General features: G+C 42.1%; 1 protein-coding gene across 1 annotated transcript; it reads right to left on the minus strand.

Moving 5' to 3' along the window:
* Window positions 1–38,936: 38,936 nt before the first annotated feature.
* Window positions 38,937–40,115, minus strand: LOC139832678 (uncharacterized). The gene is made up of 3 exons (XM_071822490.1): window positions 39,764–40,115; window positions 39,261–39,655; window positions 38,937–39,218 (listed from the first exon to the last, which is right to left on the minus strand). The coding sequence occupies exons 1-3, from the start codon at window positions 40,113–40,115 to the stop codon at window positions 38,937–38,939; spliced, it is 1,029 nt and encodes a 342-aa protein (XP_071678591.1).
* Window positions 40,116–72,089: the final 31,974 nt, after the last annotated feature.

The following is a 72,089-nucleotide window of genomic DNA, read 5'->3' on the forward strand; positions in this document are numbered from 1 at the left end:
CTCGACAGATGCTAGACCGTTTTAGTACCAATCTGAATCTTGTACATAGTAGCAGTTCAGATTGAGGGGGGTGTTAAATTAGGTCTAGATGTATTATACCTGTCATGTATACCTGTACGATGTACTATGTACACAGCTGATCTATATATAAAGAGATACGCGGAGAGGCATTGACCCCACGCAAACCCTAAACACTCTTGTTTGTTGACTAGGAGCAGTGTGTTGACATAACAAATTCACAGTTTCTCAAAATAAAAATCATACAAATTTGACTTAAACTAGTACATTGAATTTGATTAAACTACCAGGCTAAACTACATTACCCTGAGTAGTTGGTGTCGGAGCTGAGGGCAATGACCGGCACACCGGACGGGCCCAAATTTGTGGGTCTTTCCCGCCTTGTATAGCTCGTAGGCGCGGCGCTCCTCCTCGACGCGCTCCGAATTCCCAATCTAGATTATCTTGTGGGGTGATGTGGGCATAACCCTTCGGGTACCCAAGCCCCTCATGGTGGGCATTGTCGAGGAACCGCCTCGTCATGGGGTGTTGCGGTTGGTAATCTCCGACACCCGCGTCCCCCACACACGCTGGCGCATGTCGTGATCTTCCGCTGCAGCAGTGGAGGCGGGTCGGGGTACCGCGAGGAGGACGCGCCGCCACCTCCTCCTGGCGCACGGTCTCAATTCATGCTACATTGGCGATGCGGTGGAGTGGGCGCCGGCACATATTTGGAAGGAGACGGGAAGAGCGGCGGATGGGATAAATATAATTGGCCGCAAAAAATACTTCTCTAAACCGTTTGAGGGTTCGGGCCGTTTAGAGTAAAATGAAACTTTTACTACTGTAACCGGTTTTAAGGGATCGGCTAGAGATGGTCTGAGGAGTAACTTTCGTTGTTTTTTTCTGCATATGCATGCATGATTAATAGATACTCAGATGTCTCTTTCGCACGTGGATTATGCATGCATGAGCAGCTTCATGTCTGGGCTGCTGCTCCTATGTATCAATACGTACTCGACCTCTAACTAGATTAGAACCTGCCTGAATAGCTCCTGGTCCTGGGGAAATATCCCACGACCACGAGCTGCAATGGCCATTTCGGCAGAAGTGTACAAGAGCCTTTCTTGGCGTACACAGGTGGGCAAGTTACCGGAATGCTTATATAGATCGACCGATCGATCGGTAGCAACAACTATTCTTTTTTTTTTACGGGATTCATGTGACATTCCGAAATATACTCATCTTTTTTGGGACATTTGTTCACCTGAAGAAAAAAAGGTGTTGATACAGTTGCGTGTACATGCAAGCCCCACTTTAACCACTTAAGCAATGTTCTTAATAAAGTTCGTTGAAGATAAGCAATGCTCTTAACAAAGTAGCATGACAGCATGAGGATGAGCAATGTTCCAAAGAAAGATATCTGTTGAGATCAACGGCCCGGAATGTGCGACAGAACCGCGACCGCATTTTCTTCAGCTAGGGCGATAATTTATTTTTCAGTCTCCTTTCTTCAGTGGAAGCAATTCCCTTTTGCTTTTATCGAGAGACCGAACTGGATATGCCATCGATCAAAGCCTGCTCCAAAACAAACCCGACGAAGAGAACATATTCCCCATGCCCATCCATGTTCGGTTAGTTTCCAAATCCTTTGTCACTCTTTATTCCGCGTCAAGCAAGCATGGGCTTCCCCAGGAGATATATATTCTCCATCGCGAGCATGTTCAACCAGTCTCATTCCCTACCATAAATTTTTGTGTCGAATATGTGAAGCATATGCTCATACATGTTGCTAACCGACCAAAACTTACGGCTGTTTTTCGGATCAGACGTCGTTGCCATGCGTAAATCTGCTAGCTAAGCTAGTCAAGAAGTCCATGGTCGGTGAGGTGTTGAACATTCCTAACGTGAATGCGAAAAGGATGCACGCCCGGTCTCGATCCCCAGTAGTTCGAGGCCGGAATCAGACAGGTTGATACGGTGATCAATTCATCGTCATCTTCTGGGACCTGGTACACGGGGAACTCCACAGGGCAATGCGAATGCACGAGGTGACCAAATGCAGAGTCACACAGAGAGTTACCGGGTAACTCTCATTTCTTCCCAAACGGTTAGCGAGTATCAGACAATATGGGAAGCTTAACCTGAATATGGACCGCCTGGACGTGTTTATACATTATTAGGACATTATTATAGACAGTCCACCTCATGTACAAGAGGGGTCAATACACGATATGTGTTGAGAAAATTAGCAATTTACCAAGTAATTTAGACAAAATAGACCGCAAGAAAAACATGACTAGATTAATGGAAAATAAACAATGTATGTATGAGAAGAAAGATAATGGAAACACATTCGGAGAGATTGATCCATATATTATAGGTGCGACACAAATAGAGAGCATGGTGGTGATCTGAACAAGATGAAAGAAAACACCATACAGCTGTGCGCCCGCGTTGGCATTGACGTTGTCGTTTTCAGCCATGTCGTCGAGGTAGAGACTGCTGATGTCGGGGAAGAAGTCCTCGTCGGGGAAGTGGTCGTCGAAGTCCGTGATGAAGTCAGTAGTCGCGCTGATAGCGCTCCCCAAAAACCTTATCGCCCTTCTCCCGTACAGGACTCGAAGAAGCGGGGTTTCGGAGGCCTACTGTCCCGGATCGCGGTGCACGCCGCAAGACGGGATGGAGAAGAACCTGTAGCAGCGCGGTGCTATGGAAAGCGTTTGCAAAAACCTATATGTGAGGTGAGGAGCGACCTCCCTTTTATAGGCACGGGCAGGCAGGCGAACAGACGGCGACGGGAGATGAAACGAACAGTCAGTGGGAGGCGAACCGAGGAGACAGCAGCCGGAGCCGAACGGCCCTAATAAAAACCCACTAGCAAAAATTCGTTTCAGCTTTGTGCAACCGTTCAGATTATTTCCCATTCACGCGCGGCAAAAAGATAGAGAAGCTCTCGGCTCGAGGCATTCCCGCAACCCGCGGCGTGTCGTGACGAACGAACGAACGAACGAACGAGCGAGCGAGGAGGAGGAGGAGGAGTGCGCGAGGATTCCCTCTTGTTCTCACTCACATACAAGTGCTAGAACAGCTCTCCTTATAAACCACTCCAGCTCTCTCTCAACTAGCAATGTGGGACTAAACATTTGTCCCACCTCTTGTCATGCATGAATGGGCTACATGGGTCTCTAGGATTTTCAGGAATTATTGGAATGGAAAAATTGGACTGGGCTATTTTGGGCCAAAATTCCAACAATCCCCCACCAGATCCCAGAGGCACATGTAATTTTGCCTTTGGTTCCAAAACACTGTTTATATACTGGTACTGCAGTGGAGACTGTTAAGTTGAACTTCCACCTAGAACTCTATGCTACACCAGGCGGCGACTTGTACAGTGGACTATGCCTTGAACTGCAAGTTTGTTGCATCCTAGCTTCACACAAAGCCTTGACCAATACTAGGCTGCCGTGGGACTTCCCCGCGGGTGGAGCTTGTGCGTCATACTCCATGGCCTTTCATGAGTTTGTTAGAGAGCACCCAACTCTCATAGACTGCGACGGTTAACAGTCAAACTCATATAGGTGTGCTCTTCAAAAGATGTTCTGCAGGACAACATCTCTGCTTAAGATAAGCCACTTAGAACACATTAAGATAAATATCAACCTGCCATGCAGAATAGGAAAGTATTGCATCTTCACGGAGTGGTGTTTATTAAAAATGTGGATACTTTCCTCTCAGTCAACCAACAGCTTGTCTCCCAATTCTAATTCACGGGATCTCCGATCACATAGAGTGGTTTACTACTGTGGAAAACTCATATTGTGGGTCTCATACCCATCTCCTTTGATGCATTATCTATCACATTGCGTGATAGACCCTTTGTGAAGGGGTCTGCCAAATTTCTAGATGTATGGATATAATCCAATGCAATAACTCCGGAGTTTCTCATTTTTCTGACAGATTTTAATCTCCTCTTCACATGCCTTGATGACTTCATATTATCCTTAGAACTGTTAACCTTGATGATCACAGTTGGATTGTCACAGTTCATTGGGATAGCGGGTATTGGTTTCTCAACCACGGGTAAGTTCATCAAGAGTTCACGAAGCCACTCTGCTTCAACAGTGGCTGTGTCTAGTGCTGTGAGTTCTGCTTCCATTGTTGACCTCGTTAAGATGGTCTGCTTGCAAGACTTCCAAGAAACAGCACCACCACCAAGTGTAAATACATATCCACTAGTGGCCTTAATCTCATCAGCATCAGAAATCCAGTTTGAATCACTATAACCCTCTAGTACCCTCTGTTGGAGATATGCCCAAGAGGCAATAATAAAATGGTTATTATAATATCTTTAAGTTTATGATAATGTTTACATACCATGCTATAATTGTATTAACCGAAACATTGATACATGTGTGTTATGTGAACAACAAGGAGTCCCTAGTAAGCCTCTTGTATAACTAGCTTGTTGATTAATAGATGATCATCGTTTCATAATCATGAACATTGGATGTTATTAATAACAAGGTTATATCATTGTATGAATGATGTAATGGACACACCCAATTAAGCGTAGCATAAGATCACGTCATTAAGTTATTTGCTATAAGCTTTCGATACATAGTTACCTAGTCGTTATGACCATGAGATCATGTAAATCACTTATACCGGAAAGGTGCTTTGATTACATCAAACGCCACTGCGTAAATGGGTGGTTATAAAGGTGGGATTAAGTATCCGGAAAGTATGAGTTGAGGCATATGGATCAACAGTGGGATTTGTCCATCCCGATGACGGATAGATATACTCTGGGCCCTCTCGGTGGAATGTCGTCTAATGTCTTGCAAGCATATGAATAAGTTCATAAGAGACCACATACCACGGTACGAGTAAAGAGTACTTGTCAGGAGACGAGGTTGAACAAGGTATAGAGTGATACCGATGATCAAACCTCGGACAAGTAAAATATCGCGTGACAAAGGGAATTGGTATCGTATGTGAATGGTTCAGTCGATCACTAAAGTCATCGTTGAATATGTGGGAGCCATTATGGATCTCCAGATCCCGCTATTGGTTATTGGTCGGAGAGAAGTCTCAACCATGTCTACATAGTTCGCGAACCGTAGGGTGACACACTTAAGGTTTGATGTCGTTTAAGTAGATATGGAATATGGAATGGAGTTCGAAGATTTGTTCGAAGTCCCGGATGAGATCCCGGACATCACGAGGAGTTCCGGAATGGTCCGGAGAATAAGATTCATATATAGGAAGTCATTTTATAAGATTTAAAATGATCCGAAAGATTCTACGGAAGGTTCTAGAAGGTTCTAGAAAAGTCCGGAAGAAATCACTAAGGAAGGCGGAGTCCCGGAGGGACTCCACAAACCCTAACCAGCCAACCAAGTGGGAGGGTGGAGTCCATGGTGGACTCCACCTCCTTGGCCGGCCAAAGAAAAGGGGGAAGGGGAGAGTCCCTGTCCCTCTAGGTTTCGTCCATAAGGCAGTTTTTCTGTTGGGGTCTTATTCGAAGACTTTGGGCAAACCCTTGGGGTTCCACCTATATAATGAGGAGGAGAGGGAGGGGGCAGCCCATGGCTTGGCCGCACCACCCCTGCCCCCTTGAGGCCGGCGCCCATGGCACCCCCTCTCCCCAAACCCTAGCACCCCTCCTCCACTACTTCTCCTGCATATGCTTAGCGAAGCTCCGCCGGAGATCTCCATCGACACCGCCACCACGCCGTCGTGCTGTCGGGATTCCGAGGAGGATCTACTACTTCCGCTGCCCACTGGAACGGGGAGAAGGACGTCGTCATCAACACCGAACGTGTGACCGAGTACGGAGGTGCTGCCCGATCGTGGCACCGTGATCAAGATCTTCTACGCGCTTTTGCAAGCGGCAAGTGAACGTCTACCGCAACAACAAGAGCCTCATCTTGTAGGCTTTGGAAATCTTCAAGGGTGAGTCTTGATCATCTCCTCGTTGCTACCGTCTTCTAGATTGCATCTTGGCTTGGATTGCGTTCTCGCGGTAGGAAATTTTTTGTTTTCTATGCAACGAATCCCAACAGTGGTATCAGAGCCGTGTCTATGCATAGATGGTTGCACGAGTAGAACACAATGGTTTTGTGGGCGTTGATGCTCTTTTTATCTTTATTTTGAGTACTTTGCATCTTTGTGGCATAGTGGGATGAAGCGGCTCAGACTAACTTTACATGACCGCGTTCATGAGACTTGTTCCTCGTTCGACATGCAACCTGTATTGCATAAGAGGCTTTGCGGGTGTCTGTCTCTCCTACTATAGTGAAGATTCAATTTACTCTTCTATTGACAACATTAGTATCAACGTTGTGGTTCATGTTCGTAGGTAGATTAGATCTCTCTCGAAAATCCTAAACCACGTAAAATATGCAAACCAAATTAGAGACGTCTAACTTGTTTTTGCAGGGTTCGGTGATGTGATATGGCCATAATGTGATGATGAATATGTATGAGATTATCATTATTGTATTGTGGCAACCGGCAGGAGCCTTATGGTTGTCTTTAATTTTCATGTTGAGTAGTATTTCAAAGTAGTTGTAATAGTTGCTACATGAGGTGAACAACCATGAAGACGGCGCCATGGACCTTGACGCTACGCCGACGATGATGGAGATCATGCCCGTTGATGATGGAGATCATGTCCGTGCTTTGGAGATGAAGATCAAAAGCGCAAAGACAAAAGGGCCATATCATATCACATATGAATTGCATGTGATGTTAATCCTTTATGCATCTTATTTTGCTTAGAACGCGACGGTAGCATTATAAGATGATCCCTCACATTAATATCAACATAATAAAGTGTTCTCCCCTCGTATGCACCGTTGCCAAAGTTCGTCGTTTCAAAGCATCTCGTGATGATCGGATGTGATAGATTCAACGTTCATATACAAAGGGTGTAAGCCATGTTGCACACACGGAATACTTGGGTTTGCTTGATGATACGTCCAAAACGTATCTACTTTCCCGAACACTTTTGCTATTGTTTTGCCTCTAATTTGTGTATTTTGGATGCAACTAACACGGACTAACGCTGTTTTCAGCAGAACTGTTCTGGTGTCTCGTTTTTGTGCAGAAATCCAACTTTCAGGAAAATCCTCGGAATTTATGCAGAAGGCCCTATTTTCCCAGAATACTGACGGAGCTAGAAGGACAAGTCAGGTGGAGGCCCGAGGGCCCCACACCATAGGGCGGCGCGGCCCAGGGGGGGCCCACGCGGCCATGTGGTGTGGCCCCCTCGGTCGGTCTCCGACGCCCTCCTTCGGACTATATATTGCCTTCGACCTAAAAACGCACGAGGAGAAGTCGAAGTCACCAGAAAGCCTCCAGAACGCCGCCACATCGCGAAACTCCGTCTCGGGAGCCAGAAGTCTCCGTTCTGGCACTCCGCCGGGACGGGGAATTGGAGGAGATCATTGCCATCATCACCACCGACGCCTCTCCATCAACCAGCCATGCTTCCCCCATCCATGTGTGAGTAATTCCCCCGCTGTAGGCCGAAGGGGATGGTAGGGATTGGATGAGATTGGTCATGTAATAGCATAAGATTGTTAGGGCATAGTGCCTAGTGTCCGTAATTGGTACTTTGATGATATTGTTGCAACTTGTTATGCTTAATGCTTGTCACTAGGGCCCGAGTGCCATGATCTCAGATCTGAACATGTTATTATTTCATCATGATATTCATTGTTTATGGTCTTACCTGCAAGTTGTATACACATGTCGCTGTCCGGAACCGATGGCCCCGAAGTGACAGAAATCGGGACAACCGGAGGGGATGGTAGTGATGTGAGGATCACATGTGTTCACGGAGTGTTAATGCTTTGCTCCGGTACTCTATTAAAAGGAGTACCTTAATATCCAGTAGATTCCCTTGAGGCCCGGCTGCCACCGGCTGGTAGGACAAAAGATGTTGTGCAAGTTTCTCATTGCGAGCACGTACGACTATAATTGGAACACATGCCTATTGATTGCTTTGTACTTGGACACCGTTTTATTATTATCTGCAAATGCCCTGCTATGATTGTTACATGAGTTTCTCTCATCCATGCAACGCCCGTCATCCGTCCCCGTGCCTACAGTATTTTAATCCTGCTGTTTACTAAAACCACTACTGCTGTCTTTGTTACTCTGCTGCTGTTATTTCACTACTGCTACTGTTATAAAACTGTTACTACTGATAAACTCTTGCGAGCAAGTCTGTTTCCAGGTGCAGCTGAATTGACAACTCCGTTGTTAAGGCTTCCAAGTGTTCTTTGTCTCCCCTTGTGTCGAATCAATAAATTGGGTTATACTACCCGCGAAGACTGCTGCGATCCCCTATACTTGTGGGTCATCACTTGACGAGCCTAGCATGTACAGACATGGCCTCGGGACAACAGAAACCGAAAGGTTGAACACGAGTCATATGGATGATATGATCAACATGTTGATGTTCACCATTGAAGCTACATCATCTCACGTGATGATCGGTTTTGGTGTAGTGGATTTGGATCGTGTACCACTTAACAACTATGAGGGATGTTGTATTAAGTGGGAGTTCATTAGTAATTAGATTAAAACATGAACTAATTATCATAAACATAGTCTGAGTAGTATTTTGAATTAATTTTGTAGTATTGGCATCCGTTACTATGGAATTGGAAGAATTTTGTCGTGCATTGGATATTGCCCCTGTAGGTACAGCAAGGAGGATTGATGACAACCCCCGGGACCTGTTGGAGCTCTATCGAGGGATCACCGATGATGATTGTCGCACCATTCAGCGTGGCAAGATAAGGAACATTCAACTCCCCGCCATTAAATATTTTGCATATTACATTGCTACTAGCATTCTTGGTAGGGAGAACACTAGCAATATTTCTAGCTATCATCTTGCTTTCTTGAATGCTGCACTTACTGGACAGACACCTTATCATCTTGGTTCTCTTATTGCTCGCCGCCTGTCTAACAGGGGGCCTATTTTTGGAGGAACTATTGCACTGCGTATTTTAACACATTTAAGACTTCCTCTTGATCCTAATGATGTGCCATTAACCCCTAGGAGACTTGATATTGCTGCTATGAAGAGTCATCATTTTGTTACCACTGATTCCACTTTAGATAATATGGTCTATAGAATGTTGTTTGCTGACGGGGATGAGAAGGAAATCCCTCTTCCCCAGCCAGGTTTGTTCAGTATTGACAGGCAATCATGGTCGCGCACTAAGGAGGAGGTGGATGAACATATGAAGATACAAGACTTCCACCAGCAGCATGACTCCAAGGACGCCGAGCCCTCCTGCGACTACACCGTCACGTATCCGGGTGCTTCTTCTAGCACATACCCGGAATATGATCCATCTTCATCGTACTATGGGGATACTACCTCATGGCCTCGATGGGATTGAACTCCACTTAGGCCAAAAGCCTAAGCTTGGGGGGAGGTATACCGGCATCACTCATTCTTTGCATATTACGATTTCTGTATACTTGTATATACTTGTCTTGTTCATTTGAGTGGCTTTCTAATGAGAGGGAGATGATATTTGGGGAAGTGCTGCCTGAAAACAGATTCTGGACTGTTACCGAACAAATTCTCAAAAATAGCCAGGACAGTATTTTGCGAAGCCAATTTTTGTGCATGTTCCCCAGGTTGTTATCTAACTTTCATTAGTTGAACACTTTTCGATTTGAGCAGTGGAAGAATTTATTAAAAATCGAGTACTGTACTGCTGTCAAGTTTGACGAATTTCTGCTGCTTTGTGTTTATGTGAGTTTTCTAGTTTGCCATTTCTTGTTTTTGCTTTGTTTCCTTCCCAAAACACAAAAAGACCAAAAATATTTCTGTTGTTTCTCTTCATCATTTATTTCTTTTGGTTTCTTGCATTTGTTTCGCTTTATTTGCTATCATTGGTTTGCTACAAGAAAACCCAAAAAGATTTTGCTTTGTTTGCTTGTTTCCTTTTGTTTTTGTTTCTAATTCGAAAACACCAAAAATATTTGATGTTCTTCTTTGGTTTGTAAAGTTCATTTTGAGTTCAATGGTCTTGGGTGGCTGGAGCGTGGTTTTCATTTTATATTATCCAAGCTACACAAGTGAAAGGCAATAATGACGATCTACGACAATTGGATTGTGGTGAGAGGCTGGTATGAACTCTATTTGTTTTCATTTTTGTACATATACTCATCCATGTGAGCATGCTTAGTTGGTTCATGTGAGGTATATGTTATTTGAGAATGCCTAGTAGTTCATGATCTCTCATGTTTAGCTCCAATTTATTAATATGAGTAGCATGTCATGGATGTTTGCTTGCATTGTTTTATTCATAAGTAAGTATGGCATTGTGGTATCCTCCTCTGAATAATTCATTTATATCGACTTGGCACATGCTCACGCATGCCGACTGAACAAAAGTCAATTAAGCCTCGATGATTTACATTACTTCAGAGTTCTTGTATCACTTTTATGCCTCCGTTAATTTATTTTGCCGCAAGCATGATTATGACAGTGACTGCTCTCTTGATTTGTCGCTCCCCAGTCTATTGCTAGCCTTCACTTGTACTGAGCGGGAACGCTGCTCGTGCTTCCAAACACCTGAAAACCAAGTTGTTCCAAAGTGTCCACCATAAATACCTATGCATGGCATTTCAAACCATTCCAAGTAAATTCTCATGCGCTACCTTTAAAACCTTCAAAATGCTTCTCAATTTGTGTTAATGTTTCATAGCTCATGAGGAAGTATGTGGGGTTTAACTTTCAACCTTGTCATTTACTCTTGACGGACTTTCATATGGACTAGTGGCACATCCGCTTATCCAATAATTTTGCAAAAAGAGCTAGCAATGGGATTCCCAGTCCCAAATTAATTAACTTAAATAGACACTCCTCCATGGTATGTGATTGTTGGACGGCACCCGAAGGATTCTGTTAGCCATGGCTTGTGTAAGCAAAGGTTGGGGGGAGTGTCATCATAATAAAACTAAAATAAAACGGCACTCCTTCATGGTATGTGATTGTTGGCAGGCACCCGAGGATTCGGTTAGCCATGGTTTGTGAAAGAAAGGTTGGAAGGAGTGCCACATAAACATAAAAATAATTCATGGGAGCCGCTCTAGGAAGTCCGGTTGGCAAGGTAGTTGGTGTACCCATTACCATTCGTTGACAACAACAAACACCTCTTAAAATAACTTTACTCATGTTTAAAAAATGAAAAGCTCTAGCGCATGTTAATCCCTGCTTCCCTCTGCGAAGGGTCAATCTTTTACTTTTGTGTTGTGTCTCCATTCTTTCTTTGAGCACTATTGATGACCCACAAGTATAGGGGGTGTATCGTAGTATCTTCGATAAGTAAGAATGTCGATCCCAACGAGGAGCGGAAGGTGTTGACAAGCAATTTCGATGAAGGATTCACTATAAATGCTCACAGACAAGTATTCAGGGGGTTTTGATGTAACAGGTGAATAAAGTACGAGTAAGTAAAGTGCGAGAGTAACAATTGCAGCGAGTGGCCCAATCCTTTTTAGCACAAAGGACAAGCCGGGTTGTTTACTTATAATGACCAAACGTTCTCGAGGACACACGGGATTTTAGTCTAGTGCTTTTGCTACATACGGCTAAATAATCTTCATTGTTTTGATAAGTGTTGTGTGGGTGAACCTATGCTAATGTACCGCCCTTCCTAGGACTAATACATACTTGTGATTATACCCCTTGCAAGCATCCGCAACTACAAGAAAGTAATTAAGAATAAATCTAACCACAGCCTTAAACTCTAAGATCCTGCTATCACTCCTGCATCGATATACCAACGGGGGCTTAGGTTTCTGTCACTCCGGCAACCCCGCAATTGGCAAACGAGTACAAGATGCATTCCCCTAGGCCCATAAAGGTGAAGTGTCATGTAGTCGACGTTCACATGACACCACTAGAAGAATAACACCACAACTTAAATATCATAACATTGAATATTACTCAACCATAGTTCACTACTAACATTTAGACTTCACCCATGTCCTCAAGAACTAAACGAACTACTCACGAGACATCATATGGAACATGATCAGAGGTGATATGATGATGAATAACAATCTAAACATAAACCTTGGTTCAATGGTTTCACTCAATAGCATCAACAACAAGTAGAAATCGATACCGGGAGAGTTTCCCCTATCAAACAATCAAGATCAAACCCAAATTGCTACGGCGGTGATGATGTCCAGCGGTGGAGACGGCGGTGATGATGGTGGAGATGATGATGATGGTGATGGAGATGATGTCCAGCTCGATGACGGTGACGATGGCGTCGATTTCCCCCTCCCGGAGGGAATTTCCCCGGCGGATCTCAGCCCGCCGGAGAGCTCTTTTCTCTCTGGTGTTCTCCGCCCCGCAGAGGCGGCTGTAACTCTTCATGAGGTACCCTCTGTGGCTTAGGTTTTCGGGACGAAGGATTTCGCGAAGAAAAGGAGGCGAAAGGGGCTGTGGGGCCCCCTCACCACCAGGTGGCGCGGCCAGGCCATGGGCCGCGCCGCCCTATGGTCTGGGCCCACCTTGGGTCCAGCTGGCTCCCCCTTCTGGCTTCCTTCGTCATCTGGAAAAATAGGATTTTTGGTATAATTTTCTTCCACAGTTGATCTTCCGAAATATTGCGTTCTGACGGTGCTTTTTCCAGCAGAATCCTGGCTCCGGTGCTCGATCCTCCAATGATGATGAAACATGCAAAATAGATGAAATAACATAAGTATTGTGTCCAAACATGAAATATATCAATGAATAACAGCAAATTATGATACAAAATAGTGATGCAAATTGGACGTATCAACTCCCCCCAAGCTTAGACTTCGCTTGTCCCCAAGCGGCGAACTCAGATAAACAGGACCACATGTTTATGGAGTGAAGAGTCGATAAATAAAATACGGACAAGAAGCATCATATTCATTCACACAAGACATTCTAGTAAACAACTTCCTCATATAACTCAACTTGAAACAAGTATAAAGTAATCACAAATAAAGGTGCATAAGAAATCATAGTTTGTGATGGCAAACTTCGTTCTTGGTCAGAGAACAGTTAACAGATTATACTTATCTCATTGAGCAGCACTCTCATGTTAAAGTTTATATGGCACAACTTGCATACTCAATCATAATAGTCTCCTCATAATCATTGATAACTTGCAAAGCTATATTCATTCAGATAAAACTTGTACTAAACAAGGAAAAATAAAGACATGATGAAGCAAATCACAATATAATGGTTTGATCACAACAACTCAAATGCTTGCTTGAGATGGAGGGAAATAGGTTTACTGACTCAACATAAAGTAAAAGACAGGCCCTTCGCAGAGGGAAGCAGTGATTAAATCATGTGCTAGAGCTTTTTCAGTTTTGAAATCATATAAAGAGAATAAAAATAACATTTTGAGAGGTGTTTGTTGTTGTCAACGACTGGTAGCGGGTACTCTAACCCCCTTGCCAGACAACCTTCAAAGAGCGGCTCCCATTTTATTTTTATTTTGTGTGGCACTCCTTCCAACCTTTCTTTCACAAACCATGGCTAACCGAATCCTCGGGTGCCTGCCAACAATCTCATACCATGAAGGAGTGCCTTTTAATTTTAGTTTTATTATGATGACACTCCCCCCAACCTTTGCTTACACAAGCCATGGCTAACCGAATCCTTTGGGTGCCGTCCATCAATCACATACCATGGAGGAGTGTCTTTTTAGTTTAATTAATTTGGGACTGGGAATCCCATTGCCAGCTCTTTTTGCAAAATTATTGGGTAAGCGGATGAAGCCACTAGTCCATTGATGAAAGTTGCCCAACAAGATTGAAAGATAAAACACCACATACTTCCTCATGAGCTATAAAACATTGACACAAATAAGAGATAATAAGTTTTGAATTGTTTAAAGGTAGCACACGAAGTATTTACTTGGAATGGCAGAAAATACCATGTAGTAGGTAGGTGTGGTGGACACAAATGGCATAGGTTTGGGTTAAGGTTTGGATGCACGAGAAGTATTCCCTCTCAGTACAGGTCTTTGGCTAGCAAGGTTAATTAGCAAGCATAAGAGTCGAGGGAAACAAACAAATATACATGTGATAGAAACAATCATGCATCTTCCTTGTAAGCACAAACAATTTTAACTTCAGAATAATAAGCTATGAGCTAACAAGAAAGAAAGACAATGAAACATCTACATGTATTTCTCTTTTCTACTTAAACCTCAAAGTGTTGTTGCTATTGACCAATGCTAAGTTTGCCAAAACCAAATAGATTTATTCAATGCTCCCAAAGTGATACCAATACTAACAACAAGGTAAATCATATGGTGCAAGATTCCCCAGGCTTTTTTCTTTTGCTAAGGATAGCAAGATTTCTGTGAGGGATATGGTGCAGCTACAGCACAGGGCTGAGGAGTTCTATCTTCCCTTTTCGGCCAGGGCTTATGATGAGTTCATTCTTCTTCAGGGATGGTTGGATAATATATCTCTGCATCAGTTGGGTTCTGATACCTGGAGTTGTGCAAAGGGAGATTACAAAGCTAATGCATATTATGTCTCCTTATATGATCATGTGGTGGTTGATCCTCAGTTTCAGTGGATTTGGAAAAGTAAGTGTATTATGAAGATTAAAATGTTTTCTTGGCTTATGCTGAGTGACCGTTTAAACACAAAGGATCTCCTTCAGAGAAGGCATTGGAATGTGACGAATGACTATAGTTGTGTGTTGTGTCCTGGGCATCATCATGAGGACAGGGATCATTTGTTCTTTAATTGCATCTTTAGCAGTAGAGTTTGGGCATATCTGCAAATTCAGTGGGGTACCTCTCGTAATATGGTCCAAACTGCTGAAGAGGCTAGGAGGAGATTCAGACATTTCTTCTTTACTGAGGTGGTGGCTCTAGCATGTTGGCATATATGGAAGGTTCGAAATGCTAAGGTTTTTGAAAATGTGAAGCCCAAGTTTGTTGTCTGGCGTCAGAATTTTGTGGAAGATCTCACTTTGCTTACCCACAGGTTCAAGGAAGATAGGAAAGGCCAGATTTTACAGTGGATCTCTAGCCTGCCTTGACTGTACATCTATTTGTTTTTTTAGTTTTCTTAGTTTCTCTAGTTTTTCTTTCTTTTTGCTATAGCTCGTAGCTCTTTTTAGTTTAGTTCTGTTTAAAATCTTTGTTCTGGCTGGCTCTTGGCTAGTTTTTTAATAAAGGGAGGCTGTGGGGCTTTTGCCTTACAGTAAATAGTCAAAAAAAAAAAACAAGGTAAATCATATAATAGAGATTGCAAACTAAAATAAGATGTGCAATATGTAAATGATAAGACTTCTCATTAATATTCCATAACGATAACTCACACCAAGGGATACATAGACAACCAACTAAAGGAGAGATACTTCCAAACTGCAACCCATCTTATATGATAACTTCCCTACTCATGATATGACACTACTTGACAATAAAAAGTAAAAGGTAGTGATGATGTGATACCGCGGCACTCCCCCAAGCTTGGAACAAACCAAGGGGATGCCAATACCGATGATGAATTACTCCTTCGGCGATGGTGGTGATGAATTCCTGACAAGCTTCTCAACAAGCTCCTGAAGTTCATCAATCTTGTATGTGAGGTTGCGAATCATCTCCGAATTGTGCTCGACGCGGTTAAGAAGTATGTCCGACGGCGAGTCCCAACTCTTGGAGTTATTTCCCCACTATTCACCCTCAGGCTTCGTCCTTCTTGCAGTGTTAGAACGATCTATATCCCAATTGCTAGGCAATGCTGCCCTGGGAATCCTTTCAATTTGATTATTGAAAATTAGATTGCGGAAGGGATGGTGAGTGCCTGAGAAAGATGTCTTCGGAGCTAGGTAATGACGTGGAACCCCTCCTCCGGTGCGAATTCTTGCGCTCTTGTTTGCACTGAAGGGGTTGTCCACCACCTTGACGCTTGCGATGGTAGCACGCGGGTGTGCACGCGAGTCTTCCTCCACCTCTTCTTCATCTTCTTCCTTGACGCTCTTGTCTTCCTCTTTCCACTCAAGATCTTGATTATCTTCATCCGGAAGCTCCTTGCCCTTGTTCTTGGAGACCATGGTGCTTCTAAACTGAAAACAGATCCTGGCAGAAACAGCTCGAAACAAAACACGTCGAAAAAGCGATATACGGGCCTCCAGGGGTCCGGGGGATTATATAGCAAAAAAATTCACGACAAAAGGAAAGTACCAGGTCGAACCAGAGTCGGAAAGGGGCGACGAGGCGGCCAGCTCATAGGGCGGCGCGGGCCCAGGCCAGGCCGCGCCGGCCTATGGTGGCACGCCCTCGCGCGTCTTTTCCACTCCGTTTCGATCTCGTAATTTTTCATATTTTCCAAAAACAGCAAAAATATTGTTCGGAAAGTAAATTGCGAACTTTTTATTACCAGTACTGTTACCTATTCAAAGTAGAGTTCTGGCGAACTGTCAATTTGTCCTTTGATGAAAGCCTCCGGTGTTTCCACTCGAATAATATCAACATCAACATTATAGGAATCACCTGAGATATAATGCTTGAGTCTTTGTCCATTTACCACTTGTGTGGCATTGCCTTGGAGAGAGCTAATTTTAATTGCTCCTGAACGATACACCTCCTCGACAACATATGGTCCTTCCCATTTAGAGAGTAATTTCCCTGCAAAGAATCTGAGACGAGACCGATACAATAGGACTTTATCCCCAATATTAAATTCTCTTTTGATAATCCTTCTATCATGCCATTTTTTAACTTTCTCTTTAAAGAGTTTAGCATTTTCATAAGCTTCACTTCTCCATTCATCTAGAGAACTCAATTGCAACAACCTCTTATTACCGGCAAGTTTAGGATCTTTATTTAATTCTCTAACAGCCCAATAAGCTTTGTGCTCTAGTTCTAAAGGTAAATGACAAGCTTTCCCATAAACCATTTTATAAGGTGACATTCCCATGGGATTTTTATAAGCAGTTCTATAAGCCCAAAGTGCATCCTTCAATTTACTAGCCCAATTCTTTCTAGTTTTATTAACAGTCTTTTGCAAGATAGATTTAATCTCTCTATTTGATAATTCTACTTGCCCACTAGTTTGAGGATGATAAGCGGAAGCAATTCTATGATTAATACCATATCTAGCAAGAGTTTTTCTAAAACCACCATGAATAAAATGAGAACCTCCATCAGTTATAATATATCTAGGAACTCCAAATCTAGGAAAAATAATATCTAAAAGCATTATTAAAGAGGTCTCACCATCAGCACTTTTTGTAGGTATGGCTTCCACCCATTTAGTAACATAATCAACAGCAACAAGTATATGAGTGTTACCTTCTGAAGAGGGAAAAGGTCCCATGAAGTCAAATCCCCAACAATCAAACGGTTCAATAACAAGAGTATAATTCATCGGCATTTCATTGCGTCTAGAGATATTACCAACTCTTTGGCATTGATCACAAGATAAAATAAACTTCCTTGCATCTTTGAAGAGGGTCGGCCAATAAAAACCTGATTGTAGAACCTTTTGCGCGGTTCTTTCTCCGGCGTGATGTCCTCCATAAGCACTACCATGACATTTACTCAATATCTCTTGTTGTTCATATTCGGGAACACATCTTCGCATAATACCATCCACTCCTTCTTTATATAAGTGTGGGTCATCCCAGAAATAATGCCTCAAGTCATAAAAGAATTTCCTCCTTTGCTGAGCTGAAAAGGTTGGAGGCAAGTACTTGGAAACAATAAAGTTAGCATAATCAGCATACCAAGGACTGTCTCGCGAACTCACCTTTATTGCAGCCAATTGTTCATTTGGAAAACTATCATTAACAGGAACAGGATCATAAGCAATATTTTCCAATCTAGACAAATTATCAGCAACAGGATTATCAGCACCTTTCCTATCTACAATATGTAAATCAAATTCTTGCAACAGAAGTACCCATCTAATAAGCCTTGGCTTAGCATCTTTCTTTTGCATAAGGTATCTGATTGCAGCATGATCAGTATGAATAGTAACTTTTGAATCAACAATATAAGATCTAAACTTATCACAAGCAAAGACTACAGCTAACAATTCCTTTTCAGTAGTAGCATAATTTCTTTGAGCAGCATCAAGAGTTTTACTAGCATAATGAATAACATTCAATTTTTTGTTTACTCGCTGTCCAAGAACATCGCCTACAGCAAAATCACTAGCATCACACATAATTTCAAATGATAAGTTCCAATCAGGAGGTTCAACTATTGGAGCAGTTGTTAAGGCTTTATTAAGAGTTTCAAAAGCTTCCTTACAATCGTCATCAAAAACAAAAGGTACGTCTTTTTGAAGAAGATTAGTAAGAGGCTTTGAAATCTTGGAAAAATCTTTAATAAACCTCATATAAAACCCAGCATGACCAAGAACACTACGAATACCTTTAACATCCCTGGGATAGGGCATCTTCTCAATTGCTTCAACTTTAGCTCTATCAACTTCAATACCTCTCTCGGAAATTTTATGTCCCAATACAATTCCTTCATTAACCATAAAGTGGCATTTCTCCCAATTAAGAACACGGTTAGTTTCTTCACATCTCTGCAAAACTTTATCAAGGTTCCGCAAGCAATTATCAAAAGAATTCCCATAGACAGAAAAATCATCCATGAATACCTCTACAATACTCTCGCAAAAACCATGAAAAATAGCAGACATGCATCTTTGAAAAGTAGCAGGAGCATTACATAAACCAAAAGGCATATGCCTATAAGCATAAGTTCCATAGGGACAAGTGAAAGTGGTTTTCTCTTGATCCTTAGTTTTGACAGCGATTTGTGAAAATCCAGAATAACCATCAACAAAGCAAAAATGAGTATTTTTAGATAACCTTTCTAACATTTGATCAATAAAAGGCAAAGGGTAATGATCTTTTTTAGTAACTTTATTAACTTTTCGATAATCAATGCACATTCTATATCCTACAACTACTCTTTGAGGTATGAGCTCATCATTATCATTAGGCACAACAGTCATTCCTCCTTTCTTAGGAACACAATGCACAGGACTAACCCATCTACTATCAGCAATAGGATATATAATGCCAGCTTCAAGAAGTCGTAATACCTCATTTCTTACCACATCCTTCATCTTAGGACTTAGACGACGCTGAGGTTCAACAACAGGCTTCGCATCATCTTCCATATTAATGGCGTGTTGGCAAATAGAGGGAGAAATCCCCTTCAAATCATCAAGAGTGTAGCCAATAGCACCTCGGTGTTTCTTCAATATTTGCAATAATCTTTCTTCTTCAAACTCTGTAAGCTTAGAACTAATAATAACAGGATATATTTTATTATCATCAATATGAGCATATTTAAGATTATCAGGCAAAGGTTTTAAATCAAAGACAGGATCTTCCTTTGGTGGCGGTGTTGTACCCAGATCTTCCACCGATAAATCATGCTTAAGAATAGGTTGGCGAAGAAAAATTTCCTCAAGCTCATCTCTTTCTTTCCTAAAAACATCACTCTCGCTATTCTCCAAGTGTTGCTGCCAAGGATTATTAGGAACAAGAACAATAGATGCACACTGTTCCATTTTAAAATCGTTATTAGGCAAATCAGCTTTATAAGGAGTTTTAGTAAATTTAGAGAAGTTAAACTCATAAGATTCACCAGCAAATTTAGTCAAAATTTTCTCTTTCTTGCAATCTATAATAGCTCCACAAGTATTTAGAAAAGGTCTACCAAAAATAATAGGACAATAATCACTAGCAGCAGAACCAAGTACCAAAAAGTCAGCAGGATATTTAATCTTACCGCATAAAACTTCCACATCTCGAACAATACCAATTGGAGAAATAGTTACTCTATTAGCCAGCTGAATAACCACATCAATATCTTCAAGTTCACAAGAACCAATTTCGTGCATAATCTCCGTATAAAGCTCATAAGGAATAGCACTAATACTTGCACCAATATCACATAAACCATAATAGCAATGATCACCAATTCTAACAGATAGCATAGGAACACTAGCTTGCTTGAGTTTATTAGGATGTGAAACAATATTAGAAGCATCTTCACAGAAAATAATATGACCTTCCTCCAAATTTTCAGTCACAAGATCTTTAACTATTGCAACAGCAGGCTCAACTTTTATTTGTTCTTCAGGTTCTATAGGTTTCTTTTCACTTTTATGAACCGCACTATTTATAACAGAGTACTCCTTCATTTTAGCAGGGAAAGGAGTTTTTTCAATATAAGCTTCAGGAATAACATGATCAACAGTTTCAACTACAACGCATTTATTAATAGATGAAACAATTTTATCTTTATACGGTTCATGATACTTATCAAAATTCTTCTTAGGCAATTCATAATGAGAGGCAAAAGCTTTATAAAGATTTGCAGCAACTTGAGAATCAAGACCATAAGTAGCACTCATATTACGAAATTTATCAGTATCCATAAAAGCTTCAATGCATTTGTAATCATAATTTATACCTGATTCTCTATCCTTGTCGATCTCCCATCCTTCAGTATTTTCCTGGATCCGATTAAGAAGGTCCCTTTTAAACTCTTCCTTATTGCGCGTGAATGATCCAGAACAAGAAGTATCCAGCAAGGTCTTGTCTTCAAAAGAAAGTCTTGCATAGAAATTATCAATAATAACATTACCAGGAAGCTCATGAATGGGGCATTTGAGCATTAAAGACTTCAATCTCCCCCAAGCTTGGGCAATACTCTCTCCATCATGAGGCCAAAAATTATATATGCGATTCCGATCCTTGTGAATTTCACTTGGAGGATAGAACTTAGAATAAAACCGGGGCACAATATCATTCCATTCAAGAGAATCCCCATTATCCAGTAATTTATACCAAAGCGCCGCTTTACCAGACAGCGATATAGAGAATAGTTTCTTCCTCACTTCATCCATAGCAATACCTGCACACTTGAATAAACCGCATAATTCATGCAAGAACAATAAATGATCTCCAGGGTGGACAGTTCCATCCCCTGTATAACGGTTATTCACTACGCGTTCAATAATTTTCATAGGTATTTTGTATGGTATCTCTTCCTCACCTGGCGCCTCATCCACTACCTTTGCAGTAGTAGCGGATTTCCCAAATAAACATTCGAGAGAAGATCTCTCCATAATGAATTATGGCAGCAGGTAGAAATAAATCAGCACAAACAGTAGATATTTCCCTTACCAATTCCACTTACCAATAGCGCTTAACTCCCCGGCAACGGCGCCAGAAAATAGTCTTGATGACCCACAAGTATAGGGGGTGTATCGTAGTATCTTCGATAAGTAAGAATGTCGATCCCAACGAGGAGTAGAAGGTGTTGACAAGCAGTTTCGATGAAGGATTCACTGTAAATGCTCACAGACAAGTATTCAGGGGGTTTTGATGTAACAGGTGAATAAAGTACGAGTAAGTAAAGTGCGAGAGTAACAATTGCAGCGAGTGGCCCAATCCTTTTTAGCACAAAGGACAAGCCGGGTTGTTTACTTATAATGACCAAACGTTCTCGAGGACACACGGGATTTTAGTCTAGTGCTTTCGCTACATACGGCTAAATAATCTTCATTGTTTTGATAAGTGTTGTGTGGGTGAACCTATGCTAATGTACCGCCCTTACTAGGACTAATACATACTTGTGATTATACCCCTTGCAAGCATCCGCAACTACAAGAAAGTAATTAAGAATAAATCTAACCACAGCCATAAACTCTGAGATCCTGCTATCCCTCCTGCATCGATATACCAACGGGGGCTTAGGTTTCTGTCACTCCGGCAACCCCGCAATTGGCAAACGAGTACAAGATGCATTCCCCTAGGCCCATAAAGGTGAAGTGTCATGTAGTCGACGTTCACATGACACCACTAGAAGAATAACACCACAACTTAAATATCATAACATTGAATATTACTCAACCATAGTTCACTACTAACATTTAGACTTCACCCATGTCCTCAAGAACTAAACGAACTACTCACGAGACATCATATGGAACATGATCAGAGGTGATATGATGATGAATAACAATCTGAACATAAACCTTGGTTCAATGGTTTCACTCAATAGCATCAACAACAAGTAGAAATCGATACCGGGAGAGTTTCCCCTATCAAACAATCAAGATCAAACCCAAATTGCTACGGCGGTGACGATGTCCAGCGGTGGAGACGGCGGTGATGATGGTGGAGATGATGATGATGGTGATGGAGATGATGTCCAGCTCGATGACGGTGACGATGGCGTCGATTTCCCCCTCCCGGATGGAATTTCCCCGGCGGATCTCAGCCCGCCGGAGAGCTCTTTTCTCTCTGGTGTTCTCCGCCCCGCAGAGGCGGCTGTAACTCTTCGTGAGGTACCCTCTGTGGCTTAGGTTTTCGGGACGAAGGATTTCGCGAAGAAAAGGAGGCGAAAGGGGCTGTGGGGCCCCCTCACCACCAGGTGGCGCGGCCAGGCCATGGGCCGCGCCGCCCTATGGTCTGGGCCCACCTTGGGTCCAGCTGGCTCCCCTTCTGGCTTCCTTCGTCATCTGGAAAAATAGGATTTTTGGTATAATTTCCTTCCACAGTTGATCTTCCGAAATATTGCGTTCTGACGGTGCTTTTTCCAGCAGAATCCTGGCTCCGGTGCTCGATCCTCCAATGATGATGAAACATGCAAAATAGATGAAATAACATAAGTATTGTGTCCAAACATGAAATATATCAATGAATAAGAGCAAATTATGATACAAAATAGTGATGCAAATTGGACGTATCAACTATCTTGAGAGCACAACTGTCATTCTTAGTATAATATGCTTGTCTCAAAATATGATTGATTGTGGTATAACTTTGATGCTTTTATCTTTGACAATCACTACTTCTAGTCTTTCTATGAACTCCAGAGGTGCCTGGGCATTCATGTTTTGCCGATCAAATACGGGCAAGCGAGATACCACTTTATCATACTCTCTTATGAACATTGCAATCCTGCTTATATACATGATTCATGATGCTTATTATTAATTGTTGGTACCTCTCCATGATTGGCATAGCTGTTGGATGATCTTATTTGCATGTATCTCATTATGAACTGCTTAAGTATTAGCCATAGCATGAGAATATATACATCATATGAGCAAATGTGTTCGTGAAAGTTCTTTTATCGCTCGATTTGTTAATCGAATTGCTTGAGGACAAGCAATAAGCTAAGCTTGGGGGGAGTTGATACGTCCAAAACGTATCTACTTTCCCGAACACTTTTGCTATTGTTTTGCCTCTAATTTGTGTATTTTGGATGCAACTAACACGGACTAACGCTGTTTTCAGCAGAACTGATTCAGTGTCTCGTTTTTGTGCAGAAATCCAACTTTCAGGAAAATCCTCGGAATTTATGCAGAAGGCCCTATTTTCCCAGAATACTGACGGAGCCAGAAGGACAAGTCAGGTGGAGGCCCGAGGGCCCCACACCATAGGGCGGCGCGGCCCAGGGGGGCCCGCGCGGCCATGTGGTGTAGCCCCCTCGGTCGGCCTCCGACGCCCTCCTTCGGACTATATATTGCCTTCGACCTAAAAACGCACGAGAAGTCGAAGTCACCAGAAAGCCTCCAGAACGCCGCCACATCGCGAAACTCCGTCTCGGGAGCCAGAAGTCTCCGTTCTGGCACTCCGCCGGGACGGGGAATTGGAGGAGATCATCGCCATCATCACCACCGACGCCTCTCCATCAACCAGCCATGCTTCCCCCATCCATGTGTGAGTAATTCCCCCGCTGTAGGCCGAAGGGGATGGTAGGGATTGGATGAGATTGGTCATGTAATAGCATAAGATTGTTAGGGCATAGTGCCTAGTGTCCGTAATTGGTACTTTGATGATATTGTTGCAACTTGTTATGCTTAATGCTTGTCACTAGGGCCCGAGTGCCATGATCTCAGATCTGAACATGTTATTATTTCATCATGATATTCATTGTTTATGGTCTTACCTGCAAGTTGTATACACATGTCGCTGTCCGGAACCGATGGCCCCGAAGTGACAGAAATCGGGACAACCGGAGGGGATGGTAGTGATGTGAGGATCACATGTGTTCACGGAGTGTTAATGCTTTGCTCCGGTACTCTATTAAAAGGAGTACCTTAATATCCAGTAGATTCCCTTGAGGCCCGGCTGCCACCGGCTGGTAGGACAAAAGATGTTGTGCAAGTTTCTCATTGCGAGCACGTACGACTATAATTGGAACACATGCCTATTGATTGCTTTGTACTTGGACACCGTTTTATTATTATCTGCAAATGCCCTGCTATGATTGTTACATGAGTTTCTCTCATCCATGCAACGCCCGTCATCCGTCCCCGTGCCTACAGTATTTTAATCCTGCTGTTTACTAAAACCACTACTGCTGTCTTTGTTACTCTGCTGCTGTTATTTCACTACTGCTACTGTTATAAAACTGTTACTACTGATAAACTCTTGCGAGCAAGTCTGTTTCCAGGTGCAGCTGAATTGACAACTCCGCTGTTAAGGCTTCCAAGTGTTCTTTGTCTCCCCTTGTGTCGAATCAATAAATTGGGTTATACTACCCGCGAAGACTGCTGCGATCCCCTATACTTGTGGGTCATCACTTGACGAGCCTAGCATGTACAGACATGGCCTCGGGACAACAGAAACCGAAAGGTTGAACACGAGTCATATGGATGATATGATCAACATGTTGATGTTCACCATTGAAGCTACATCATCTCACGTGATGATCGGTTTTGGTGTAGTGGATTTGGATCGTGTACCACTTAACAACTATGAGGGATGTTGTATTAAGTGGGAGTTCATTAGTAATTAGATTAAAACATGAACTAATTATCATAAACATAGTCTGAGTAGTATTTTGAATTAATTTTGTAGTATTGGCATCCGTTTTTCTACCATGCGCTAGTCTTGTTATTGAGATAGAAATACTGTTAAAATCTGACCAGAAACTTTACGGACTGGTACCGTATTATTAAAGAATCAAGAAGTGATTAAGTCCTATAGCAAACTTTTAGTAAACCTCACATTGTTGATTCAAAGAGCTATGGTTTCAATTAGTACATAAAGTTATCTTGTCTCCGTGAAACTTGAAGTTCAAATCTGTTTGAAAAATAAGGAGCTGAAAATTTAGTTTTCAGAAATAATCAAGGTATGAGATATATGTGATATCTAAGACCTTATTGCAAGATGATAGAATATAATTTGGTGAGACTACATAAACTCATAAGTTTTATGGAAATGTACGAAGGTTGAAGACGCAAGGCGTCCCAATCCTCCAACTATTGGGGCACTAACAATATTCGCATATCCATGAAGTTATCATCCTTAGTATGCACCATTGCTAAGACTCGTTGTATCGAAGCATCACGTGATGATCGGGTGTTTTAGATTCTACGTGTGCATACAACGGGTGCAAGCTAGATTTGCACATGCGAATACCAAGGTTAAAACTTTATGAGCCTAGCATGTACAGACATGGTCTCAGAAAGTCGTCATGAATTGATGGATAAAAAATTATGAGTGAAATTGTTCATCGTATTACAAAGTTACTAATAGTGAAATCTAGAACACTTGTCATATGATGATCAAATTCAAAGTAAGAACCTCAAGGTTATTGGTATTTGACCAACAAACCTAGAAGTTTTTGAAGATGAAGTGTTTTCTGAATAATGAGGAAAGCTAAAAGAGAAATTACAAAAGATATTTTGGCAGAGAGAAAAGAAAAGACTAGAAAGTCTAGCTCAGGTGTATATAAATGATATACATGTTATGATTGTTTTCCTAGTTAGGTCACAGAATGAAATTCTTGGGTATTTGTACCATATTGGTTGGTATGAAGTGTCATACAAAACAACGCAATACAAGAATACAATGGCCTAAGTGACTGACAAGGAATGTGATAGGAATACACGTCTGGAACAAAATAAAGTGTTATTATGTTCGTCGTTGGCATTCTATCTAGCCCTTAAATTTATAATAAAGAACTTAATAATTGTTATTTTGCTCTGGTCAAATGAAAACAATGAGTTGTTCAAATTATGACATTACTCCATGTACGATGGATAAGTTATTATAAATCTTAATGGTGAAACACACACACATAATACTGACGCTAAAATGCCATAAGGCAAATGATTTGAATTCCACTTATTTGTGAAACCGCCATTTAGGTCATGTTAGAAAGGAACACATGAAGGAACTCCATGCAAATGGATTTTTGGAGTCATTTGATTTTTGAATCATTTGGCGCTTGCAAATCTTTTCTAAAGAGAATGATTAAATACCGTTCATATGCCAAGACTTGAACGGGCAACAAACTTAGTGGAAAAATACATGATGATGTATGTGGTTCACTGGGCATAGTTCTGTGCGGGAGATTCTTCTACTTCATGAAAACTTCCAACAATGAATTGGGTATATATATGTGGATATATTCGATAAGGAAGAAGTTTGAAACATTTGAATAGATTCAAATAAATTTAAGCATGAAATGGAAATCATCGTAATAGAAAAGTCAAATATCTATGATTGGATCATGGTGGAAATATTTGAATTACGAGTTTTAGCGAACATCTAAGAGAGTCATGAAATTGTTCTACAACTCACATTTCTTAGAGTATCATAATAATGATATAGTATCCGAGAGATGTATCCAAACCTTGTTGGATTAATCATGAGATAAAATATTATGACGCCATTATATTTTGTGGATTATGCTTTAGTGACTACCGCTTTTACACTGAATAGAGCATCATCATGATCCGTTGAAATGACACCATACGAGTTATGGCATGGGTATGAACCCTGATAATCTTTTCTTAAATTTTGGTATGCATAGCATAAGTAAATAAGTTTACAACCAAAATCGGATAAATGTCTTTGTTGGTTATCCCAGAAATTTGATTGGGAATTCTTCCCACGAGACAAAGGCAAAAGTGTTTGTCAATGTTTCTTATTTCCAAGAAATTGTTTTCTAGCGAAGTATTTGAGTGGGAGGACAATAGAACTTGATAAGGTTTATGAACCTGAGCATAATGATCAGAGTAGCGCAGCATCGGAAATTGGTTCCGGAAGCGGCCACAAACGATCATGGCTCCCATGACTACAAAGTGTTTTAGCCATGGAGATCGAAGTACATATTGAACCTTGTAGGTACGGTTTACTTTGTGATCAAATAAATGATTTGTGGACAAAGGATTGATTTTGAACAATGATAAACCAACTACAAACAAAGAAGTTATGATGGGCCCTGACTCCGTTTAAAATGGCGATACGCCATGAAATCCAAGATAGATGAATACTTATTGAAAGTAAATGGATCTATAAAATTGATGAAGCTTGACTTGTCGAAAAGTTGTTTGCGACAAAGTTCAAAGAGTTGAATACAATAAGATTAGATCTTCTGTAGCAATGCTTATAGTCTATGTGGATTATTCTAGTAATCACTACATATTTCTTTTATGAGATATGATAGTAGGATGGCAAAATACATTACTTATCAGAAGTGTGTATTAAAGGTGTATACAAGATACAACCAAGAGTTTTGCTGGTCTGTGGAATACTAGATAGGTATACAAACTTCAATTGGATGAAGTAAGTATCATGGAGTTGGAATCTTCACCAGATGAAATAGTCAAAGAGTTTTTGATTCCATCAGAGATGATGAAGAGACTTGCATTTGCAAGAAATTAAGCGGGAGCGCTGAGACATATTTATAATACTTTATGTAGATGACATATAGTTTGTTATAAATGATGTAATTATATACTTGATTAAAAAGGTTTCATTGAGAAATTAACTTCAATGAAAGGATATGGACTGAAACAAATTTAGTGACAAGATCTATGAAGATAGATTTAAACACATAATAAGTTTAAGTCAAAGTACATAGAATGGATATTGAAGTAGTTCAATATAGAAATATTAAGAAAATATTCTTGTCATGTGAAGTTTTAACAAGACTTGAGTGTATTGACACTCAATGAGTAAAAACACATGAGTGATTATAGATCACAAATAATATGTACACAATCAGATGTCATGTGCTCTTAAAAATGTTATGATCATGTACCAGAATGATTCATGTGATGATCATTGAAAAACAGTAAGAATATTCTTGAGTACTTAAGAAGAACCAAGGATATATATATATAGTTTTGTATGGAGAAATGACAAACAAATCGCTGTAAAGTGTTGCACCAATATTTGTTTTGTCACATATGAAAATAAAATTTCAATCTCAAATTAGACTAAGTGTTGTTTAAAAGGTAGCACAATGAGCTAGAAGTTGTCTATGCTAGATTTAGAAGAGTTCTAAATATTGTGATGGATTCTACAAAAGAAGGCAAAGTATGTCATTGTTTTGACAATGACAAAGGATGTTAAGTCAAGAGGTTCTTTTAGAACTTGGTGTAGTTCCGACAGAGTCAGAATTTTGAAGATATATTGTGTGTGACAATATTAGTGACATATCTCAGACCGCGGAATTAAGGTTCCACCAGAAGACCAAACATATTTAATGCCGACTCATTTGGAAATGAGTGATGCGTTGAGACGCAAATAAATTACAAAATACATACGATTCTGAGCATGTCAGATCCGTTGACTAAAACCTCTCCCGTGAGCAAAACATGATAAAGCACCGGAAGGCCAAGGTGTTATATCTTTACAAATGTAAACCAGATTATTGACTCTAGTGCAAGTGGGAGACTGTTGGAGATATGCCCAAGAGGCAATAATAAAATGGTTATTATAATATCTTTAAGTTTATGATAATGTTTACATACCATGCTATAATTGTATTAACCGAAACATTGATACATGTGTGTTATGTGAACAACAAGGAGTCCCTAGTAAGCCTCTTGTATAACTAGCTTGTTGATTAATAGATGATCATCGTTTCATAATCATGAACATTGGATGTTATTAATAACAAGGTTATATCATTGTATGAATGATGTAATGGACACACCCAATTAAGCGTAGCATAAGATCACGTCATTAAGTTATTTGCTATAAGCTTTCGATACATAGTTACCTAGTCCTTATGACCATGAGATCATGTAAATCACTTATACCGGAAAGGTGCTTTGATTACATCAAACGCCACTGCGTAAATGGGTGGTTATAAAGGTGGGATTAAGTATCCGGAAAGTATGAGTTGAGGCATATGGATCAACAGTGGGATTTGTCCATCCCGATGACGGATAGATATACTCTAGGCCCTCTCGGTGGAATGTCGTCTAATGTCTTGCAAGCATATGAATAAGTTCATAAGAGACCACATACCACGGTACGAGTAAAGAGTACTTGTCAGGAGACGAGGTTGAACAAGGTATAGAGTGATACCGATGATCAAACCTCGGACAAGTAAAATATCGCGTGACAAAGGGAATTGGTATCGTATGTGAATGGTTCAGTCGATCACTAAAGTCATCGTTGAATATGTGGGAGCCATTATGGATCTCCAGATCCCGCTATTGGTTATTGGTCGGAGAGAAGTCTCAACCATGTCTACATAGTTCGCGAACCGTAGGGTGACACACTTAAGGTTTGATGTCGTTTAAGTAGATATGGATATGGAATGGAGTTCGAAGATTTGTTCGAAGTCCTGGATGAGATCCCGGACATCACGAGGAGTTCCGGAATGGTCCGGAGAATAAGATTCATATATAGGAAGTCATTTTATAAGATTTAAAATGACCCGGAAGATTCTACGGAAGGTTCTAGAAGGTTCTAGAAAAGTTCAGAAGAAATCACTAAGGAAGGCGGAGTCCCGGAGGGACTCCACAAACCCTAACCAGCCAACCAAGTGGGAGGGTGGAGTCCATGGTGGACTCCACCTCCTTGGCCGGCCAAAGAAAAGGGGGAAGGGGAAAGTCCCTGTCCCTCTAGGTTTCGTCCATAAGGCAGTTTTTCTGTTGGGGTCTTATTCGAAGACTTTGGGCAAACCCTTGGGGTTCCACCTATATAATGAGGAGGAGAGGGAGGGGCAGCCCATGGCTTGGCCGCACCAACCCTGCCCCCTTGAGGCCGGCGCCCATGGCACCCCCTCTCCCCAAACCCTAGCACCCCTCCTCCACTACTTCTCCCGCATATGCTTAGCGAATCTCCGCCGGAGATCTCCATCGACACCGCCACCACGCCGTCGTGCTGTCGGGATTCCGAGGAGGATCTACTACTTCCGCTGCCCGCTGGAACGGGGAGAAGGACATCGTCATCAACACCGAACGTGTGACCGAGTACGGAGGTGCTGCCCGATCGTGGCACCGTGATCAAGATCTTCTACGCGCTTTTGCAAGCGGCAAGTGAACGTCTATGCTGTCTACGGGTGCTTCTATTCTCGTAGACAGTGTTGGGCCTCCAAGAGCAGAGGTTTGTAGAACAGCAGCAAGTTTCCCTTAAGTGGATCACCCAAGGTTTATCGAACTCAGGGAGGAAGAGGTCAAAGATATCCCTCTCATGCAACCCTGCAACCACAAAGCAAGAAGTCTCTTGTGTCCCCAACACACCTAATAGGTGCACTAGTTCGGCGAAGAGATAGTGAAATACAGGTGGTATGAATAAATATGAGCAGTAGCAACGGCACCAGAAAAGTGCTTTGCTATCCAGGACTGGCGTGTGGTCGATGGTGGTAATATTGCAGACAGTACAGATGCAGTAGAACAGTAAACAAGCAGCGATAGCGGTATTTAGGAACAAGGCCTAGGGATTATACTTTCACTAGTGGACACTCTCAACATTGATCACATAACAGAATAGATAAATGCTAGACTCTACACCCTCTTGTTGGATGATGAACACCATTGCGTAGGATTACACAAACCCTCAATGCCGGAGTTAACAAGCTCCACAATATTCAATGTTCATATTTAAATAACCTTAGAGTGCAAGATAGATCAACATAACCAAATAGATCACATCAATACCATCATAGTAATAGTTAACTTCACAATCCACAAGAGATCGCGATCATAAACTACGCCAAGTACTACATGATGCACACACTGCCCACTTTACACCATGCAGGAGGAATAGAGTACTTTAATAACATCACTAGAGTAGCACATAGATGAATAGTGATACAAAACTCATATGAATCTCAATCACGTAAGGCAGCTCATGAGATCATTGTATTGAAGTACATAGGAGAGAGATTAACCACATAGCTACCGGTACAGCCCCGAGCCTTGATGGAGAACTACTCCCTCCTCATGGGAGACAGCAGCGGTGATGAAGATGGCGGTGGTGTCGATGGAGAAGCCTTCCGGGGGCACTTCCCCGTCCCGGCGGCGTGCCGGAACAGAGACTCATGTCCCCCAGATCTTGGCTTCGCGATGGCGGCGGCTCTGGATGGTTTCTCGTACCGTGGCTTTTCCGTCTCGAGGTTTTAGGTCGAGGGGGCTTAAATAGGCGAAGAGGCGGCGTCAGAGGGTCGAAGAGGCGGTGAGAGGGTAAGGCGGCGCGGCCCAGGCCTGGGCCCACCAGGGCTCCCCTCTGGCGACTCTCGGGTGTTCTGGAAGCTTCGTGGAAAAATAGGATGCTGGGCGTTGATTTTGTCCGATTCCGAGAATATTTCCTTACTAGGATTTCTGAAACCAAAAACAACAGAAAACAGGAACTGGCCCTTCGGCATCTCGTCAATAGGTTAGTTCCGGAAAACGCATAAATATGACATAAAGTGTGCATAAAACATGTAGATATCATCAATAATGTGGCATGGAACATAAGAAATTATCGATACGTCGGAGACGTATCAGCATCCCCAAGCTTAGTTTCTGCTCGTCCCGAGCAGGTAAACGATAACAAAGATAATTTCTGGAGTGACATGCCATCATAACTTTGATCATACTATTGTAAGCATATGTAATGAATGCAGCGATCAAAACAATGTAAATGACATGAGTAAACAAATGAATCATAAAGCAAAGACTTTTCATGAATAGTACTTCAAGACAAGCATCAATAAGTCTTGCATAAGAGTTAACTCATAAAGCAATAATTCAAAGTAAAGGTATTGAAGCAACACAAAGGAAGATTAAGTTTCAGCGGTTGCTTTCAACTTGTAACATGTATATCTCATGGATATTGTCAACATAGACTAATATAACAAGTGCAATATGCAAGTATGTAGGAATCAATGCACAGTTCACACAAGTGTTTGCTTCCTGAGATGGAGAGAAATAGGTGAACTGACTCAACAATAAAAGTAAAAGAATGGTCCTTCAAAGAGGAAAGCATCGACTGCTATATTTGTGCTAGAGCTTTGATTTTGAAAACATATAGAGATCATAAAAGTAAAATTTGTTGTTGTCAACGAATGGTAGTGGGCACTCTAACCCCCCTTGCCAGACAAACCTTCAAAGAGCGGCTCCCATTTTATTTTATTTTTGTGTGGCACTCCTTCCAATCTTTCTTTCACAAACCATGGCTAACCGAATCCTTCGGGTGCCTGCCAACAATCTCATACCATGAAGGAGTGCCTTTTTATTTTAGTTTTATTATGATGACACTCCTCCCCACCTTTGCTTTCTCAAGCCATGGCTAACCGAATCCTTCGGGTGCCGTCCAACAATCACATACCATGGAGGAATGTCTATTTTTTATTAATTAATTTGGGACTGGGAATCCCATTGCCAGCTCTTTTTGCAAAATTATTGGATAAGCGGATGAAGCCACTAGTCCATTGGTGAAAGTTGCCCAACAAGATTGAAAGATAAACACCACATACTTCCTCATGAGCTATAAAACATTGACACAAATCAGAGGTGATAAATTTTGAATTGTTTAAAGGTAGCACTCAAGCAATTTACTTTGGAATGGCGGAGAAATACCATGTAGTAGGTAGGTATGGTGGACACAAATGGCATAGTGGTTGGCTCAAGGATTTTGGATGCATGAGAAGTATTCCCTCTCGATACAAGGCTAGGCTAGCAAGGCTATTTGAAACAAACACAAGTATGAAGCGGTGCAGCAAAACTTACATAAAATACATATTGTAAACATTATAAGACTCTACACCGTCTTCCCTGTTGTTCAAACACTTTACTAGAAATTATCTAGACCTTAGAGAGACCAATTATGCAAACCGAATTTTAGCAAGCTCTATGTATTTCTTCATTAATGGGTGCAAAGTATATGATGCAAGAGCTTAAACATGAGCACAACAATTGCCAAGTATCACATTATTCAAGACATCATACCAATTATTACATGTAGCATTTTCCGTATCCAACCATATAACAATTAACGAAGCAGTTTCAACCTTCGCCATGAAAATTAAAAGCTAAGAACACATGTGTTCATATGAACCAGCGGAGCGTGTCTCTCTCCCACACAAGCATTTATTCAAACAAAAGCAAAAAAACAAAAGCACACAGACGCTCCAAGCAAAGTACATAAGATGTGGCCGAATAAAAATATAGTTTCAAGAGAAGGAACCTGATAATTTGTCGATGAAGAAGGGGATGCCTTGGGCATCCCCAAGATTAGATGATTGAGTCTTCTTGAAATATGCAGGGATGAACCACCGGGGCATCCCCAAGCTTAGACTTTTCACTCTTCTTGATCTTATTGTATCATCCTCCTCTCTTGACCCTTGAAAACTTCCTCCACACCAAACTCGAAATAAACTCATTAGAGGGTTAGTGCATAATCAAAAATTCACATGTTCAGAGGTGACACAATCATTCTTAACACTTCTGGACATTGCCCAAAGCTACTGGAAGTTAATGGAACAAAGAAATCCATTCAACATAGCAAAAGAGGCAATGCGAAATAAAAGGCAGAATCTGTCAAAACAGAACAGTCCGTAAATACGAATTTTATTGAGGCACCAGACTTGCTCAAATGAAAATGCTCAAATTGAATGAAAGTTGCGTACATATCTGTGGATCACTCACGTAAATTGGCATAATTTTCTGAGTTACCTACAGAGAATTTTGCCCAGATTCGTGACAGCAAGAAATCTGTTTCTGCGCAGTAATCCAAATCTAGTATCAACCTTGCTATCAAAGACTTCACTTGGCACAACAATGCAACAAAATAAGATAAGGAGAGGTTGCTACAGTAGTAAACAACTTCCAAGACTCAAAATAAAATAAAGGTACTGTAGCAAAATAACACATGGGTTATCTCCCAAGAAGTTCTTTCTTTATAGCCATTAAGATGGGCTCAGCAGTTTTAATGATGCACTCGCAAGAAATAGTATTTGAAGCAAAAGAGAGCTTCAAGAGGCAAATTCTAAACACATTTAAGTCTAACATGCTTCCTATGAAAAGGAATCTTGTACACAAATAAATTCATGAAGAGCAAAGTGACAAGATCAGGAAGATAAAACAAGTGTAGTTTCAAAAATTTCAGCACATAGAGAGGTGTTTTAGTAACATGAAAATTTCTACAACCATATTTTCCTCTCTCATAATAACTTTCAGTAGCATCATGAGCAAACTCAACAATATAACTATCACATAAAGCATTCTTATCATGAGTCTCATGCATAAAATTATTACTCTCCACATAAGCATAATCAATTTTATTAGTTTTAGTGGGAGCAAATTCAACAAAGTGGCTATCTTCAAATATAGGAGGCATATTGTAATCATAATCAAATTCACTCTCCATAGTAGGTGGAACCAAAAGACCACTATCATTATAATCATCATAAATAGGAGGTAAAGTATCATCAAAGTAAATTTCCTCCTCAATGCTTGGGGGACTAAAAAGATCATGCTCATCAAAACCAGCTTCCCCAAGCTTAGAATTTTCCATAGCATTAGCAACAATAGTGTTCAAAGCATTCATATTAATAACATTCCCATTAGCATGCATATAAAGTTCCATGGGTTTTTTAATTCTCTCTTCAAACACATCATGTCCTAATTCAAGATAAAGTTCATGAAGATCTCTCATATTTTTGTTGTTTTCCATTATGCCTAACTAGTGTAAACAAGAAACAAAAAGATGCAATTGCAGGATCTAAAGGAAATAGCTTCGAGCACAAACACAATGGCGCCGAAAAGTAATGCATTACTGGAACCGAAGTATGAGTGCCTTTTACCTTTCCTCCCCGGCAACGGCGCCAGAAAAGTGCTTGATGTCTACGGGTGCTTCTATTCTTGTAGACAGTGTTGGGCCTCCAAGAGCAGAGGTTTGTAGAACAGCAGCAAGTTTCCCTTAAGTGGATCACCCAAGGTTTATCTAACTCAGGGAGGAAGAGGTCAAAGATATCCCTCTCATGCAACCCTGCAACCACAAAGCAAGAAGTCTCTTGTGTCCCCAACACACCTAATAGGTGCACTAGTTCGGCGAAGAGATAGTGAAATACAGGTGGTATGAATAAATATGAGCAGTAGCAACGGCACCAGAAAAGTGCTTTGCTATCCAGGACTGGCGTGTGGTCGATGGTGGTAATATTGCAGACAGTACAGATGCAGTAGAACAGTAAACAAGCAGCGATAGCGGTATTTAGGAACAAGGCCTAGGGATTATACTTTCACTAGTGGACACTCTCAACATTGATCACATAACAGAATAGATAAATGCTAGACTCTACACCCTCTTGTTGGATGATGAACACCATTGCGTAGGATTACACGAACCCTCAATGCCGGAGTTAACAAGCTCCACAATATTCAATGTTCATATTTAAATAACCTTAGAGTGCAAGATAGATCAACATAACCAAATAGATCACATCAATACCATCATAGTAATAGTTAACTTCACAATCCACAAGAGATCGCGATCATAAACTACGCCAAGTACTACATGATGCACACACTGCCCACTTTACACCATGCAGGAGGAATAGAGTACTTTAATAACATCACTAGAGTAGCACATAGATGAATAGTGATACAAAACTCATATGAATCTCAATCATGTAAGGCAGCTCATGAGATCATTGTATTGAAGTACATAGGAGAGAGATTAACCACATAGCTACCGGTACAGCCCCGAGCCTTGATGGAGAACTACTCCCTCCTCACTGGAGACAGCAGCGGTGATGAAGATGGCGGTGGTGTCGATGGAGAAGCCTTTCGGGGGCACTTCCCCGTCCCGGCGGCGTGCCGGAACAGAGACTCCTGTCCCCCAGATCTTGGCTTCACGATGGCAGTGGCTCTGGATGGTTTCTCGTACCGTGGCTTTTCCGTCTCGAGGTTTTAGGTCGAGGGGGCTTAAATAGGCGAAGAGGCGGCGTCAGAGGGTCGAAGAGGCGGTGAGAGGGTAAGGCGGTGCGGCCAGGGCCTGGGCCGCGCCGGCCTACCTCCTGGGCCCACCAAGGCTCCCCTCTGGCGACTCTCGGGTGTTCTAGAAGCTTCGTGGAAAAATAGGATGCTGGGCGTTGATTTCGTCCGATTCCGAGAATATTTCCTTACTAGGATTTCTGAAACCAAAAACAGCAGAAAACAGGAACTGGCCCTTCGGCATCTCGTCAATAGGTTAGTTCCGGAAAACGCATAAATATGACATCAAGTGTGCATAAAACATGTAGATATCATCAATAATGTGGTATGGAACATAAGAAATTATCGATACGTCGGAGACGTATCAGTCTACCGCAGCAACAAGAGCCTCATCTTGTAGGCTTTGGAAATCTTCAAGGGTGAGTCTTGATCATCTCCTCGTTGCTACCGTCTTCTAGATTGCATCTTGGCTTGGATTGCGTTCTCGCGGTAGGAAAAATTTTGTTTTCTATGCAACGAATCCCAACACCCTCGGATACCCGGTATAGTGAATGCCATAACTCGCAGTGCCTTTTAGATAGTGCATCACTCTTTCAAGAGCATGCCAGTGATCATCACCAGGATTTGAGACAAATCGGCTAAGTTTGCTCACAGCAAAGGCGATGTCAGGCCTCGTAGCGCTAGCCAGATACATCAGCGAGCCAATAATCTGAGAATATCTCAGTTGATCTCTAGCAGTCGTTTTATTCTTTCTAAGTAGCACACTAGGATCATAAGGCATTGGACAAGACTTGCAATCGCTATACCCAGAACGACTCAAGATCTTTTCCACATAGTGAGATTGAAGCAGTGTAATCCCACCATTGTCATCCTTCAACAACTTGATGTTTAAGATTACATCAGCTACCCCAAGATCCTTCATCTCAAAACAGCGAGATAAGAAATCCTTGGTCTTCTTGATGATATTCAGGTTGGTTCCAAAAATCAGTATGTCATCGACGTATAAGCAAAGAATGACTCCTTCGCCCCCACCATGGCGATAGTACACACATTTATCAGCTTCATTTACAACAAATCCTTCAGCAGTTAAAGTTCTTTCGAACTTCTCATGCCACTGCTTAGGTGCTTGCTTGAGACCATATAAAGACTTCAATAGTTTGCACACCTTTCCTTCTTGACCATTTACTACAAATCCATCTGGCTGGTCCATGTAAATTTCCTCATCCAACTCTCCATTTAGGAAAGCTGTCTTAACATCCATTTGATGAATGAGAAGACCGTATGAGGGAGCCAGTGATAGTAGTACTCTAATGGTAGTCAATCTAGCTACAGGTGAGTATGTATCAAAGAAGTCTTCACCTTCCTTTTGCGTATAACCCTTGGCCACAAGTCGTGCCTTGTACTTTTCAATTGTACCATCAGGCCTAAGCTTCTTCTTAAACACCCATTTACATCCTACGGGTTTGCACCCATAAGGACGATCAGTAATCTCCCAAGTTCCATTAGCCAAAATGGAATCCATCTCACTTCGGACAGCTTCCTTCCAGTAGTCAGCATCTGGAGATGCATAGGCTTCTGAAATAGAAGTGGGAGTGTCATCCACGAGATACACAATGAAATCATTACCAAAGGACTTCGCAGTCCTTTGTCTCTTATTCCTTTTAGGAGCTTCATTGTTATCCTCCTCCAGATTCTCAAGGTGTTCTATCGGAACGGTGGATTCAGGAATTGTAGCGAATTCCTGGATAGATGTACTAGGCAAACCCTGATTCGATGAGCTAGGCATATCCTTCATGGGAAATATATCCTCAAAGAAAGTCGCATCATTCGACTCCATGATTGTACCAACATGCATGTCGGATACCTCAGACTTTACTATCAAGAATCTATAGCCAATGCTATGAAAAGCATAGCCCAGAAAAACACAATCAACAGTTTTTGGTCCAAGCTTGCGCTTCTTGGGAATTGGCACATTGACTTTGGCCAAACATCCCTAAGTCCGTAGGTAAGAGAGTTTCAATCTTTTCTTCTCCCATTCCTTGAATAGAGTAATTTCTTTGTTCTTTGTGGGAACTCGGTTTAGGACATGACACGCGGTCAACAGTGCCTCCCCCCACCATTCCTTAGAGAGACCCGATGTGTCTAACATGGCATTAACCAGATCTGTTAGAGTTCGGTTCTTTCTTTCGGCTACTCCATTTGACTGGGGTGAGTAGGGAGGCGTCCTCTCATAAATTATACCATGTTCCGCACAAAAGGAATCAAACTCATTGGAAAAATACTCTCCACCTCGATCAGACCTTAGCCTCTTAATCTTTCGATCAAGTTGGTTTTCTGCTTCAGCTTTATAAATTTTGAAGAAGCTCAAAGCCTCATCTTTTGTCTTCAGAAGATACACATGACAGTATCTCGTAGAGTCATCAATCAATGTCATGAAGTATTTCTTTCCACCTTTTGTCAATACACCATTCATCTCACAAAGATCAGAGTGTATGAGCTCTAGTGGTGCCAAATTTCTCACCTCTGCAGTCGTATGCGACTTGCGAGGTTGTTTTGCTTGCACGCATGCTAGGCATTTCGATCCTTTGGCATAAGTGAATTTTGGTATTAAATCTAATTTTGATAATCGCGTCATGCAACCAAAATTAACATGACAAAGACGTGAATGCCAGACATTTGATATAAGATCAGACGAAACATGATTCACAACTTTATTACAAACATCCGATGTGACGGAATAAACCTCCACACTCATATCCTTTACCAATAAAAGTACCAAACTTAGAAAGTACAAACTTATTGGACTCGAAAACAATCTTGTAGCCATCACGACATAGAAGGGATCCGCTAACAAGATTCTTATTTATTGAGGGAACATGATGCACGTTCTTCAGTTGCACGGTCTTTCCCGAAGTGAACTTCAGATCGACCGTACCAACACCATGAACAGAAGCATGCGAGCCGTTCCCCATCAGCACGGACTGAGTCCCTCTGATCTGATATGAAGAAAACATGGAAATGTCAGAACAAACATGTACATTAGCGCCCGTGTCAATCCACCAATCAGGAGAATGACATAATGAAAGAACAGTAGGTAATATACCATAACCAACATCCTTCATATCAACATCGCCCATGACAACATTGGCGGTCTTGCCGCCCTTCCCATCTTTGGCGCTGTCATAACGGTTGGGGCAGCTAGGAGCCCAATGCTCAGGATCACCGCACACATGACAGGAACCTTTCTTCTTATCAGTCTTCTTCTTGAAAGTAGTGGACTGTGAGGGCTTGTTCTTCCAGTCGAACTTGCTCTTGCCATCAAACTTTCCCTTGTTCTTGAACTTGTGGGACTTGAAGTTCTTTTTCTGTACCAAGTTTGCACTTGAACCACCCTCAGCACCACGAGCAAGTGTGTCTTTTGCCCTCGCCTTTTCTTCCACATCAAGAGTCCCAATGAGATCCAAAGCAGTGAACTCTTGTCTCTTGTGTTTTAGGGAAGTAGCAAAATTCCTCCATGAAGGAGGCAGTTAGGCAATAATGCTTCCGGCAACAAACTTGTCCGGTAACACACAGGAGAAGTACTCAAGCTCCTTGGTCAGTGCCTGTATCTCATGAGCCTGCTCAACAACTGAGCGATCACCAGTCATCTTGAAGTCACAAAATTGCTCCATGATGTACAGTTCACTGCCTGCATCCGAGACCCCAAACTTGGCCTCGAGAGCAGCCCACATGTCCTTGCCATTAGTAAAGGACATATAGGGTTCAATAATGTTCTCTCCAAGTACAGATAATAGAGCAGCCCTGAACAGCCTGTCAGTTTTCTGAAAAACTTGCTCCTGAGCAGGAGTAAGCTCTCCCTCAGGCTTACCAAGAGTGGCGTCGTAGCAGTTCATGTTTTCAAACCAGAGAACTGCTCTCGCGCGCCATCTCTTGTAGTGAGTACCCTCAAAAACGGGCGGCTTCACAGATGCGACAAAGCCACTTGGGGTAAATTGCCTATAATAAGGTTTTTGGATTGTTGAGAAAATTAGCAATTTACCAAGTAATTTAGACAAAATAAACCGCAAGAAAAACATGACTAGATTAATGGAAAATAAACAATGTATGTAGGAGAAGAAAGATAATGGAAACACATTCGGAGAGATTGATCCATATATTATAGGTGCGACACAAATAGAGAGCATGGTGGTGATCTGAACAAGATGAAAGTGTTGGAGATATGCCCAAGAGGCAATAATAAAAGTGGTTATTATATATCTTTATGTTTATGATGAATGTTTATATACCATGCTATAATTGTATTAACCGAAACATTGATACATGTGTGATATGTAAACAACAAAGAGTCCCTAGTATGCCTCTTAACTAGCTTGTTGATTAATGGATGATTAGTTTCATAATCATGAACATTGGATGTTATTAATAACAAGGTTATATCATTGTATGAATGATGTAATGGACACACCCAATTAAGCGTAGCATAAGATCACGTCATTAAGTTATTTGCTATAAGCTTTTGATACATAGTTACCTAGTCCTTATGACCATGAGATCATGTAAATCACTTATACCAGAAAGGTACTTTGATTACATCAAACGCCACTGCGTAAATGGGTGGTTATAAAGGTGGGATTAAGTATCCGGAAAGTATGAGTTGAGGCATATGGATCAACAGTGGGATTTGTCCATCCCGATGACGGATAGATATACTCTGGGCCCTCTCGGTGGAATGTCGTCTAATGTCTTGCAAGCATATGAATAAGTTCATAAGAGACCACATACCACGGTATGAGTAAAGAGTACTTGTCAGGAGACGAGGTTGAACAAGGTATGGAGTGATACCGATGATCAAACCTCGGACAAGTAAAATATCGCGTGACAAAGGGAATTGGTATCGTATGTGAATGGTTCATTCGATCACTGAAGTCATCGTTGAATATGTGGGAGCCATTATGGATCTCCAGATCCCGCTATTGGTTATTGGTCGGAGAGAGTACTCAACCATGTCCGCATAGTTCGCGAACCGTAGGGTGACACACTTAAGGTTTGATGTTGAAATGGTAGAACTTGAATATGGAATGGAGTTCGAAGTTTTGTTCGAAGTCCCGGATGGGATCCCGGAGATCACGAGGAGTTCCGGAATGGTCCGGAGAATAAGATTCATATATAGGAAGTCATTTTATAAGATTTAAAATGATCTGGAAGATTCTACGGAAGGTTGTAGAAGGTTCTAGAAAAGTCCGGAAGGAATCACTAAGGAAGGAGTTGTCCCGGAGGGACTCCACCTCCCATGGCCGGCCAACCCTAGAGGGGGGGAGTCCACCTTGGACTCCACCAAGGGGGCCGGCCACCCCCCCACATGGAAGGGGGGAATCCCACCCCAAGTGGGATTCCCACCTTGGGTAGGTTTCCCTACTACATGGAAGGTTTTGGGTTCGGGTCTTATTCGAAGACTTGTAGTCCAACACTTGGGGGTTCCACCTATATAATGAGGGGCCAAGGGGAGGGGGCCGGCCACCCCAAGACCATAGCCTGGCCGCACCCCCTTAGTGGCCGGCCACCCCCTCCCAAACCCTAGCCGCCCCTCTCTTCTCCACCACTCCCGCACGCTTAGCGAAGCTCCACCGGAGTTCTCCACCACCACTGCCACCACGCCGTCGTGCTGCCGGATTCAAGGAGAAGCTACTACTTCCGCTGCCCGCTGGAACGGGGAGGTGGACGTCGACTTCATCAACACCGAACGTGTGACCGAGTACGGAGGTGCTGCCCGATCGTGGCACCGTGATCAAGATCTTCTACGCGCTTTTGCAAGCGGCATGTGATCGTCTACCGCAGCAACAAGAGCCTCATCTTGTAGGCTTTGGAATTCTTCAAGGGTGAGTCTCGATCATCCCCTCATTGCTACCGACTTCTAGATTGCATCTTGGCTTGGATTGCGTTCTCTCCGTAGGAAATTTTTTGTTTTCTATGCAACGAATTCCTACAGTGGTATCAGAGCCGTGTCTATGCATAGATGGTTGCACGAGTAGAACACAATGGTTTTGTGGGCGTTGATGCTCTTGTTGTCTTTAGTTTGAGTACTTTGCATCTTTGTGGCATAGTGGGATGAAGCGGCTCGGACTAACTTTACATGACCGCGTTCATGAGACTTGTTCCTCGTTCGACATGCAACTTGTATTGCATAAGAGGCTTTGCGGGTGTCTGTCTCTCCTACTATAGTGAAGATTAAATTTACTCTTCTATTGACAACACTAGTATCACCGTTGTGGTTCATGTTCGTAGGTAGATTAGATCTCTCTCGAAAACCCTAAACCACGTAAAATATGCAAACCAAATTAGAGACGTCTAACTTGTTTTTGCAGGGTTTGGTGATGTGATATGGCCATAATGTGATGATGAATATGTATGAGATGATCATTATTGTATTGTGGCAACCGGCAGGAGCCTTATGGTTGTCTTTAAATTTCATGTTGAGTAGTATTTCAAAGTAGTTGTAATAGTTGCTACATGAGGTGAACAACCATGAAGACGGCGCCATTGACCTTGACGCTACGCTGACGATGATGGAGATCATGCCCGAAGATGATGGAGATCATGTCCGTGCTTTGGAGATGAAGATCAAAGGCGCAAAGACAAAAGGGCCATATCATATCACACATGAACTGCATGTGATGTTAATCCTTTTATGCATCTTATTTTTGCTTAGATCGCGACGGTAGCATTATAAGATGATCCCTCACTAAAATATCAAGATAATAAAGTGTTCATCCTTAGTAGCACCGTTGCCAAGACTTGTCGTTTCGAAGCATCTCGTGATGATCGGGTGTGATAGAATCAACAAGTGCATACAACGGGTGCAAGCCAGTTTTGCACATGCGGATACTAAGGTGGCCTTGACGAGCCTAGCATGTACAGACATGGTCTCGGAACACGTGATACCGAAAGGTAGAGCATGAATCATATGATTGATATGATGAACACTTTGAGTGTTCGCCATTGAAATTACACCTTGTCTCGTGATGATCAGACTTAGGTGTGGTGGATTTGGTTCGTGTGATCACTAAGACAATGCGAGGGATATTGTTTTGAGTGGGAGTTCACCTAGATTTTTAATTATGTTGAATTAAAATTTGAACTCAATTTATCATAAACTTAGTCTAAACTATTGCAAATATATGTTGTAGATATGGCGTCCCCAATCAATTTTAACCAGTTCCTAGAGAAAGAAAAGCTTAAGAGCAACGGTAGCAACTTCACCGACTGGTTCCGTCATGTGAGGATCTTCCTCGCTGGCGGAAATCTCCAATATGTGCTTGATGCACCGCTAGGTGACCCTCCTGCAGAAACTGAAACCGATGAAGTAAAGAATGTTTACGAGACTCGGAAAGCTCGGTACTCTCAAGTACAGTGTGCCATCCTGTGCAGTTTGGAAGCCGATCTTCAAAAACGTTTTGAGCACCACGATCCTCATGAGTTGGTCAATGAGCTGAAAAGCTATATTTGAGACTCATGCGGCCGTGGAATGCTATGAAGCATCGAAACACTTCTTCAGCCGTATGATGGAAGAAGGCAGCTCCGTTAGTGAGCACATGCTCGTTATGACCGGGCATGCGAAGAAACTCAGTGACTTGGGAATAGTGATTCCTAACAGACTGGGGATTAATCGTGTCCTTCAATCACTGCCACCAAGTTACAAGAACTTTGTGATGAACTACAATATGCAGAACATGAACAAAGAGTTACCTGAACTCTTTGGCATGCTAAAAGCTGCTGAGATTGAGATCAAGAAAGAGCACCAAGTGTTGATGGTCAACAAGACCACCAGTTTCAAGAAACAGGGCAAGTCTACGGGAAAATTCAAGAAGGGTGGCAAGAAAGTTGCCACGCCTCCTGTGAAACCTAAGAACGGCCCTAAGCCTGATGCTGAGTGCTATTACTGCAAGGAGAAGGGACACTGGAAGCATAATTGCTCCAAGTATCTGGCTGATCTGAAGAGCAGCCTTGTCAAGAAGAAGAAAGAAGGTATATCTGATATACATGTTATAGATGTTTATCTCACTGGTTCTCGTTCTAGTACCTGGGTATTTGATATTGGTTCGGTTGCTCATATTTGTAACTCGAAACAGGAACTAAAGAATAAACGACGACTACTGAAAGATGAAGTGACGATGCGCGTTGGAAATGGATCCAAAGTCGATGTGATCGCTGTCGGCACACTTCCTCTACATCTACCTTCGGGATTAGTTTTAAGCCTAAATAATTGTTATTTTGTACCCGCGTTAAGCATGAACATTATATCTGGATCTTGTTTAATGCAAGACGGTTATTCATTCAAGTCTGAGAATAATGGTTGTTCTATTTTTATGAATAATATCTTTTATGGTCGAGCACCTGAAAAGAATGGCTTATTTCTGTTAGATCTCGATAGTAGTGATACGCATATACATAACATTGATGCTAAGCGAATTAAATTGAATGATAATTCTACTTATATGTGGCACTATCGTCTTGGTCATATTGGAGTGAAACGCATGAAGAAACTCCATACCGATGGATTACTTGAATCACTTGACTTTGAGTCACTTGATAGATGCGAAGCATGTCTAATGGGAAAAATGACTAAGACTCCATTTTCTGGTATGATGGAGCGAGCTACTGACTTATTGGAAATCATACATACCGATGTGTGCAGACCAATGAGTGTAGCATCGCGCGGTGGTTATCGTTATGTTCTAACCTTCACAGATGATCTGAGTAGATATGGGTATATCTATTTCATGAAACATAAATCCGAAACTTTCGAGAAGTTTAAGGAATTCCAAAGTGAAGTAGAAAATCAACGTAACAAGAAGATTAAATTTCTACGATCTGATCGCGGAGGTGAATATCTGAGTTATGAGTTTGGCATGCATTTAAAGAAATGCGGAATACTTTCACAATTGACACCGCCGGGAACACCACAACGAAATGGTGTGTCCGAACATCGTAATCGAACTCTCTTAGATATGGTTCGTTCTATGATGTCTCTTACTGATTTGCCGTTATCATTTTGGAGTTATGCATTAGAGACAGCCGCATTCACTTTAAATAGAGCACCATCAAAATTCGTAGAAACGACACCGTATGAATTATGGTTTAATAAGAAACCTAAGCTGTCGTTCCTTAAAGTTTGGGGTTGCGAAGCCTATGTAAAGAAGTTACAACCGGACAAGCTAGAACCCAAAGCGGAGAAATGCGTCTTCATAGGATACCCTAAGGAAACTGTAGGGTACACTTTCTATCACAGATCCGAAGGCAAAATCTTTGTTGCTAAGAACGGAACCTTTCTTGAGAAAGAATTTCTCACTAAAGAAGTGACTGGAAGAAAAGTAGAACTCGATGAGATTGATGAATCTTTACTCGTTGATCAGAGTAGCGCAGTACCAGAAGCTGTTCCTATACCGCCTACACCGGCAACAGAGGAAGCTAATGATAATGATCATGAAACTTAGAACGAGGAAACTACTGAACCTCGCAGATCGACAAGGGAACGTACCACTCCTGATTGGTATGATCCTTGTCTAAATTTCATGATTGTGGACAACAATGATGAGGACCCTGCAACGTATGAAGAAGCGATGATGAGCCCAGATTCCAACAAATGGCAAGAAGCCATGAAATCCGAAATGGGATCCATGTATGATAACAAAGTATGGACTTTGGTAGACTTACCTGATAGCCGCAAGGCTGTCGAGAATAAATGGATCTTCAAGAGAAAAACAGATGCTGATGGTAATATTACTGTCTATAAAGCTCGACTTGTCGCAAAGGGTTTCCGACAAATTCAAGGAGTTGACTACGATGGGACTTTCTCACCTGTAGCGAAGCTAAAATCTGTGAGGATTTTGTTAGCAATAGCTGCATTTTTCGATTATGAGATTTGGCAGATGGATGTCAAAACGGCGTTCCTTAATGGAGACATTGAGGAAGAGTTGTATATGGTACAACCCAAAGGTTTTGTCGATCCTAAAAATGCTGACAAAGTATGCAAACTTCAGCGTTCAATCTATGGACTGAAGCAAGCATCAAGAAGTTGGAACCGACGCTTTGATAAGGTGATCAAAGACTTCGGGTTTATACAGTGTCATGGAGAGGCCTGTATTTACAAGAAAGTGAGTGGGAGCTCTGTAGCATTCCTGATATTATATGTAGATGACATATTATTGATTGGGAATGATATAGAACTATTAAGCAGTGTAAAAGGTTATTTGAATAATAGTTTTTCAATGAAAGACCTTGGTGAAGCATCATATATATTAGGCATCAAGATTTATAGAGATAGATCAAGATGCCTAATAGGGCTATCACAGAGTACAAACCTGGACAAGATTCTAAAGAAGTTTAGAATGGACGAAAGTAAGAAAGGGTTTTTACCTATGTTACCAGGCAAGGTCTTGAGTAAGACTCAAGGACCGGCTACGGCAGAAGAAAGAGAAAGGATGAGTAATATCCCCTATGCCTCGGCAGTAGGATCTATCATGTATGCCATGCTATGTACTAGACCGGATATAGCACATGCTGTTAGTTTGACTAGCAGATATCAAAGTGATCCAGGAATGGAACACTAGACAGCGGTCAAGAATATCCTGAAGTACTTGAAAAGAACTAAGGATATGTTTCTTTGTTATGGAGGTGACCAAGAGCTCGTTGTAAGCGATTACACTGATGCAAGTTGGAACACTGATCCTGATGACTCTAAGTCACAATCTGGGTACGTGTTTATATTGAATGGTGCTGCAGTAAGCTGGGCAAGCTCGAAGCAGTGCACGGTGGCGAAGTCTTCAACAGAATCAGAGTACATAGCGGCTTCAGAGGCTTCATCAGAAGCGGTATGGATGAAGAGGTTCATTGTAGAGCTCGGTGTGGTTCCTAGTGCATTGGACCCACTAGTCATCTATTGTGACAACATGGGTGCCATCGCCAATGCACAAGAACCAAGGTCACACAAGAGGCTGAAGCATATCAAGCTGCGTTACCACTCGATTCGCGAGTACATCGAAGATGGAGAAGTAAAGATTAGCAAAGTACACACTGATCTGAATGTAGCAGATCCGTTGACTAAAGCTCTCCCTAGGGCAAAGCATGACCAACACCAGAATGTCATGGGTGTTAGGTACATTACAATGTAATCTAGATTATTGACTCTAGTGCAAGTGGGAGACTGTTGGAGATATGCCCAAGAGGTAATAATAAAAGTGGTTATTATATATCTTTATGTTTATGATGAATGTTTATATACCATGCTATAATTGTATTAACCGAAACATTGATACATGTGTGATATGTAAACAACAAAGAGTCCCTAGTATGCCTCTTAACTAGCTTGTTGATTAATGGATGATTAGTTTCATAATCATGAACATTGGATGTTATTAATAACAAGGTTATATCATTGTATGAATGATGTAATGGACACACCCAATTAAGCGTAGCATAAGATCACGTCATTAAGTTATTTGCTATAAGCTTTTGATACATAGTTACCTAGTCCTTATGACCATGAGATCATGTAAATCACTTATACCGGAAAGGTACTTTGATTACATCAAACGCCACTGCGTAAATGGGTGGTTATAAAGGTGGGATTAAGTATCCGGAAAGTATGAGTTGAGGCATATGGATCAACAAAGGATTTGTCCATCCCGATGACGGATAGATATACTCTGGGCCCTCTCGGTGGAATGTCGTCTAATGTCTTGCAAGCATATGAATAAGTTCATAAGAGACCACATACCACGGTACGAGTAAAGAGTACTTGTCAGGAGACGAGGTTGAACAAGGTATGGAGTGATACCGATGATCAAACCTCGGACAAGTAAAATATCGCGTGACAAAGGGAATTGGTATCATATGTGACTGGTTCATTCGATCACTGAAGTCATCGTTGAATATGTGGGAGCCATTATGGATCTCCAGATCCCGCTATTGGTTATTGGTCGGAGAGAGTACTCAACCATGTCCGCATAGTTCGCGAACCGTAGGGTGACACACTTAAGGTTTGATGTTGAAATGGTAGAACTTGAATATGGAATGGAGTTCTAAGTTTTGTTCGAAGTCCCGGATGGGATCCCGGACATCACGAGGAGTTCCGGAATGGTCCAGAGAATAAGATTCATATATAGGAAGTCATTTTATAAGATTTAAAATGATCCGGAAGATTCTACGGAAGGTTCTAGAAGGTTCTAGAAAAGTCCGGAAGGAATCACTAAGGAAGGAGGAGTCCCGGAGGGACTCCACCTCCCATGGCCGGCCAACCCTAGAGGGGGGAGTCCACCTTGGACTCCACCAAGGGGGCCGGCCACCCCCCACATGGAAGGGGGGAATCCCACCCCAAGTGGGATTCCCACCTTGGGTAGGTTTCCCTACTACATGGAAGGTTTTGGGTTCGGGTCTTCTTCGAAAACTTGTAGTCCAACACTTGGGGGTTCCACCTATATAATGAGGGGCCAAGGGGAGGGGGCCGGCCACCGCAAGACCACAGCCTGGCCGCACCCCCTTAGTGGCCGGCCACCCCCTCCCAAACCCTAGCCGCCCCTCTCTTCTCCACCACTCCCGCACGCTTAGCGAAGCTCCGCCGGAGTTCTCCACCACCATTGCCACCACGCCGTCGTGCTGCTGGATTCAAGAAGAAGCTACTACTTCCGCTGCCCGCTGGAACGGGGAGGTGGACGTCGACTTCATCAACACCGAACGTGTGACCGAGTACGGAGGTGCTGCCCGATCGTGGCACCGTGATCAAGATCTTCTACGTGCTTTTGCAAGCGGCAAGTGATCATCTACCGCAGCAACAAGAGCCTCATCTTGTAGGCTTTGGAATTCTTCAAGGGTGGGTCTCGATCATCCCCTCGTTGCTACCGACTTCTAGATTGCATCTTGGCTTGGATTGCGTTCTCTCCGTAGGAATTTTTTTGTTTTCTATGCAACGAATCCCTACAGAAAGAAAACACCATACAGCTGTGCGCCCGCATTGGCATTGACGTTGTTGTTTTCTGCCATGTCGTCGAGGTAGAGACTGCTGATGTCGGGGAAGAAGTCCTCGTCGGGGAAGTGGTCATCGAAGTCCGTGATGAAGTCAGTAGTCGCGCTGATAGCGCTCCCCAAAAACCTTATCGCCCTTCTCCCGTACAGGACTCGAAGAAGCGGGGTTTCGGAGGCCTACTGTCCCGGATCGCGGTGCACGCCGCAAGACGGGATGGAGAAGAACCTGTAGCAGTGCAGTGCTATGGAAAGCGTTTGCAAGAACCTATATGTGAGGTGAGGAGCGACCTCCCTTTTATAGGCACGGGCAGGCAGGCGAACAGACGGCGACGGGAGATGAAACGAACAGTCAGTTGGAGGCGAACCGAGGAGACAGCAGCCGGAGCCGAAAGGCCCTAATAAAAACCCACTAGCAAAAATTCGTTTCAGCTTTGTGCAACCGTTCAGATTATTTCCCATTCACGCGCGGCAAAAAGATAGAGAAGCTCTCGGCTCGAGGCATTCCCGCAACCCGCGGCGTGTCGTGACGAACGAGCGAGCGAGCGAGGAGGAGGAGGAGTGCGCGAGGATTCCTTCTTGTTCTCACTCACATACAAGTGCTAGAACAGCTCTCCTTATAAACCACTCCAGCTCTCTCTCAACTAGCAATGTGGGACTAAACATTTGTCCCACCTCTTGTCATGCATGAATGGGCTACATGGGCCTCTAGGATTTTCAGGAATTATTGGAATGGAAAAATTGGACTGGGCTATTTTGGGCCAAAATTCCAACAATATGTACAACCAGGCGATTAGATCTTAGGGTCGCCGCCTCCAGCCACCGCCATTCACCTACCTCTTTCCCTCCCTTCCCCTCCCTCCCGGGTCATCTCGCGCGGGCCGTCCCTTGATCTACTCCCCACGGCCGCTGCCGCTATCTTTGTCGGCGGTGGCGGCCACACCCAGCCTGTCAAAGATGATGTGTGAGAGCGGATGAGCTCCGACGCTCTCCTACATGCAAGGCGGGCCATCAACGGGGTGACGCATGTGGAACCTGGGTGATGGTGCATGTCTTTCACGATGGTGATTGACCAGCGGCGGGGCTCCTCATCGTTGCGCGGTTTGGCCAGATCTGGCAGAAAATCGTCCATGTTTTGTCATCTTCTTCGTCGTCTGGCTTCGCCGGTGAGGTTCATAGTGGCAAATCCAACAGGGTGTCGGTGGGTGGCGTGGAGGCTACTAGCTCGGCTTGAATAAAGGTGGCGGTCCTAGGTTTCCAACTCGCGCCAAGATGATCATATGTCAGATGCCTATTCCCACGACTTCGCTGGAGTGTCATGTTCTCGGAAGGCTCCGCCGACGAACTGCATTGGGCGATTCATGCTTAGAGATTGTTGGATCTGGTGGGATTCGGTCATGTGCACACATGTTTTTCTATGAACGTTTGGTTTCAGAGGGAGCTGCGAAGCTTTGCTGGTTGTTACAATCATGGGGCACACTTTCTCATTCCATGGTTAAGTTAGCTAGCGGAGAATGGCATGGAAGCCAAGATCTAAGTACTAGCAAAGGTGATTTGAGTCTTTGTGGCGATGAGGAATTGGCTTGATGATTCGTGACTTGGCACATCGGTACTGTAAGAAGGGACGGCAACACATGAGAAGTTCAACGTCTTACCTTTAAGGGTGAAAATCGAAGGTCTGGTCTTTGGTTGTGTCTGGAAATGGCCTCGTTGAAGACATTGTTTTGTGAAAAGGACTTCCTCCAGGGTGTAAACCTAAGATCTATGAGCGGGCGACGGACGCACTTGTGCATTGTTTCCTTCTTGGTCGTTTTTGGAGATGCGGACTTCCAGTGTTGTCTTGGTGGTGTTAGTATGGCCGCTAAAAGGAATAGATCACTATAGTGAGACTTTTTTTTCTTTTATTGTAATTCTTTTTTATGTGCATCCGTAATGCTGCTCGGGCAATGCATTGTTGCAGACTCTATGTGTAATTGGCATGTTCTCGATATTAATGTATGCTATTCGTAATAAAAAGTACAATATAAGAGATGTAGAGAATACTCTACGCGCTAGATACACACAGGTTAATACTCCCATCGATCATAATCTATCTAAGTTATAAGAATGAGACAAAACACCTCTAGCCATCGTGTAGCAAGTGACTTGGTAAAACCATCAACCAAGTGAGGAATAAAGGGAATGTACAAAAGTTTCTGAGAAACTTTGTCGAGAACAAACTGATAGTCCACCTCAATATGTTTGGTTCTAGTATAAAACATTAGATTAACAGAGACATATATTGCCCCAATATTATCAAACCATAATATTGCCGTAGTAGACTGTGACACACCCAACTCAACAAGTAAAGTTTGCACCCATATAACTTATGCTATGACATTAGCCAATAATTTATACTTAACTTCTATGCTAGATCTTGAAACTATTGTATGTTTCCTAGCACCCCATGAGATTAGATTTGACCCTAAAAATACTGCAAAACCCTAGCACTCCATGAAATCAGATTTGACCCGAAAAATACTGCAAAACCACCTGTAGACCTTTTATCATCTGGACATCCTGCCCAATTAGTATAAGAAAATGCACTGACGAAAGTAGAACAAGATCTACTCAACGGCAACCCAAGTGAAATAGTACCACAAATACCTGATACGCTTGACTATTGTTGTCCAGTGAGTTATAGTGGGTGCATGTAGCCTTATTTACTGAAAAAAGCAATATCAAGCCTAGTCAAGGTAACATACTGCAAAGATCCAACAATACTCATGTACCGAGTAGAATCTTCACTACCCAAAACTTCACCATCATTGAGAGACAATTTATCAGACGCTAACAACGGAGTATCAAGACTCTTGCACAAGTGCATGTTAACACGGCGAAGCAAATCACTGGCACTACTTCCCTTGAGAAAGAATAATGCCATCATGTACCTTCTTGACTTCAATCCTAAAGATCTTGTCCAAATAAGCTCGTATGTCTTTTAGATATCGATCTGGAGGCTTCTGGCGGATTCGATGGTGGCGATTCTGCCTCCATTTCCCTATCTTTTGCACATCATGGAGGCGAGTAAGGGTGGGGATCTGGTAGTGGCGGTGATTGTTCACATGATATGCAACATGCAGAGACCCACTTCTCTTGGGAGTTTCCTCTAGGCTATCATGCCCTTTCAGAGGCCATTTTGGCTTTAGTGCAGTAGACTCCCACCTCGGCGTCCCAACTGGTTGCGTCCCCAGGAACGACGAGGTTGATTTGCACTACAACTTGGATTTGCGGTGGCGAAGGAGCTAGCCTTTATTGCTTTTCTAATTAGGTCTTTTGTGCAAAATGTAAGGTCTTGGGTGTAATTTATTTTTCTTGGAGGCCCTTTTTGTAAAATGTTGCTCCCCCGTTAAAATTGATGAAGCTATCGGTCCTTCGGGACCTTTTCCTTGAGAGCTCCACCACCGTTCTCGGCTCCTCTCCCTCCTCTCTGGTGGCTTAGTCGATCGGAGATGATGGGGTGAGAGGAAGCTGGCCTCCATTATAAAACAACAAATTTAGGGCTAGGTGTAGGTTTGGTCTAGGTATAGGTCAAGGTTTTGCCCATGCGGCGTTAGTGATGGCGTTGGGACTCAAAGTACAGAGTGTTGTGTTAGTAGATTATTTTCCCCACAAGGGTGACTCGAGGGTTTATATCGAACTCTTGGGGAATGGAGTAAAGAGTTATCTCTCCATCTCTTCTTCTACCAATCGTGCAAAATAAAATAAATACTTGTGTCCCCAACTTCATCGTGTGGTTGTCAAGCACAAGGTTTCGTGTAAGTAAAAGTAAATAAATTATTAACTAAAGTAAAGTATACTAAACAATTAAAGTAAACTAAGTAAAAGCGGTAAAGGTTTGTTTGTTTGGGGGTTTTGTGTGCAAATAAGAAAGATAAATATTTTTGTATTTCACATTAAAATAGTGCTGCAAATAAAAAATAAGATAAAAGTAATGGAAAGGTGTTTCATATGATTAAAATTGGACTGGGGTTCATGGGTTCACTTGACTATTCTCTCTTTTAAGTTGTAGTAGATAATAACAATTCTCAATGAGATATGAAGAAAATAACTTTAACATGTGTAAGATAAGCATTCATATGGGCATCGAGTCCTAACATAGAGATGATGTAACACATCTCACATATACTCCAATAGACAGGAAAAACTTCAAGAAATCTTGTATTAAGAATTAACATAGTATAGCCATAAATATTTTGACATTATGTTTGAATATCAAATATGCTACCTTGATCAAACAAGATCGTCACTTTTGTCACGTGATGAACATAGCACATGCATTCACTTTATCCCTAGTGACATAACAAAATAAAAGTCAAAGCCACAATAGATCATGAATTTGTTGTCACTATTCAATCACTAAAACCATGTTATTCCATGTAACACACACATCACTCCACACACATTTTTTCATACAAATTGGATCAGAACCAATACTTGAGAATGGGGTACATAATATGCATCTATCAATAAATGTTACACAAAGTATAGCAAAATATCATAGCATCATATCATAGAATAAAGATCCACCACATAGGTATTACAAATATGACCATAATCATGTTGGGAAGCTCATATGGTACTAAGAACTATGAAGAACATGAGGGAAATAGATTAAGCTACTGCCACAAACATGTAGTCCAGAGGTGGACTACTCCCCCTTGATCATGGTGATGGTGATGAAGACGTTCGAGAAGGTGGAGATCCTTCTGGCGACGGCTTCGACGGAGTTTCCCTATCAAATCTTCATTGTTGCAGCCTTTGTTTTCGTGTTTTGGTATTTCTGCGGCGCTCTCCTCCAGAGAACCCTCGAGGGTCATATATATAGTGTTTTCTAAGTTGAAAGTATGTAGAGAATAAAAAGTTAAAGAGAGCCAAAAAGTGTGATTTTGAGATATAAAATTTATTACAACTATACTCATAAGAATGGGGTACCGTGCATCTCTTTGTTTCAGAAATATCTATGATTCATGTGTTTGACCTCTTATAAGTAAATATCGCCTCAGCCTCCTGGTTCTAAGGATTACACCACTTTCTACTCAACTCTAGATTGTGAATAGACCTTTCACATATTATTTTAACCAAGTATCTCAATGGGGTACCTCCTTGACGCATGTACATGTACAAAGGGAAAATCAATTAGAAAAGTATCATTTTAAGTCATCCATATCGGGACAGCAAGGACAAAAGTCTTGTGAGCATCCTCTCTAAAAAAAATTCCATACATCTACCTTTTTTCTTTTCTAACTGTTTTTTTAAAATGTAAAGTATTCCATTTCTTTTCATGCTTCCTATTTTGAGGATGCTCGTGCTGAAACTTTCACCATGTAAGCATGGCTTCTAGTTAGTGGCCTATTGCTCTTCTCTAACAAATATGCATACTCTAGTCCTTAACTCGACAATCCTCTTCATTTCGCAAGAGATAACCATCAACGAACCCAAAAGAAATGGCAATAAACTTTAAGGTGAAGAACCTTAATAGACATCCCTATGTAAACATGGTTAAGTCCTAGCTCATTACTCATAATTAGTCAAACCCATGACATGCATAGTGGTATTTTCCTTCCACACCTTACTTTCCTATGAGCTTTAAATTATACAATATGTATATTTTGAAATGGTTGGAGGCATAACACACATATTATACTCGTAATAGCAAGTGATATATAGTAGAAGTGATAGACATTTAGGTTTGATTGGAATTGGAAACAAGTCTATGTCTATGTGAGAATTCATTTCTTTTGGCTAGCAAGAGATCTACAAGCATGGAATAGTATCCATATATAGATTGAGCTATTCATTCATAATAAAAAAATTATACTTAATGTTAAACATGTATGTAGACCAGTAATAAGCAGCACTAAATAGCTCACATAGCAAATGGACACTCAATAAAGCATTTGAAACTAGAAGTACCATGCACAATATAAATTTCAGCTTTATTTTGCACCCCTCTTCAACTTTTAATAGTATGCAAACTTATTTTCATTGAGGAATCATAAAAAGAGAGTTGGGTTCAGTATCTCATTCATATGCATGAAAATTATTCAATGTGATGGTATTCTTAAATAAAAAACAAAACTAGATAGAAAACAAAACAAAGACGCTTCAAGTTTTTGCGAGAATTCTATGTTGCTCAAAAAACAAAGTTTAGAAGTATGCAAATCAAGAGATTTATTATGATTCCAGTGGGGTGCCTTAGGCATCCCCAAGCTTATGGTCTTCACCATTATTGGATTTCTCTTGGTGTAGTGTTCTTCCATTCCCTGTGAAAAAACTCAACACAAAACTTTCTTCTCATTCTTTTCTATGGGTTGACATTAGTGGTACAATAAATCATATTTGCTGATATTTTCTTCATAAATAAAATTATATCTTCATGAATCATATAGCACATAATTTTATACTCATTTTATTATATCAAAAGTTTCAAGCAAAAAATCATGTTGATACTTAAAAGAATGGATCTAACATTAAGAAACAAAATCTTTCTCGAATTTTGCTGCAGCAAAACTGATTTTTCGACCACTTAGGCATATCATGAATTTTATCCAATATGTGTGTATATAGAGAATGAAAAGTTACATCTACTGTGAATTTATCAAGATTTTAGAAGTGACCAAAAAAATTATAAAAATCGTGCATTAAAAAGTGCAGCGCAGGAATCAGCAACTCCATATTTTGTTTGCAACTTTTATCATCCAATTGGGTAAAAACTTGGTATTTTATTTATAAACCAGAGAGTAAACTAAAAAAAATAGCATTCTAAAGCAAGCATTTAGAAATAAAATAAAAATGAAACATCTCGGGTTGCCTCCCGTAAAGCGCTTTCTTTATAGCCATATAGCTAGGCTTACTTACTTGGTTCAAGTGATATGGAGATCATGTGGTAGCTTGAATCTTGGTCTACCTCCTTATTATTTGAAAAGTTCTCTATAAACTTCTTATGTGGAAATTGTAATTTTACATCCCCTTCTTTTGAATCAATAATAGCTCTTGTGGTTCTCAAAAATGGTCTCCCAAAAATTATAGGACTAGAGGTATTGTTACCCATGTCCATGACAATAAAATCCACAAGTGCATAAGTCATATGTAATTCAACCATGACATCATTAACACTTCCTAATGACTTTTTGGTTGAATCATCAGCAAGTAAAAGATCAACATACCGTTTTCCATGTTTTTACGATTAAGCAAATCATATAGCTCCTTAGATATAACTGAGACACTCTAGAGCCAAAATCTAGAATAACATGGTGTGTCTCTTTGTCTATAGCAATTAAAATCTTGTGGATCCAAGCATCCCCAAGCTTAAGTGATATCACAGCTTCCTTGTTATATCTTTGTATCTTCTCTTTAATAAAATAATTAGCAATATAAGAACCAAAACCATCTTGATTAACATTGATAGTAGGATCTTTAGAGAATTTCTCAAGTATAACAATTCACTACTAGGAAAAGGCCTACCGCCGGCGAACCTAAAAGGCCCATTGCCGGCGCACCACGAGCCCGCCGGTGCGAACGCGCCGGTGATAAATAACATGCCCGGTGCACCAGGCGATGCGCCGTGATATGTCAGCTCGCCGACGCACCACCCAAGCTTCGCCGGCAAAGCCAAATTCCACCGGCGCACGTGCAGCTGCGCCGGCAGTAGGTCTTCCAGCACTGGCGCATGCCACGTGCGCCGGTAGGTGCGCCGGTAATTATATTCGAAAATTCATTTTACAGCTTTTTTTCTAGCATATTACAATACATATTTGACAGCAGTATATATTTACAACGCAGTTCATATTTAGACAGCATTACATGCAATATGAGAAGCACATAGAGAGCCAAGTTTCATTTCGGTATCAATACACAATTACGCAAGTCTCGTTCCGGAATGTGTTGATTCATACAACACATGTGCATATGCAACACCGAACGACAAAGTTTCACAAAGTTAGAAGTCTCGGTACATAGTCGTCACAAGTATCGTCATACACCTCACAATGTAGGTCCTAACCTAAACTACAATCACATAGAACATGACCAACATGGTCATGATGACCATCATCACGAAGGCCATGGTCTTCATCCGGTTCCTCCTCATGTCCCTCATCTCTCCCGCTAGATAACGGGCGTATCTTCCTTCCGCCTCCACCCTAGTGGGGTATCCCTTGTAGCTGTTGCCGCTGAAACGGTGCACCTGTCTCCGACAGTCCTCCCAGTCGTCGTAGACTCCAGTAACCCTCCCCTTGTACACGACATATGTCGTCGGCATCTCCATTCACAAGACAAGTAAAACGTTAGTACCAATGCAATGAACAAGTGCCAACTCAAATAAGAGACAAGTAGTATGAACTAAATAGCATGTGCCTCATACTTTGTTGGTCGAAATAAATAATAACATACAGGGATGGGGTCAGTGAGGCTAGGTAGGATGCACAATAGATTGATATTTGTGGCCATCACACCAAGCCTCACTAGCCCCACCCCGGAGTGTACAAGTGACCGAACATTTTAATCATCGGCCAATGCAATTAAGAAGTGCGAACTCAAATAGAAGACAAGTAGTACGAATTAAATAGCGTGCCTCATACTTTGTCGGTCGAAACAAATATTAACATCCAGGGATGGAGTCAGTGAGGCTAGGTAGGATGCACAATAGATTGATACTTGTGGCCGTCGCACCAAGGCTCACTGGCTCCACCCCCGAGTGTACGAGTGACCGAACATTCTAATCATCGGCGAACTCCAAATACGAGGCAAGTAGTGGTCGAGTAAATGCAAATAATTATTAAGCTATGTACGCCATAATCTTGAAATATATAGCAAAGTAAATGAAACTATAGACACATGTTCACATGCACATTCATACAACTAAATAAAAGCAACTAGTCGATTCTATGGGAATATATAGCAATTATTACAGTACGGAAGTTCAAGGACATATCGTTCAAGCTTTAGCAAGTGTTCCCGTCGTAGGATCAGGTTGTACGCCTAGGGGGGAATGGACGGCAGCCCTCAAGCGAGTTGAACGGCCTCTCATCACGCGACATCTCCAAGCGGAGTTCTATCTCGTCATTAGGTGGTAGACCGTAGCCGTAGAAGAACTCGCCAGACCTATTGTTGACATCCTGCAGGATTATCGTGCAAATGAACTGCTGGATGCGACCCCAGTTCTTTCTAATCTCTCTATCGGGGACATCCGCCATGTTTGCAAACCTGTTTCGAGATCCTCTGGCAGCAACATGTCATCTGCGTACTTTATGTACTCCTGCATCTGAAGGATGGCGTACTCACGCGTCCATCCCATTGTCGGGCGTCGATCGCTCGAGGGCGGGGAAGTTGATTGTGTGGGTTAAGACCAAGCCTCCTCGGGATTTCCTCTCTACTTTGAGGGGGCCTGCCTTGTTGGCGAAGCCGGTGAGAGCATCATTGAGAAGGGCCTTGATGTGGGTGTAGTCTTTCTTGTGGTCCCTACCCGAGTCGAGATAGACTGCATGCGAGTGTTGCGGGTGCACGACGATGAGGGTGCAGAACTTGTCTCTGCGGAAAACACACGGATTAACCTTTGGAAATACAAATGGAGATATAGGATAGAATGGTAATGGGGGACTAGCGAGTGATTACTTACTCGGGGAAGTAAGGGATGAGAATGGCGCCCTTTTTAATGTTCGCCAGCATGAAATCCTCGACCTGCTGGGTGGCAATCGCCCGATCCCCAGCGTTGCAGATGATGCTCTCCCGCATATAGAAGGGGTCCATTATCGCGATGGTCGGCGTCTCCTCCTTAACAATCTGGGCAGACAAGCTAAGAGCAACTAGGCGAACCACACTAAAGTGGAGCGCTTGCATGCGATAGATGCTGAAGATGTCGTTGAACCGGATGAAGCACAAGTCTGCGGGGTACTTCTCGACGAAGTTCATGCCAGTTGGCACCTTCGCCACCAAGAGAGGGTAACCAGGATCTTTTGATTTGAGAAGAAGGTTCTCCACATGCAAGACAGTCTCATGCAAGCTCCTCATATCCGGGGTGAGTTTCTTCACGACATGCTCCGGCAGCATCGGTTGACCCAAGTGATGCAGAGGTCGCCAATTGTTTGGCAACTTGTCAAGGAGTGGGACCTTGTCCTTGGATTTGGCCGCCGCCGCCTTGTCTTGGGCGTCCTTCTTATTTTGCCTCTTCCTCTTCTTGGGTTGTACTGATGGACCCTCCATCGCCGTAGTGGCCGTAGCACGGAGTGTGTTCGGGGGGGGGGGCCTTGTTTGCCACCCTCATACCACGCTTGTAGCGCCGGTTGCCTCATCGCTGCTAGTCTCGTAGGTACTACCCCCGGCGGCGTCGCTTGCCTCGTTGCCGCTCGGCTCGTCGGCACTACCCCCAGCGGCATCCTCCATCTCATGGTCCTCGTCGCCACCAACACCAGCGGCCTCGGCATCCTCCTCCGTCCTAAAGAAGTGCCTATTGTAGTGCTCCTCTAACTCTTCTTGAGACGACATGGTGGCTTGCACTAATAGAAGATGAAAAAGAGTTAGAATTCACGGAAAAATTTGGCATGACCTTTGCTAAAAATTGGTCATGCCGAGTGCTAGAATTGCCGGAACGGAAATGAATCGACATTTCGGCACTCAATAGCAACTCAATCCCTGTAACAGAAATGCAAACATATATATAACAACTTCATTTTCACCGGAGCTCAACCATCACCATAATCAGCATGTTCATTTAGCTCAACCATCACCATAACCATAACCATAACAGCAATATGCACAAAGCAGAAGATGCATAGCATCAAGATTTAAATACCACCAAAGTAGCATTTCCACTATAATAAAAAACCCCAATTCATTTCCAGAGAAGCATGTACATCAAGTAAATGGGTCATCAATTTATCACAGCAAGAAAAATATGTGTGGATGAATAAAATCATCCAAACAGGGGCACCACAATCATATACCCCCAACAGAGAAACCAAATACATTATATATACATAAGCTTCATGGAATTACTTGGGGTCCAGAAAACTAATCCATGATATGAATGCTATGAGAAATACAAATGAGTGAAAAAGGTGTACAAATAAGTGGAATTAAAGTGACATTCCTTCACCTTGTACATGCACTGGCCAATTAACTAAACAAAATCAATTTTCATTTTAGCTACTGCAAGTAAAATCAATTTTGAACCAAACCTCTATTTCATTTTCTTTTTTTGGCAGTAGGTAATGATGCATTTTCATTTTGAACCAAATTTATTTACAACCAATGAGCATGCATGAGCATTTTGAACCAAACAATTGAGCATTTTTAACCAGTAGCAATTTATGGCAGCATTTTTGCATTTCATTCTTGTTAGGAGCATGAGCATGAGCAAGCAATTTTGCATTTCATTCATGTTATGAGCATGAGCATGCAACACCTACACTGAAAGCAATTCATTTTGTATATTAGCATTTCATTTTTGTTATTAGCATGAACTAGAGAATGCATTTCATTAGGCATTTAAATGAACCAGAGAATGCATTCTTGCTATATATGAACCCTAAAAATTTAATAAACAAGAATCAAGAATGTGTAAACCAACATAAATCAACTAAATGAACCTAGCTAGCTACTGCATTTTGCATTTCCATCTCAACCAGAAGCAAACCAGAAGCATTTAGTATATAAAGCATTTACTAAATATAAATTGAAACCCTAAATACTAACCAGCAATGAACTCCACCTAATGTGCTAAATACCTAAGCAACATTTTAATTTTAAACCAGTAGCTAAACCAGTAGTAGCATTTGCTACTGCCAACTAGTGTTCATTTTATTTAAATGGACCATGTACTGCTAGCAAATTTTATTAACTAAACCTACTAAATTATTTTAACTAGAGAACCATCATATTATTATGAACATACCTAAGAAACATGAACCTAGCTAGCTGCATTTCATCTAACCAGAGAGGCAAAAGAAAAGAAAAACATGAAAAGAAGCACTGAAAATCCCCATTTTTTGCTACTGCATTTCATCATTTAATTCCAAACCAGAGAATGAATTCATTGTAGTGCTCTCTCAAAATTTCAAACCATAGAATGAATATGAGTGCATTTCATCATTTGCTACTGCATTTCATCATTTGCTACTGCATTTCATCATTTAATTTCAAACCAGAAAATTTCAAATTGATGATTTTAGTGCTATTGGTCAGTATGATGGTTGGTATTGGAAAAGCCTGATTGCTGTTTGTTCATTCTGTATGAACCCTAACATTGAAAAAGCCTAAATCATCAATTTTGCTGTAGAAAAGGCCTAACATTGAGTAAAACTAACTAATCAACCTAAGTACTTAACTCATATAGACAATGATGTGCTTAATTCTTCAAATTTGAACTTCAAAATTGACTCTTTCACCTGCTATTGCATTTATTTAATTCTTTAACATGAATATGTTATAATCCTTCTCCTAGCCTACTTAGTAGTACCAAGCATATCTTAGTAGTACCAAATCACACAGCAATAAGAGTGACCAAACAACATTTTCAGTAGCATTTGCATATATGATGTATTGTGAACACAAGAACGGTACCAGGAATTAATGGAAAAGGGGTGATATTCTGCTTTCTCATTAGATGAATGAAATCACAGAGGTAGAGGGGGATTGGGGGCAGAGGGGGTGGACCTACCTGACTACCAGCAGGGGTCGACGGCGGCGGCTAGCGGCAGGTACGGGTCTCCTGCTCCTGCTCCTCCTCTCTGTGGCGGCTGGCGAGCGGCGGATCCGACAGCGGCGGCGGCTCCTCCTCGACCTGATCCGACAGCGGCGGCGGCTCCTCCTCCGGCGGCGGCGGCTTCTCCTCGACAGCGGAGGCAGGTGGTGGGGGGCTGGTGGAGGTGGATGGTGGTGGACAGAGGCTGGTGCAGAACGGCGGGTGGCGGCGCTGGCGGGTGGTCGTCGTCGTCGGTACGGGGAAGAATGATGTGAGGAAGAGAGGAAGAGAGATCGCGCGGTTAAGTCCCAGGTATACCCGGAGTAGTATTAACGCCGGCGCACCAGGGCTATTGTTCGCCGGGGACAAGTTTACCCCCGGCGAACCATAGCCCTGGTGCGCCGGCAGTAATACTACTCCGGGTATACCTGGGACTTGGCCAAATCATGCAATTCCCACCACTGTCTTTTGTTTTTCTTTATTTCTTTTCTTTGTTTATTTTCTTTATTTCTTTATGTTTCTATTAATTCCTGGCCTTTTCTATTATATTTATATTCTTATCTTTTAAAGATAATAATAAAGAAATATGCATGAGTTATGTAAAAACATGAAGATATGAGTTATATATACATACACAAAATATTGACCAACACAATATTAATTAGTCATACATAAAATATTGGCCATGACCATATGAGTAGTTATGAATTACACAAAATATGAGTTATAGATTGCAAATAAAGTTTTACATCATCGATTGAGAAGAGTGTTTCGCTTTCTTCTTGCTTTTCTTGCTCGTCGTTGAATAATTTAGCCCCGTGTCGTGACTTCTTCTTTTGAAGGGTCGACCTGACCTCGGTAGCGTGGTCCTGCTTCTTCTTGTGGTATATGTTGTATCTTTGTCCTCGGATTCTTCCATCATTGGGTCTCCGACTTGTCCTTCGAAGTCTTCCTCGTTGGCGACTCCATCCATTCCGACGATGGTCCTCTTGCCTCTCCTCACGATAACACGGCTAGGCCTGGATGGGTCGGTTATGAAGAAGCATTGGTGCACGTGTTCTGCCAGTACCCATGGCTCATTCTGCGCGATGGCGTTCGTGGATTTTGATTTGTTGGCTTCGGGTAGAAACATGGTGGTGAAATACCGGTCTTCTTTTCTGACGCTCTTAGCCCATCTGATACGGAACATCGGCACTTTCTCCCCAGCGTAGCTAAGCTCCCAGATTTCCTCGATTCTTCCGTAGTATCTAGTCTTTACGTCACCCGTCCAGGAATCCATCGTTACCCCTGAGTTCTGGTAAACACTGTTCTTGTCTTTTTCTTCCGTGTAGAATGTGTACCCGTTGATATCGTACGCTTGGTAAGTCATGATGTTGGGCGCGGGGCCATGTGACAAGGCCAATACTAGTTTATCCTTGTCAGAATCCATTGGTGGGGGATTAGCATCAATGTGGTCTTTGAACCAGCGCGCGAAAGAGGAGTTGTGCTCTCTGTATATTTCTGCTTCCGTCATCATCGGCTTGCCACTGTTCTCTATCATGGTTTTGTGCTCTTTCAACCAAGGATCGATCAAGTCAATGTGTTGTAGCGCTACTAAGTTGGCCCTGTCAACGTCGGAAGTCCGACCAGACATGTGCACGTGCAGTTCCTTCCTTCCATTTTTGTGGCCTACTCCCTCGAACCTGCGGAGGTGCTTGTTTTGAGGCAAACCAACAGGGTCCTGGATGTCTAGATAATTCGTGCAGAAAGAGATGCACTCTTCGGTGAGCCAGCCCTGTACGATGCTTCCATCCGGATGTGACCTGTTACGAACGTATCCTTTAATGACCCCATTCATTCTTTCAAACGGCATCATGTTGTGTAAGAATGCCGGCCCTAGACTGATGATATCATCCATGATATGGACCAACAGATGGACCATCACGTCAAAGAATGCAGGCGGGAAGTACATCTCAAGCTCACATATGATCACCACGATCTCTTCCTAGAGCCTTGCGAGTTTTTTCACGCTTATCGACTTCCGAGTTATGACGTCGAAGAAGTTACAGAGCCCAGTCAGCGTTGCACGGACATGGTCATCCATTATACCTCGGATTGCAACCGGAAGAATCTGCGTCATCATCACGTGATGCTCATGAGACTTCATGCCGCTGCAGTTTCGTTTCTAGGGGTCCATGTATCAGCTTATAAGCCCGTAGAAAACTAAGGGCACACTGACTACTAGAATGAAATTGAAAAATTGATCGACCTCGGCCGGACTAAAAGTGAAGCAGAGGGGGACAAGAATAGTCCGGCTGCTTAATCCTTTTGCGCTTCGACCGCCGTCTGCCTCCTCCTCCGAATGTCCCTCTTGGGCCGCCGGGATCTGAAGCTCTTCCCTGATGCCCAAAACTTTCAGGTCGTGTCTTGCTTTCGGCCCATCTTTGGTCCGGTCCGGCATGTTGAGAAGAGTGCCAAGCAAGCTCTCGCACACGTTCTTTGTAATATGCATGACATCAAGGCAGTGAGGTGTATCAAGAATTTTCCAGTACGGCAAGTCCCAAAACACGGACCTCCTTTTCCATACACCAATGAGCGGCGTCGTTTCCTTTTTCTTCTTCTTCTCTCCAGGCTTTTGACGAATCTTTCCCGGCGCAGGGCACTCCTTCCAACCTTTCAGTAATGTATCGATCTCTTCGCCGCTCTTCTTACGTGGAGGTCCTCGGGGTTCATTTGTACCATCGAACAGATCTCCACGCTTTCTCCACGGGTCAGTTTTCTGTAGCCACCTTCGATGCCCCATGTAAACTGTTTTCGAAGAGCCGGGATCCTTACCAAGCTGCAAAAACATCGTCTCTTCCATGCACCCGACACATGCCTTGTGTCCATGGCACACCTGCACGAAATGTAACCGTATCCGAGGTAGTCCCGCACCGTCGTGATCAACGCGGCTCTCAAAGGGAAATATTCTTCCGCGACGGCGTCCCATGTATCTACCCCTTCCTCCGCCCACAACGTTTCAAGCTCCTCCTTTAATAGTTCGAGATACATGTTGATATCGTTTCCTGGCTGTGTCGGCCCTTGAATTAGCATACTCATAAGTAGGTACTTCCACTTCATGCACAGCCAGGCGGGAGGTTGTAGATCCATACAAACACGGGCCATGTGCTATGTGTGCTGCTCTGGTTTCCGAACGGATTGAATCCGTCCGTGCTCGCACCCAACCCGATGTTTCGGGATCTGCCCCAAAACTTCCGAATTCATTGTCTAATGCTTTCCACCGGCTTGCATCCGAAGGGTGCGTCAAGACCGGGTGCTCAATCCGCTCTTTATCATTCAACACGCCTCCTTTCTTTCGCGTGCCGCCGCATGAGCTTTGCTTCCTTGCGGTCCGCGTAGAACCGTTGAAGCCGGGGGGCGAGCGGGAAGTACCACACAACTTTCCGAGGAGCTTTCTTCTTCCCTTTCTTATACCGTTCAGCTTCACACACAGGACATTTGGTCTTGTCCATGTGCTCCTTGCGATACATGATACAGTCGTTGATGCAGGCGTGATACTTTTCGTGGGGTAAGTCGAGAGGGCACGTGATTCTCTTGGCCTTGGCTAGACTACCAGGACACGTGTTCCCGGCAGAAGGAGATCTTTCACGTATTCCAGGATGTCATCGACGCTTGTGTCCGTCCATCCGTGTTTCGCCTTCATCTGCAGCACATCGAGAGCTACTCTCAAGCGAGACTCCCCCAACCCGCGACCTGAGTCGTACAACGGAGTATTCGAGTCTATCTCGAGTTGCTCAAGCTTTGATTTCCGCTTGGCGCCTTTCGTCTTTTCGAGAAGCAGATCTTGAAGATGAGGGTCCCGCACGACTGAAGCTAGCGGCACCTCTTCGTCGTCGTCAAGGTTATTGTCGTCGTCAAGGTTATCGTCCTGTGCGACAAGCTCTTCATCGTCATCAATATCATGATGCCCTCCTTCTTGCCGGCCATTATTACCACCTGCTGCCGTCGCCCCATTGACCTCCGCGCCATCATCACTCATCCATTGAGTGTGTCCATGCATGAAACCATTAGTGAGCAGGTGCCCCTGCAATTTGCCTGAATACGGGTCAAACCATTTCCCTTGTTTGCATCTCCGGCACGGACACAATACCTCCGTGCGGTTATTTTCATACATGTCGATGATCGCGTGTTTTAGATATCTCATCACGATGCTTTCACTCATCTCGATAACCATTATCGCCTGCATGGTAAGATTACATAATTGATTAGAACCATGCATCCGTCGGTATAGTTTTCACGGAAAATTTCGGCATGACCTTCCTACACGGTAGGACATAGGAGCGCCAGAAATGTGCCGAAACGGAAACTTAAAGAATCAACATTTCGGCGCAACGTTGGCAACTCATTTTCAACGCCAACACACACAAGCACAAGCACAAACACAACATATATATATGCCACACACGAGCTTTGCTTCAAATTAATGTCCAATATACGTTGATTTCATTCCTCAATTTGTTCATTAATCACCTATTGGTTTGATATACTCGTCAACAAGATCGAGACGTCGCGCCGCTACCACGACGTATGGAAGCCGACTTTCTAGATCTAGATCTAGATTGAGCGGTCAATGCGGGATAGTAGATCTAGATCTACATAGGGGGATGTGGGAGATGCATGTAGGAAGGGAAGATTTGGTAAAAACATATGATTTTGTTTGGTCAGATTGGCTAAATTTGGGATAGAAATGGGCAAAAAATAGGTGGGTTGGGAGAAGGGTCGGGTTGTGTGGAGGAGTGGAGTGGTAGTAGTGGGGGGAGTGGTTGTTGAGCAGAAATAACTGCCTAGGTTACTGCCGGCTCACCAGGGCATGGGTGCGCCGGCAGCATATATCCCTTTCGGCTATATCACCCCGGGCCAGGCCCAAGAATCATTGCCGGCGCACCGGCCCAGGGCTGCGCCGGCAATAGAGAATGTTCCGCCGGCGCACCCCTGGGTTGGTGCGCCGGCAATGATTCTTGGGCCTGGCCCGAATCGGCCGAGGCCATGCCAGGAAATAGCGCCGGCGAGCCTACAACACTGGTGCGCCGGCAGAAGGCCTTCATCGCCGGCGCGGCGACAATGAGGTGCGCCGGCAACAATGACCACCAGCGCACGTCCTTGGTGGTGCGCCGGTACCTATTGCCTCCAACTATAGGCTTTTTCCTAGTAGTGATTAATTCATGCACGCTACATTTATCAAGATATAAAAGTGGTTATCTTACTTCACTAACCATTTTAACTTCTTCTATTTGTTTATCATTTGCAAGCATAAAATGTTCTTTTCCTTTGTTAATAGTTTCTTTAGCTTCTTCCATTTAATTGTTCAAAAACATAGTAGATTCTAGCACTATACCCTCTTCCTTATCATAATTTATTTGTTCATTAATATCCAAATTCAAACTCTTAACTTCATTCAATATTTTAATAATATTGGTTTCCACTATTATCCCATCTAATAGGGCAAACACATCACAAGGTCTATTTTGTAAGAAGAGAACTTCATACTCTTTGTTTAGGAAACTCATAGAATTGTTATTTAAGCCATAATAAAAACTAATTGTAAGCATCCAATCTTTTAACCCATGTTACATATTGAAGGAAAGTTTTTGAAATCTTAACCAAGTTTTAGTGAGGGTTTCATTCTCTTATTGTTTAAAGTCCAATATAAATTTTTTGTTGTAAAGAGTACATTTGCTAAATCTATCCAAGAACGAGCTCCTCACATTGTATCATGATTTTAAATCCCTTTTTGGTGTATTATCATACCATATTTTAGGTATTTCTGTTAAGGAGTGTGGAAATAACTTGGCTTTCAATATCATAGGATCAAGATTAGGAATTTGTTTTTCTTGCAAATTCTTTCAAAATTTATGAAATGCCATTCACCTGCCAAAATCTAGAATAGCATGGTGTGTCTCTTTATCTATAGAAATTAAAATCTTGGGGATCCAAGCATCCCCAAGCTTAGGTGGTATCATATCTTCATTGTTATATCTTTATATCTTCTTTTTAATAACATAATTAGCAATATAAGAACCAAAACCTATTTGATTGGCATTGATAGTAGGATCTTTAGAGATTTTTTCAAGAATAGAAATTGATTCATGCAAGCGACACTTATCAAGATCTAATAATGGTTCTCTTGCGTCACTAAGAATTTTCACTTCTTCTATTTTCTTGTCCCTATTATATAAATTTAAAATTTCATATCTATCATCGAAATCTTCTTCTGGGACTTCAACTTTTTCTTACTTTTCATAATTTTAACTTCTGAGAGCAAAGCATCTAACGAAACATAAGCATGGCAGACCATCACATTCATAAGGGCTCCCCCACACTCTTTATTTAAAAGTTCCTTAGATCTGTGTTTGTTAACCCATTGAAGAATATAAACATAAGCATCCAAGCCATGCTCAGTACCATAAGCAAGTCCCCGAAATCTTTCCCAAGCTGATACTAGCAAATAATTTTCAGTTTTCTTAAAGAAATAATAATTGCTCTAAGGTGACTTAATATCTATGATGAACCAAACCTCTCTACAAAAGAAGCTTTAAATTTGAACCAAGAGCTAAAGTTCCCAGGTGGCCATTTCAATACCCCAATCCAAAGCTTTAACGGGCAAGTGAGTAAGGAAAAAGTTTAACCTTGATGCTATTATTATTAGTATAGCGTATCTTGAGAGCTTTGCATTTTTCATTGAATCTATTAAAATTCACCATTGGGCAATCATTTGGTTTCCCAAAAAGCGATGTTCATAAATTGCTTTTACTATCTTGGGGTCAATTTCAAATGGCTCTACGGGTATTTCATCATTAGTTGGAAAATTATTAACATTAAAAGGCCAATGAGTTCTTTTTTCCATTTTTAATAGTACAACAAATTTTTATGTATTTCGTATTTTATGAAAAAGAACTAGAAAGTAAAGACTAAAAACAAGACGAATAAAATACTTTGCAAAATCTAAAAGATATAAAAGAGATCACATTGGTGAAACCTCCCCAAGCTTGGGTATTTTCACTAAGTTGAAGATGAAGATGACGGCGCCAGAAAAATACCTTTGCAGTTGAGGCCCACAAGCATAGGGGATCGCTGAAATCTTTGATGGGAAGTATTATCCAAATTTATAGTTCGACTCAAGGTCAACACAAGAATACCAATAAGACTTTAGCAATTGAGATGTCACTCTCAACCACACCTATATATCAATTAACTCACAAAGTAGTGGTGATTTTATAGCATTTGATTCAAAGCAGTAAAAGCAAACAAGTAAATTAAAGCATCAGATTTCGAGTTTTCACCAGAAAAAGAAATGTGAAACTTTCAGTGGCTAAAAGTCGTAGGCATGAGGCAGCAATGGGGAAATTAATATATGGATGAAATTGATCATGTAATGTAATCCAACTAACATAGCACTCATCTCTAATTCAGTTGTGTGTAGGTGTGTGATCCAAATATAGTTATGTGACTAACTAAGAGAATTTGCATAACATCTTTTGTCCTGCTTGCCCATTTTACCAGGGCCAAATTGGAACTAAAAGAAATTAAGATCTACCATTTCGAATAGACCGGAACAAACATTAAAATTTATGAACACACATAACCCTCAAATTAGCATATCTTCCCCTTGTTTTCCCCCAACTGTCACTTACGGATTCGGAGGGTCAACATAATAACAAGTGATACACTTTGAAGATAAATACCAACCAATATAGTTCAGTACTGAAATCATGTCACTTGGACCCTAGTAACAAGAATTAAACATAGAAAAGGTGTACAAAACCTCATACAAAAATATCTTCAAGACGAACACCTAAAATCTCGATACATATGGAGGATTAGATGATCAATCTCATCCAAACCCATCCACCTCTTAAGCCTACATAGAACTACTCACCCATGGTGATGGAGAGTGAGTCCATGATGGTTGGTGATGATGTCGGTGGCGGTGATGATGAAGAAGCCCCCGAAATCCCTCTCTCCGAGGTGGAGAGCAGGATCAATCTGACCCCCGAAGCGAAGATCGTGCTCTTGGCGGCGCTCTGTTTCACGAAACGTCCTCTCCCCTCGGGGGGGGGGGGGGTAAGTTTTTAGGTTATGTCAGGTACCTCGCGAAGGGGGGAGGAGAGATGACGATCGAGGGTCGAAAGGGCCTGGGTGGCGCGCCCAAAGAAGTAGGGCGCGCCACCTTGCCTCGTTCGGGCCTCGTGGCTCCCCTCTCGTGATCCAAAGCTCCAAGTCCCTTCTTTTGGTGAAGAACTTCCGTGGTATTTTTCCCATATTTTATTTACCGTGAAAAACTTGACAAAAAGGAGACTTTGCCAAAACAACATTAGATTCAACAATTTTTATCCAAGTATGGTGATATTCTAGAGTAAATCATTGAGCAAAGTGCTTGGAAAAGTAGATACATTTGGGATGTATCAGCAGTCACCTGGGAAATTGTTGTGCTCCTAGCTTGATGAACATGCAGTTGCAAGATGCTCTTTGCACTCCCCAACAACAGCGCCAGAAAATGTCTTGATAACATTGGAACTCCAAATGCAGAGTGTTGTGTCAGCAGAGTATTTTCCCCAAAAGGGTGACTCGAGGGTTTATATCGAACTCTCGAGGAATGGAGAAAAGAGTTATCTCTCACTCTCTTCTTCTAGCAATCCTGCAAAATAAAATAAATACTTGTATCCCCAACTCCAACGTGTGGTTGTCAAGTACAAGGTTTCGCGTAAGTAAACGTAAATAAAGTAGTAACTAAAGTAAAGTAAACTAAGTAAAAGCGGTAAAGATTTGTTTGTTTTGGGGTTTTGTGTGCAAATAAGAAATAAAAATATTTTTCTATTTCTGAATAATATAGTGCTGCAAATAAAAAGTACGACAAAAGTAATGGAAAGGTGTTTCTTATGATTAAAATTGTACTGGGGTTCATGGGTTCACTTGACTATTCTCTCTTTTAAGTTGTAGTAGACAATAACAATTCATCAAGGAGATATGAAGAAAATAACTTTAACATGTGTAAGATAAGTATTCATATGGGCATCACGTCCTAACATAGAGATGAAGCAACACATCTCACTTATACTCCACAAGACAGGAAAAACTTCAAGCAATAATCTTGTATGAAGAATTAACAGAAGCCATAAGTAGTTTGACACGATGTTTGAATACCAAATATACTACCTTGATCAAACAAGATCATCACTTTTGTCACGTGATGAACATATCAAATGCATTCACTTTATCCCTAGTGAGATAACAAAAGCAAAAGTAAAGCCACAATAGATCATGAAATTGTTGTCACTATTCAATCACTAAAACCATGATATTCCATCTAACACACACATCACCCTACACATGTTCTTGCATACAAGTTGGATTAGAACCAATACTTAAGAATGGAGTACATAATATGTATCTGTCAATACATCTTACACACAGTATAGCAAAATCTCATAGCATCATATTATAGAATAAAGATCCACCACATAGGTATTACAAATATGACCATAATCATGTTAGACAGCTCATGTGGTACTAAGAACTATGAGGAACAAGAGAGAAATAGATCAAGCTACTGCCACAAACCCGTAGTGCAGAGGTGGACTACCCCCCCTTGATCATGGTGATGGTGATGAAGACGTTGGAGAAGGTGGAGATTCCTCCAGTGGTGGATCCAACAGAGTTTCCCCCTCCAATCTTCATTGTTGCAGCCTATATTTTCGTGTTTCGTTGTTTCTGTGGTGCTCTCCTCCAAAGAACCCTTGGGGGTCATATATATAGTGATTTTAAGGTTAGAATATGTCGGTGAACGAAAGAATCAAGCGATTTGGACGATCCACGGCCAAAAGAGCATGGGTGGTGCGCTCTCCTTGCCTGGGTGCACCACTTGTCCTCTTTTGGGCCTCAGGACTCTCTAGGTGTGCTTCCAGGACCCAGGTTGCTTTTCCCGATGAAAAAATGACCCTCCAGAAATCCTAGTTCAATTTGACTCCATATAGGTCTGTGAAAGTGAAAAATACACAAAACATGGAATTCATGTTCTGCAGAGTTATAAACCAAATAAAGGGGATCATTGGTAAATCCCCATAAATCAATGTAATATATGGTATTATCATCATAT

Source organism: Lolium perenne, chromosome 6 (assembly GCF_019359855.2).
Source record: "Lolium perenne isolate Kyuss_39 chromosome 6, Kyuss_2.0, whole genome shotgun sequence".
NCBI classification, from domain to species: domain Eukaryota; kingdom Viridiplantae; phylum Streptophyta; class Magnoliopsida; order Poales; family Poaceae; genus Lolium; species Lolium perenne.

Coding starts and splice junctions, on each gene's coding strand:
- LOC139832678 (XM_071822490.1), bottom strand. CDS start 40,115: ATGAACTGCTACGACGCCACTCTTGGTAAGCCTGAGGGAGAGCTTACT. Junction 39,656..39,763: donor GGACAAGTTTGTTGCCGGAA/GCATTATTGCCT, acceptor TTGATGTGGAAG/AAAAGGCGAGGGCAAAAGAC. Junction 39,219..39,260: donor GGATTGACACGGGCGCTAAT/GTACATGTTTGT, acceptor TCTTCATATCAG/ATCAGAGGGACTCAGTCCGT.